Source organism: Trematomus bernacchii, unplaced genomic scaffold (assembly GCF_902827165.1).
Source record: "Trematomus bernacchii unplaced genomic scaffold, fTreBer1.1, whole genome shotgun sequence".
Classification (NCBI taxonomy): Eukaryota; Metazoa; Chordata; class Actinopteri; order Perciformes; family Nototheniidae; genus Trematomus; species Trematomus bernacchii.
This window is the reverse complement of record NW_022987513.1, coordinates 5,120,209-5,188,365: the sequence shown is the minus strand read 5'-3', so window position 1 is coordinate 5,188,365 and position 68,157 is coordinate 5,120,209. Positions and strand designations below refer to the sequence as shown.

Below are 68,157 nucleotides of genomic sequence, written 5' to 3'. Positions count from 1 at the left end.
TACCCCAGTTCCTAAACTGTAATGGAAATGCGCCATAAAGTGAGCCAGTCCTAACGAGGCCCAGCCATACCGAGCGGGGCCGAGCGAGGCCGTGTAGTGGAAACGCGCCATAACTTTGTTGTTATTAGCATCTGGTTAGCTAGCTATGCTAACGAATATAAGAAGCTTTTTCTCCAACCAGTGAGGTAAAGGCACATCTTTATATGATCATTATACTGTAGTTATAAAAAAATAAGAGAATAAAGTAAACAGGTATAAAATACTATATGACCGTAAAACAAAGTTGTTATTAATAAACAAGAATACGGTTTGAAAGGAGAGTGATTTGTAAAATATCCATAAAGAAAAAGAAATCTGCTTACAGTTCCGTTTCATATGGGTGTTGAGAGATGTATCCATAGATCTCCTAATGTTGCTCTCGAAGTGCATCAGATTGATGCATTTAACTTCGACATTTAAAAAAGAATCTTCCCGGGGGAGCATGGGACCCCCCTAGAGGAGGTTAGGTCCCCTCCCACTTAAATCATGTTCACATGGATAGGAAACTAAATACATTTGCACACATTGTGTGTCCATATCTTTCTGTTTTGGTGGTCATGCCACAACCGTGCACGTGAATGCATCGAGTCATTGTAAGATATCTGGATTAAGAGGTTGCTTTTTCTTTGCACAGCATGAAAGAAAGGCCAAATGAATGGGCTGTGATTTTAGTATTTTTAAGCAGAGGTCAATAATTTGTACGGCCCTCGGAGGATGTTGAAAAAATTGAAATGGCCCTTGAGAGGAAAAAGGTTCCCCACCCCTGCTTTAGATCATAAAAACGCCTACAAGTCCTTTACACCTATGTGTTTAGATTTCAATCAAAATGTCTAAATGAACAGCTTCCAGCTTCGTTTCTGCTTTTCTTTCAAAGTACAATGAATATCTTCGGTTTTGGGAAATGCATTTTTTCACAATTTACTGACATTTTAACACAATCCATTAGTATATTAAACAAGGAACTACTCAGTAGATAATGAAATAATTGCTCGTTGCAGCCCTAATCTTTACCCTCTTCATTAAAGTGACAGAAAACCCTTTTTCTTAAGTATTTCCAGATCCATTGGGCGCATTACCACATTTTTCACCGTTGTTCCTTTCTTCTTTTTTTTTAGCCTCCAGCAAATATCCAACTGTTCCTACCACTTTTCTTTTTTCTTACCGACAAAGTAAAAGGAATGAGGGTTGTTGGGAACCCATTCCAGAGAGGATGCATTTTCAGCCCCCTCTGGTTGAGCACGGCGGCCTGCAGGATTGCTGCTCCGCCCCTCAGTCATTTAAGTAACACTTAGGTTCCAGTGGTCATTGGAATTCCTTTTTACGAGCCCACTGATCAATCAATCCCGTAATTCAATCCCCTGGTCAATCATGTTTAAATTAATAATTTACAAACCGTGACAGAAATGGCTCACAAGCAAAGGCACTGCCCTTACAGTGCAAGGAGACCTGCAAGGAATCATTAAAAAAAATGGTGGTTCAAGATGAACTCTTCTTACGTTTCATTGTCAAATAAAAAAAGACCAGGTTGCCTTCAATAGAACAGAAATATTAAAGGCCCTGAAAATCTATGTTCCTTTGACTAAAATGTGATGGGATCCTTGACTTTTTTTCCTCACTGTTTTGAAGTAGGCAGGACTCATACACAAAATGGCAATATCCTGTACTTCTGTGCACCAATCAGGATTGTGATGCTGACTTGTTTGGTTACTGTCAATTAAATCTGAAACAAACGCAAACCAGTAGAGTCGCAATTAGGGCTGATTCGTTCGTTTTTTTTTTTAACTCTTAGAAAAAATAAAAACCTTTTTTTTACTTGATTGTTCCTTATTTACTCATGAATATTTAATGTGGCTGTAAACAAGCAAAGTAAGAACATTAGAGTTTAAACAAAAGAAAAAACTACTGTGAAAAAGATGAATAAAAGAAAAAAAGAATACAAATATAATAAATAAGACAAATTTAGACGGATGCAAAAAAATGTTGAAAGTAAGAGATGTTGCATTGGTTCTAAATTGTACTGTAGCTTAACTTGGGTGTGCAACAGTAGTTTTCACTTTGTACTCTACAAAAGAGACATTTCGACTTGGCGAACAACTTTTCGTTTAACACTCAGAGTCTTCACATAAAACCGTTACTGTTCATTATAAAAGTGACCATTTATTTGTTCACAGCTCTTTTGAAGTTTTTCTTTGTGTCGTTTCAGATTGATGCTTCCCATTTAGTGCTCGCGTGCAGTCGGCTATGGTCAATGCTATGGTAAAGCAGCGTAGAAACATTAATAACTCGCCGTTTCTAAACTTCGTAGCTTCACGCGAACGGAAGCAATCATGGCTTGTCGCAGCGCCCACACCGGGTCAGATTACAGCAACACATCAGTGTGGAGCCCCGCCAGGGTGCAATAATAACCAGCAGCCCACACACACGGCGCCCAGATGGACAGGTTTACTGTTTCTGATTTCCTTCCCTCCTCCTGCCATCCAGCTCTCCTCTCTCCACACTCCAGGCTTTGTGCCTTGTGAAATGAAGTGCGATGATCAATTGCGCTGAACATTTCTCAGAAGGTTTAAAATGGAGTTCTGTGGTCCCGGTCTGCCTCCTGAATCTTTTAACTTTCCTCCACACAGAAAGACAAATGGCTGCCCTTTATGGAACAGCCTTGAGCAGTTTGATTGTTAATACTGTAGGTGTTAAATATTACAGTAGGTAGTTGTTAAATATCTAAACACATTACACTTATAATTTATGAGCTTTTTACAAAATTACATCAGACCTTTTTTATACAAGTGTCTGCTTTCTTTACTTTTTAACTAATAACATTTGGAGCGTCTGACCCCTCTGGGAGTCTTTCATGTGCTTACCAGTCATATGGCCATGGATCTCTTCCAGAAAGCACACTCTCTGAGAATAAAGGAATGAAAAGGGTATAAAAAAATAGGCCAGGAATACATAACATTTCTTGACTTTGAGGTTATTGGCTTTGTGACTGGAGAGAAGCTTTATGGCAGAGAGCTTTTCAGAGGATAAAGGGAGACAAAGGAAGCTAATCTCACTTAGACGGTAAAATCTGCCATATAGCTAATGAAGTATTATACTGTGGTCAATGAGGTATACGGCACTGCAGAAAGCCTATGCATGAGTGTGTGTGTGCTTTGTTGTATGAGTGGGGGGGTTGTTTTTCAGGGGGCTGCAGTGATAATGCTGCAATCAGGAAGTGAAGTCTTTCAAGGGAGTGTACGAGCAAAATTGGAAGCAGAAGGCAATGAAAAAAAACATACAGTATCTTGACATTAATATTCCACTGTCGGTGTTAAATGCAATTTACTGCAGATTTTCTTGAAAAATCTGCACTCCTCCTAGCTGTTCAATTATTTGCTTTTACCGGCTTAGTTATTATACCCACATGGCTGATAATTATTTATCAAAATTCTAATTTTGTGAAAGTGGTCATCCCAACAATATTTTCATCAATATCAATTTGGAGGGATTTGGTCAAAACATTTGATATTTTATGATATTTCTTTCATTTTTCTCAGCCTTAATCTGTATACCATGTTCGTGTATTTGAACTGTTCTTGACCCCGGTTACCTCATTCATCGCATCCTGGCACACCATGATGCCTCTGAACCGCTAGATCCAATCAATACAGACTTGAAGCGACTATAATAAATATATATCGACAATGTGACAAGATTGCTTGTATGCAAAAGAATATAGATTTATAGCTCTCCTTAACTCTACAGAGCTTTTTAGCGTCTTTCAGCTCATTGTTTGTTTTTTTAGCCTGCAACAAATCTGTTACTGGTTGGGTTTTTTGCAGCTTCAGGAAGCTGTTTTAATGAAGAATAACCCACACCTGCTTAGCACCAAAGCCGAGACAGATACACTTAGAAACTGCAGTAAATGGTAAATATAGTAGTATTTTGCTAGATTTTAAATATTTACCTAAGGATGTGGTGGAGACAAAAAACAGGCCTAAGGGAGAGTGAATATTGGACTTCTTTAAGTCCCTATCCAAAAGAAAACGGGTGTTCAGGTTTAACCTTGAATGATTACAAGACTTTCAAGCCCTTTGCTTTTCTTACAGAAATGAAGGCAAACCTGCCTTTCAGACTCAAATGTTTATTTATTCAACTGAATTTAAACCTACCTCTTCACATTTTCATCCATACAAAAATATATTTGCTGTACTAAAGTTAATGCAATAAGTCCAAACAAAGACAGAGGCTTTTTCTATGCGTTTTGGTCTCTCATCCATGCTTAACCGGCATTTTTGGACACAGAAAATGTGTCCCTTAAAATCTTCATCCCAGGTTTTTTACAAAAGCACAATTTACAGTGTCGTAAAAGTGTTGCGCCAGAGTTTGCACTGTTATCTCCTTTGTGATGTGTCAAACATGAGGTGACGGGTGCTTTAACTCCGTGAATCAGAGGTTAAACCAACTTTTTTTATCTCCATCAAAAAAAAGATCCAGGTATTCTGAAATCATTGAGATGACACACTTCTCACAGGAGATCTGCTCACAGGTATATCGTTCAAGAACAGACGTCAAAATGGAAAAATAAAGGATTTAAAAACAAGAACATGGCTATGCTGAAACGATTCATCTTGTGAAAGAATTGCATTTTTATTTAGTTCTGAAAAATTGCTGTCGGTGTGATGTTCAGACACAAAGTCAAGGTTGAGTTGCTCTGTAGGCTGAGTCAAGGGCAGGCATTTTGAAGGATGACGACTACATTTCCCATAGCAGGAGAGGAAATGTCATCAGTCCTGGAAATATGGCAGAGCCGCAGTGTTGTGGTCAAAGGTCACGAGAGAGACAGTGTTCACACATGGAATTTTTTTTCTCTCCAGAAACCAAATGATGATTATATGGAGGTCAACAGGTTTAATGATAGACATAAAAACTTATTGGACTTTATAGATTGAGCTCAGACATTGACCTCTCAAAGAACTCCCCATAAATAGTGAAAACCTTACCATCCAAATACAACAATGATACACACTGATGAAACCTCCAAAATATGATTTTTATTTTTAAAATGTCATGGGTACATATTGTTAATTTAATTTGAGATTTTCCTTTTGTTGCGCATTCTATCATCACATAACTGTTATATGATATGATATGCAAGAAATACACATTTTTCTTGCGTTCTCCTACGGATTCACAGCAACATGTGTCATTTTCTGCTTAGTTCAATTCATACAGTCAAACTGCTTTGTGATATTTGGAAAAGACCAATGGTTTTGGGTTAAAAAATAGCTACAGAAGTTGGAAGATTAATTAGATCAACATTTGTGTTAAAATAACTCCACTGAGGACATATTATGCTCATTTTCATGTTAATATTTGTATTTAGTGCCTATTTTTCTATGCTTTAATGTTCAAAAAAGGTCTTTATTTTTCTCATACTGCCTGTTCTGCAGCACCTCTTTTCACCCTCTGTCTGAAACCAGAGCCCAGCGCAACAATAGGTACTAACAGTGAATGAGAGCAGCCTGCATGGGAACATAAAACTGTTTTTAAGGCTGTTTTCACAAAGATGGAGCAACCTTAAAGAAGAATTATGGAAACCCTAGCTCTTATTTTTTCAATGTGCTTTCTGCCGCTATACATTTGTCAATACCTGCTCTATCATTTTATGCTTGACTCTCTTTTCCCATTACTTCAGGTGCAGACAGTATGGCCGCTCATGGGATCTGTCAGCATGAGGACGTATTAAATGATTAGACCTTGTTTATTGTGAACTGGCTGCTTAATATTCATGCAGCACGACGTGATGCTAACAGGACCACGCAGAATCAAATTATGTCGCTTTTTTATTATAACTACTGCTACGGGTCAGGATAAAGACACACACAATGCCCATAATGAGGACCTTTAAAAAGATGGAGTCTGCTCTGTGTGCTGCAGTCAGGTCAGGTTGACATGGCCAGTTGGATCAGTTTGGGCTATTTCTGTCTTTTTTTAGTTGGTGTCGCTGCAGGCAGGAGAGGTTGAACACTGTCCGCTTGGCTGAGTGGTCCAGTGAGGGCGACCCATCACACAAAGAGGGAAGACTTCTTTGCCGGATACATTTTGGAAGGTGAAAGCTCTCACTGAACTGCACCTCCTGTGAGCTGCAGGCCTCTGAAGCTAGCAAGTGAGCAGCAGAAACTGGATGTGGTAGTTTGGTTATAACACGCTCTGTTGCTCTCTCTCTCACTGGGCTGTTAATTTGTCATTAAACAGGCCATCCAGACATGAGTCATCTGTGAGATTAGTCTTTGTTTTACTGCATGCCCTCTGTCCCTCTCTATTCTTATCCTTTCTAATTTCCTCCCCATCTCACACGTTTTTTTCTTACCCCCAGCATGTTGACCTTGTCCCTTATTCCAGCTTGTTCGATTGTGAGATATTGCACAGTGTGTGTGTGTGTGTGTGTGTGTGTGTGTGTGTGTGTGTGTGTGTGTGTGTGTGTGTGTGTGTGTGTGTGTGTGTGTGTGTGTGTGTGTGTGTGTGTGTGTGTGTGTGTTCCGTGTGTGTGTGGTGTGTGTGTGTGTGTGGGTGTGTGTGTGTGTGTGTGTGTGTGTGTGTGTGTGGTGTGTGTGTGTGTGTGTGTGTGGTGTGTGTGTGTGGTGTTGTTGTGTGTGTGTGTGTGTGTTGGTGCGTGCGTGCGTGCGTGCGTGCGTGCGTGCGTGCGTGCGTGCGTGCGTGCGTGCGTGCGTGCGTGCGTGCGTGCGTGCGTGCGTGCGTGCGTGCGTGCGTGCGTGCGTGCGTGCGTGCGTGCGTGCGTGCGTGCGTGCGTGCGTGCGTGCGTGCGTGCGTGCGTGCGTGCGTGCGTGCGTGCGTGCGTGCGTGCGTGTGTGTGTGTGGAGACAACGAGGAAAGGTTGAGGAGAGCAGTGGAGAGGGAGAGAGCAGTGAGGTGTCCAGCACTTAAATTGCCTGTTTATTTCCTGTCATTGCATCAATTACACCCACACAGCTTACAAACGGCCGAGCCGAGTGTGTTTGTGTGTAAATGTGAGACAGGGGTGGACCAGAGAAACAATTAAGAATGGTAGATATGGATATTTTTGTGCTGTACTCTGCATTTTTCTGGTTTCATGTGAGTCCCCAAAATATGGGGGGCTGTTACCAGGGAAAGAAACAGGAGGAAATGAGTTTGTGACCCGTCTAGCAGGGGATTCATGGATGCGAGTGTGTGTTATTGGGCTGGCCTGAGATCAGGAGTGTGCTCCTCGTCCCTCTGGGGAAGGGGGGCGTGTCTGTGACAGGCTGCAGTGATTAGTGGAGCTCGGCGGGCAGAATTTATCAGACTCAGCCGAGGCCATGAACCATTTCGGTCTGCAACGCTGCAATTTGTCTCCCACTACGCGTCATATAACAGCCTCAAATGCGGCTCGCTTGTGAGCGTTTGCAACATTCAGTGTGCCGTGACTTGAGCATTTCTGATTGGCCTCCTAAAGGTATATTTGAATTCATGCACGGTGTTACGACAAGGAGTTTACTACAGGAAGATGTATAGTACAGTATTCCTCTTAATAAAAAATGTTTAATAGCGTACTTCAGTTCTTCTGTGGGTTGCAGGAGATCTTTTTGTCCTTTGTAGACATTATGAAGAAGTGCTGAAACAAATTGTCGGTGAATCAATAAGCCAATTTGTGGGGCTGCAATTTAGGATGATTTTCATTATTGATCAACCTGCCAATTGTATTCTCGATTTTTCTTCTAGTCTGTAACTGTCAGAAAAATGTTTGTAACAATTTCTCACAGGTGTCATCTCCAATAATGTCTTGCTTTGTCCAATAATCCAAAACCCAAAGATATCTAGTTTAGTATTATTAAAGATTCTAAAAGGTATAAAGTCTTCACATTGGAGAAGCTGGACCTGTTTTTGACAAAGAAAAATAAATTCAATTATATAAATAGTTGCTCTGTCTATCGGCTAATAGATGACTTGACTATAGCATCAGAATATTCAGCTAAAACTATGATAGCCAAATAATAATCGAAAGTTATTTTTGCAAGAAGCCAGAGTTTCATCAAGTTTCTCAAAAGCTCTCTATTAGCTCTGTTTTTGGTCTCCACCATCTCCTGAGGGAAATATCTGGCTCTATCTGGCTCTAGCTGCTAAACGCTCCGCTGTGTTCGCTAGTCTCTATGTGTCATCTGCTTTTTGATGCTGAGCAGGAAGTGTGCAGTGGGTTTATCTGAACTTTTTCTCCCAAAACAACTGCCTGCTGGAGCTAAAACAAGATACGAATGGTGAGAGTGAACTAAAACAGTAACGTTGTGGGCCGGACTGCCAAACCATGAGCTGCAGATCCAGGCGATTATTTTCTCTGGGTTCATCACAACAAGCGACCCATTTCATTTTCACATTGATTCTCATTCTTCAAATTAAAATATAAGCTATACCCGTCACCTTGGTCTCCTTTTTACAGTTCTTTAACCTTTAAAAGATGAAACAGTTCTTTTAATAATCAGTACAACAGCTAAAAGACGAACTGCCAAAGAAAATAATGATTACTTCCTATACTGTTATGAAACCATTAGATTCCCTGTGTTAGAAATGCCAAAGTTAATCCATGTATTAGAGGAAACTTCTTTCAATCAGGCGCTGAGCAGCCAATCATACCGGCCCGACTCATTACTGTCAAAAGCAGAGAGCAGGAAAAACATGGGTGACAGATTTAGGGGCTTGCTTCTCTCCCTCTGGGATGCATACACAGTTTTTATGGTAAGGGACACAATTCATCACAGGGCAATTAATCAGTGGATACATTTCAATTAACGTTCCAACGTGCAGACCTTTAGAACGGCAACCTCGGCTCGACCTCCGCCTCTGTTTTATTCTCCTAACATGCAACATCTTTTTATTTTTCCTTTCTTTCCTTTAATGCTGGTAGGTCTATTTACTCATCTGTGTTTCACTTAACACCGTCCCACTCTGTTTCCACAGCCCTTATTTTCCTCTCTATATTCCCCTCCTGTGTATAATCCACTGCTCAATCCCTGCCAATATTTGTTTTGTGGCCCCTATTTTAAGCTTCTTATCATCTTAATATCTTTCCCTACCGGTTAATTTCTCTCTCTCTCTCTCTCTCTCTCTCTCTCTCTCTCTCTCTCTCTTCTCTCTCTCATCTCTCTCTCTCATCTCTCTCTCTCTCTCTCTCTCTCTCTCTCTCTCTCTCTCTCTCTCTCTCTCTCTCTCTCTCTCTCTCTCTCTCTCTCTCTCTCTCTCTCTCTCTCTCAAGCGCTGTTGAAGAGGGAGAGTATTGGAAAGGCTCAGAATGAAGTGGACATGCGCACAACATAATAAGGGAAAAAAGAGAGATTAATAATGATTGAAATTAAAGAAGACAAGAGGGAGAATGAGATGAGTAAATTGAGCATTACAGGGTCTCTTAATTAACCGTGTAAAAGCTTTCTTATTAGGACTGATGCAGTCCTCAGTTAACGAGAGAGAGAATGCTCTTTCAGTCGTCATTGAGACGGGCCTCAGAGGGAATTGTGAAACTACTGAATGTGAAAGAACGAGTACAACTTCAGGACAATGATGGAGAAAAAGGTCTGCGCTAACTGTTCATGTGAAATCATCTCACTTAGCGAGCTTTGTCTCAATTATCTGTCATCTTTGTCATCCCAGCGTACTCCGCCCTCCGCCACCTCCTTGTCGGTGAATAGACATTATGCTCAGCTGCATTGAAAGTCCGATCACATCGCAGGGTATCTGTGTGCGCAGTAGTGTGTGTGTGTGTGTGTGTGTGTGTGTGTGTGTGTGTGTGTGTGTGTGTGTGTGTGTGTGTGTGTGTGTGTGTGTGTGTGTGTGTGTGTGTGTGTGTGTGTGTGTGTGTGTGTGTGTGTGTGTGTTTCAAATTATTTCCCTGTCAGGTTTTGCACCTCTGCTGTCTATCACAATTAAATCACATCGGGGTAAAAACAAGTTAAAACACACACATTTTAATATTTTATTTGTACAGTACCCACATGGAATCAATGACTAAAGGGTTCATAGCAACAGAGAAATATAACCTTCGCCTGATCCCGATTGTGTTCACTCCATGATTGGTCATAAGCTGTTTTTTTATTGCAACACACACACACACACACACACACACACACACACACACACACACACACACACACACACACACACACACACACACACACACACACACACACACACACACACGAACACTGTGCAATATCTCCCAATCGAACACTGTAGACTTTGAATAATAGATAATGTTTGGGAGATATCCTTGTGTGCTTACTTCCTGGAAGTAAGCTGAGAAGAGTACATGTCCTGTTTGTTAAAAAGCAACTCGCAGGTCGATTTTCTTATTGAATCTATCCCCCACATTTCAGAGAAATGATTGTATGCAAAGAGAAGTACGATTTTAAGTGCTTTTACAAGATAAAAGGGAGATTGAAGAACCACTTAATCAGCCGTCTTTAGAAACTCTTTGCAAACAAACACTTGGCAGCTGATAGGATGAAGGAAGAAGAGCACAACATATTGTCCGTTACAAAAAGCTTTAAGATACATTCTGTTCTTTCAATAAAGGAATTCTCCTTCTGCTCTTTTATAACTCATGGTATTGCAGCATATAGAGTGGTGCAGTGACTTTTATAATGTTCTAATCATAAATCTAATCGATAGATTTATGATTTGAAAATTATAAAAGTAGGGTAGACATGTGGAGATTATCCGACAAAACGTGATCCGTCTCTTAAATGTGTGTCAACCACAGACCTTATTTCGAGCTATTTTCCAAAATCCTACAGTATGGAGAAATTGCATTTTGTCGAGGGAACCGGAAGGTAATCATGCGCAGCTTACTTCCGGGTTTTAGGACGCGTCACTGCACCACTCCATACGCTAACCTCTTTAGGAGCAGTCGCCTCCCCATGTCTTCACACACTTTCTGATTGTCTACTTTGTCCACTGGTGCTCTGGACAATTCATCACTCAAAGCCTGACATGATATATTTCAGGTCATACAAAGAATATAAACCATGCAACAAGAAAATGTTAGGTATTGGTAAATGTGTATTAAACTCTGGACAAAGCAGTTGTTTCCCCAGTTCCAGTCATCCAGCTGTCAGAATGTACACTTCATACTAAACTCGACACATAAGAGCCTAGCTTAGCACAAAGGACACCAGTGGAAACAGCTAGCCTGGGTCTGTTTGAATTGAAAAATCCACAACTCTCGAACTGTCCTCTCTGCATGTCAATGGACACAGTTTGTTTACTAGTGAACTTTAGAGGTTTACAGGTTGCCCCCTACTTCATGTTAAACTAAGCTAACCCTGCTGCTGGCTATACCTTCATATGTAGCACACAGACATGAGATTAACAATCTTCTCTTCTAACTCTTGTAAAGAGAGTGACATGACATACTTAACAAAATGTTAATGCTATTCTATCCCCCCCCCCCCCCCCCCCACTATGGATTTATAAACATTCACCAAACAAAAGGGTGGATAAACTGGCAGGAACTCCTGCCTAGCAAATTTACAAAGAAGCCCTTTATTAGCACTTTGGAGATGCTGTTTGATTCCTCATTTGAGAAAGACTAATTCAATGTTTGAGTTGGGTAATTAAGAGTAAATATGTTGACAGGAAGTCAGCATGGCAATATAGGAGTAATTATAAGATCTGGTGACAGTGCCAAGGGACTTAGTGTAGTCAAAGAAGACGGTTTTGCCCCATTGGACCTCTGTTGAAAGGGAAATGCAGACCCTTTTCATGTACCTCCTCTCTCTTCTTATGCTGTCACCTCCTACAAAATGCCACTGTGTTTACTTGAGGTACTCCTCTTACAGGCCGTAGTTACACAAGTTAATATTATATTATTACCTTTGCAAATGAGCCTTGTTGGTCTGTTTGTCAGCAGGATTAAATAAAAACGACTGGCCAGACTTTCATGAAAATAGTTTGAAGGATGTATCATTTGGCCATGGAAGAACCCATTAAACTCGGAGTGGATCTGAATCACTCGGCCGATTCACTTCAAGTTATATCAAAATTATCAGAAAAATGTATTCCTGTGTGTGAGTAATGAAATGGTAAAAAGAATGCATCTATATTTTTCTAGTCTTTGCAACAAGTCAAAGCTCTTTAAAATGAGTCATCATTCCCAAACACTTATACATATTTAGAGTGTACCATACAACCTGCTTATAAAGGGAGAGCACTCTCACATGCATTCTTCATCATTTGATATCTTGAACATCAACAGAACCAAATGCCTTTTATCAACACTTTAGAAATGTGCTTTTAAATTCCTCATTTGAGAAAAAAATATCTGAAGCCTCAAAGTTGGATGTGGGTAATGCAGTGTAAATATGTTGACGTGAAGTCTGTTTCAATAGCAAGCTCGAGCACATTTTTAAGTGGAGTTTGACAACTGTTTTGTTGCAGTTATTTTCAGGTTGCTCAGCCAGATCGGAGCCGCAGCAGTCCAGATGGAAGACAAAGACTGTTGGTACAAGCTGCGCCTGAGTCAGCAGATTTTACACACAGCAAATCTGCTACAGCAGCTTTTGCAATTGGTTGTCTAAGATCAAACTCGTCTGGGAAGGTGGGACTGTGCGGGTGTCATTGTGATTGACGGCTCTTGTTAAGGGCGGGATTTCGGAGGAGGGGAACAGCAGCTCAGGCTCGTCAAGGTCAATCGGGAGGTGTTTGGCAGGAATCCAATTGGAGATTTCAGCTAGAAAATTGGAGATACGCAACCCAACCTGTGTGTCAGAGCTGGGAATCTAAAGGTCAGTTAAGTGTCATGGCAAAGATAGGAGGAATTATGGGATGTGGTGACAGTGCCAAGGGACTTAGTGTAGTCAAAGAGACCGTTTGGCCCCATTGGACCTCCTTGGAGAGGAAGATGCGGACCCTTTTCATGCTCCTCCTCAATCTCTGCTTATAGTGTCATCTCCTACAAAATGCCACTGTGTTTACTTGAGGTAGTCCTCTTACAGGTCATAGTGAGTTACAACGTTATTACCGCCGCCAAGGAAGCTCGTTGGTCTGTTTGTCAACAGAGTGACATAAAAAACTACTGGCCAGATTTTCATGAAACATGTTTGAAGGATATATCATTGGCCATGGAAGAACCTACTCATTCAGTGGATCTGAATCACTTGGCGGAAACACCCCTTAAGTTTCACTGTTGTTACAATCTCTAGATAGAATATTTGTGCTACATTCATGTCATGTCAAAAATAATGACTTCCTACCTGAGCAATAATATGGTAAATGGACTGCAACCACTCAAGCACTTTACAATAACACAAGTCATAATTCGCACAAATGTATACATAGTTAGAGTCTACCATACAACCTTCTTATCAAGGGAGACCACTTTCACATGCATCAGCCATCATGTGGCCTCTTGCACAAGGACACTTTGACGTGTTGATTGCAGGGTCTGGTGAGGGAACCCTCCCATTGGCCACGACTGCTCTTTCTCACTGTCCACACCTACGCAAAAAGCAAAACATCTTCTTTGATCATGAACAAACCCAAGTCAAACCCAAGTCAAACCCGTCCGAGGAGCATGTGAATGCAGATTTGGGAGTGCAGTTCTAGCTATGATTATAAATCGGTTGATGTCCTCAGAATGTGTTTGTTTGTAGCTGAAACAGGTGTTACAAGTTGCCCTTTCCTCTGACATCTACGTTGAACATAAGCATCATCTAACCACACCCTTGTAATGCCCTTGTTTGTCGCTTTAATTTGGCTCAGTTTGCTGCTCTGCCACCTGACATGGAAGATGTTTAATCACAGCACATTGTTTTACTGATAGTATAGTGGAATTAAATCATAGGCGAGATCCTCAACAGGAAAATATTATGCAGCTGTTGTTTCAGTTCCAATTTAGGTACAATATCACATATACAACTCCATGTCCTCGTTAGAGGTTCCCAGGGGGTAGTGGGAGTTTTGAAAGAAGAAAGATAAGTAGGAGGTAAAATCAACAGGTGTTCAGAAAACAATGGTAAATAGTTATTGTAGTTTATCTCACTGATTTGTCCCAATCACCAACACAATCAACAGTTTTGCAGTTTTGTGACACACAGCCCACAAAGTCAATTACAGTTTTTCTCGATTGCTAACACACATTTTTTTTTAAATTGCTCAGTTTCTCAGAACACTAAACACAATTCACAAAACCACACACCCAAAGTGCAAAACACCTCATTTCTCCTGCTAAGTGAAGAACTGCACTCAAAACTACATAAACACTTACCAAATGCAAACTTTAGCACCAAATATAACACACTTCATTCATAGTACTAGATGGTTTGACCACCCAACTACACACAGCTGAGCATAATCTGAAGCACTTTCATCTTTTATGGGCTATGCTCTGTACATAGAGGTTTCTGCAGAGAAAGATTGCTTGAGTATACACAAATACAGTAAATGAAGAAATACAAATGAGTTGTTGAAAAAAATCATATTTTATTCAAAAATAACATTGTGCAACATGCATCTCAGCACATAGTTACTATGCTTCGGATCTCTCTCAGTGTGATGGCATTGTTTGCCAAAACCAAGTTTGTAACTGCTGCTTCCTGTGCCTCATTGAAAATCCTTAGCTTTCCACCTGCACCTCTTTGTTTCTCAGTCCTTCAGATAAACAACAAAGATACTGTATAGTAGTTGGTAGGGCTGTGCAATTAATCGTATTTTAATCGCAATTACGATTTTGGCCTGCCACAATTACGAAAACAACATAATCGAAAAAAACCATTATTTTGCTTTGCTAGGTTGTGACAGTGCACTATTTATCATATTTATATATGTTTAGCAGCTTGTTGAAGTGCGCTCCAAAATATTTGTTGATCTTGTTTATTGGTATTTATTATTTTGATATTATTTATTTAAATGTAGATATAAATGTATCATTTATTTTATTTATTTTTGTATTGGTTTTTCAGTTGAATTATACGTTCAGGGAAATCAACAGTTAAAAAGATATTGTTCAAATTATTATTTGTATTTAAAAGTTCAATAAATGGATGTTTTCAAAGTCAATGAATAATCGTATTTAATAATCGTGATATCAATTATTGACCAAAATAATCGTGATTATGATTTTTGCCATAATCGCACAGCCCTAGTGGTTGGTCAGTGTCTGTGTTGCATAAAAGTAAGTTTACCACAGTCAATTGTGCAGGATTTGTGTAAAGTTATAGTATGCAACATGCCAACAATTCAATTACAGTAATGAAGTAAATACGTTTCACACAACAGATATAAGCACTGATATATCATGAATTTTGCAGAGCTAAAAACTGGTAACCTGTTTTCAAGTCTAAGTGTCCGGATTACAGAGGCAACAGTACATCGGCTTAGATTAGGCTGAACCCTCCGTCCAGCCTCTCTCATCGTCAAACCATGGTTGATAACATTTCATTAGAGAGTATTCTTCTTTGTCCACGTCCTCTCCCTCCAGCTCTACCTCTACCTCTCATTCTTCCTCCTCTCACTCTCACCCCACCTCTTCCTCCTCCTCTCACTCTCAGCTCAGCTCTTCCTCTTCCTCTTCCTCTTGCTCTTGCTTCCATGTTGGCTTCCATTGTTGCTGTAAGAAAGTACTCACCTGTGGTCTTTTTATAGTGCTAACATCCTGATTGATGAGCCAACAATTATGCAATCAGGTGCTTGGTCAAGTGGAACGTGTTTCTTGATCATTGGTCCATGTGTGAGGCATTTTGAATATCAGTTTTTTAAACCAGCTAACACGTGACTTCATGTCAGATTCCTGTGTCTTACGTGGAGAAACGTGTGCAGTGGTTTGCAAAAAGGGCCATGCTGATTTGCAAATTGTGTGAAAAGCTGAAAACGTGTTTAGAGTTTTGGAGATTTGAGCCAATGTTTTGCTCTTTGAGTGTCAGTTAAAATAATTGTGCTTTATGTATAATTAGAGTGTGTTAGCAATCAAGAAAAACTGTAAGGAACATAACAACTCTTTGCAATTAGCTTAAAAAATTGCACTCATTCTCTGAATCATAACTCAGATCAAATCAAACTGCCCTAACTCTAGATTCAGCTTGACTTACCATTTCAGAGAAATATAAAAAACGCCAATGTTCATATCTAATAATTTTCCTTAAATCAATGCAGAAGTCACAACAAACAAGACTAATTTCGTTTGAGAGAGAAACACAACATTTTTCAGTTTTCTTCAGTATAAAAGTAATCCAGTGACAGCTGTCTGGGTACAAATAGAAATGGCTAATAGCTCATTTAACATACTTTTACTAGCAGTTGTCTTGATTTATTTTCTGAGGCAAGAGGTCCCACATTGTCAGACTTTAAAAATCTGATATACTGTACATGGATACGTTGTGCAGGTACCTTGGAAAACATTTTAAACGGCTCATTGGAGACAGCATGTTGAGGAATAAATGTTAAAGGAGCAATTCGGCTCTGTAGTTTGAGATGTCTGATCAGATGAGTTTAGGTTTCATGACAAGAGGAGTAAATTGAACTGACTCAAAGGAAGATGGCGTGCTGTCTCATGTCACAAAGCAGTTGATGTTAGCTGTGAGAAAGAAACACGATCGGCATCGATGTGGAGGAGAGGCAGAGAGATAAGGACTGGGGAGAGTGGGGGGGTGATGGTGGGGTTATATATCACACAGGCTCCGCCCTCTACTGGACTCTATGGGTACTACTCTCTATCATGCTATGCAGGCATTCACCTACAGAGTTGCATAAACGTACTGTCATCCTTTTTCTCTTCAGCGAGCGGCAACAACTGAAGCTAAACGTAAAAGAAGATAAAGAAATAGGAAAATAATATGGACTCACCACTCCTTGAACCTCGGCCTTGCCCTACATGCCCTGGCTTAATTGCGGGTGCTGATCCCCACCGCTTGTGCTTCAAGTGTTTGGGGCCCGACCACGCTGTGGAGGGCATCAAATATTCTCCGTCCTGCAGTGCCTGTCGTGCGCTCCCGCGGCTCAGACGCCAGCATCGCCTGGAACATTTCCAGGCGCATTATGTCTTGCCGGACGAGGCGCAGGACCAGGAGGAGCTCGAGGTGGTGGAAATGGAGGACCAGGAGGTGGCAGAGGAGGTGCCATTTGTGTTCGCCATTCCGGCGGGCCGGGCGGCCCCGTTTGTCGAGGAGGAGGAAGATGAGGACTTCTCGTTGTCGGGCGCTTCTGGGTCCGGCGTCCACGAGGGTCCACCGCGCAGATCTACCCGTCAGGATTTCCCGCTGGTGATGGCCATGGTGGTGGAGCGTGTGGGTCTACCGCTACCACCCAAACCGGTGAGCCGCCTCCGTCAGGGGTTTTATGGCCCGGTTCAGTCAACCCAGCCGGCCTTTGTTTCGCCCCCGTTGCCGGATATCTGGCAGTGTGTGGAGGCGACGTGGCGGCACCCTCTGAAAACGAGGGCTCAAGAAGACAGGAGAATTCAGGCCCATTCTGGATCTTCGCAGCCTGAATCGGCCCACTGCCTGCAAAAAGTTCCATATGTTAACTATAAAACAGTTACTGGGGCTAGTGCAGCCGGGCGATTGGTTCACAACCATCCTAGAGCTGCAGGCAGTAATGTTGGTCCTACAGCACTTCAAACCCTTAATACAGGGCAAACATGTGCTAGTGAGGAGCGACAACCGCACCACAGTGGCGTACATCAACAGGCAGGGCGGAGTCCGCTCCGTAGCCTTGTTGACCGCAGCAGAGAACCTGTGGTTGTGGGCTTCACAGAATATGTTGTCTCTAAGGGCCCTGCACATCCCGGGGCGGGAGAACGGGGGGGCCGACCTCATGTCAAGAGGCCTGCCAGACGAGTGGAGGCTTCACCCGGAGATGGTGAAGCAGGTCTGGACTCGGGAGAGCAGAGGTGGACCTGTTCGCCAACCGGCGCACCAGCCACTGTGCCCTGTGGTTTTCCCTGGCAGGCGGGACAATCCGCCCTTGGGGGTGGACGCATTTGCACATGAGCCATGGCCAAGAAAGCTGCTTTACGCCTTCCCACCGCTGCATCTCATTCCCCCCCTCCTGGAGAGGGTGAGACGAGAACGATTGTCAGTCATCCTAGTGGCCCCAGGTCGCCGCTTGGCGGCGTGGTATGCGGAGGTGACACAGATGAGGGTGGGCCAGCCCTGGACGATTCCTCAGGTCTGGGGGGCGCTGTCTCAGGAAGCAGGTGCAATAGGGGCGTTACCCACTCTGGGCCAACCTCTCCAGGCTTGGCTCCTGAGAGGGACAGGCTGAGACAGGTGGGGCTGTCTGATAACGTTATTCAGACTATCCAGGCAGCAAGAGCAGGATCCACCACAGCCTGTTATAGGACGAAGTGGGCGGGATTCCAGCGATGGTGTGAAGAAAGGAGTCTAGAGCCTCTATTGTGTACGTTGGGCTCTATTCTGTCCTATTTACAGATACTGGTGGACAGGGGGCTGGCTCATTCCACAATTAAGGTGTATGCAGCAGCCATTTCGTCCTGCCATGAGGGATTTGGCGGCAGGTCAGCCTTCAGTCAACCGCTTATGTTGCGGTTTTTGCAGGGGGTCAGGAGGCAGCGCCCAGTAGTGCACGCCTCCTCCCCGCAATGGTGGCCGTTGGTGCTCGAGGCTCTGGTCAGAACCATTTGAGCCTCTGGAGCTCTCCTCCCTGAAAGCACTGTCATGGAAGACAGCGTTGCTACTTGCCTTGACTTCGGCCAAGAGAGTGTCCGAGCTGACCGCTCTGTCGGTGCACCCGAGTTGCTTTTTGATCCGGGGTGACCGTAGCGGGGCGATCAAACCCCTCCTTTGCCCGGTGCGTGAGCTGCATGTTATGTAGAGCGCACGGCTGCCATTAGGCGCACTGAACAGCTGTTTGTGTGCTTTGGGGATGGTGTGGCTGGAAAAGCTCCCTCCAAGAGGTGCCTGACAGGATGGCTCTGCGAGTGCATTACACATGCCTATGTGCCCACATGCCCTCCCCACTGGGGTCCGTGCACACTCTACGCGGGCTATGGCTGTGTCAACAGCCTTATTCAACGGCGTGAGTGTAGAAGATATATGCACAGCGGCGTCTTGGTCTACGCCAGGCCCCTTCATAAAGTTTTATCTCTTGGACATGTCTGGCTCCTTCTCGTCGTCTGTGCTTGCCGGGGCAAGACATTACTGGTGAGAGGGGGTGGGGCGCTGTGGGTCAGTAGGTGGCTGACCCCCCCCTGGGATAGAGTGCACTTATGTTTTTCCCATGCTCCTTAGGGACCTGGGGAACATGATGTGCATTAAGCTCCATACAGAGTCTTCCGCACTATTTTTTCCATGCACACTCTACACAAGGTAAGCGTGTGTGACAGGGTTTCCGCTAGGATTTTCTCTCGCAGAATTTATTTTACCCGACAAATTTGAAACTTACCGGTCATGTTTCAATAATAATAATAAGAATTGTGTAGCAGAGTTTCCGTTAGCAGGTAATGACCGGATATGCTGATGTTTAAAACTCAGTTAATGGGAGTCATTTTTATATTGCTTCAGTTTATAATCGTAACAGATCGAAAAATTCAGATTCATTTTTCAATAAATGATTCCACAAACAACATAATTATTACATTCAAACAAACTACTTGTAGTAGATGAAGTACATTATTCAAAAGTTTACATTAACTTTGAATAATAACACGTGAGAAACGGATCCTCTCTTTTCCCCTCTCCCTCTCTCTCCTGACAGCCCGTCAGTTTCTCATGCAGCGCGCTAAACAGTGGGAGGGGCTTCAGGTGATTATGCAGAGCTGATCTGATCTCTCTCACGTCCGGTTATACTTCACTCGCGTTTATGTCCATATCGATCAGATCCAGCTCTCCTGATCGGCCTTTATAGAGAGCACCGATCAAACTATTAAGAGTAAATATCGGCCGATAATGATCGGCGGCCAATCGATCGGAGCATCCCTAATTATTACCGGACATTTTGACCGGCAGGTTTTGAATTTACCGGTTTCTATTAAATGTTACCAGCTAAAAACCGGTAATTACCGGCTAACGGAAACCCTGGTGTGTGAGTGTGCCTTATCCAAGCTGCGGCCCCGACTTCTCCACGGTCACAATCGGATTGGAGGAAGTGGGGGTGCGGTGGCTGTTAACCAAAGGCCGGTCAGGGGCAGTGTGATGGGTCGATGTTGTTGGACGACAGGGCGTTTATACATCGGGGCTCCACCCACTGTACCCATAGAGTCCAGTAGAGGGCGGAGCCTGTGTGATATATAACGGGGGGTTACGTATTGTAACCCTAGTTATATAAGCACAGGCGGAGCCCTCTACCTGGGAGCCCTGTCTTTCCTATGCCGCTCGCTGAAGAGGGTGTAGGATGACAGTCGGGAGGCGTAGCCGCCGTATATACTGTGGGCCTGCGCGCGCATTCAGGTAGGCTCACCCCGATTGGCCGGCTACGTTTATGCAACTCAGTAGGTGAATGCCCGCATAGCATGATAGAGAGTAGTACCCATAGAGTCCAGTAGAGGGCTCCGCCTGTGCTTATATAACTAGGGTTACAATACTAGGGTTACAATACGTAACCCCCCGTTTCCAAAAGGCTAGAAGCAAAAACTGGGAAATCTTAATAATTTACTTTATAACCTTACGACTTTCATGCTAATGAAGGTATTGATTTAGCATAAACGAGGATGCCATTAAATTCTAAGAAAAAAAAATGTATTGGCAGATCTGTAGCTTTATATTTGGCGTTGAAACCACTTTTTCAAACCGTTTTTTGGGTTTCTTTCTAATAAATGTACTCTCTGTGATCGCAAATACACATCTGTTTTTTTTCTTTCTTAAATAAATGTAATGAAAGTTTGGCAAATAAAAATCACATCATTTAATCCTCTAACCAAGAGTAGATTAAGAAAAGTAATAAAGATAAAAAAGTGCAACACTACATACAGTGACATACAGTAAGGACACGCATGGCAGTCACGCAAAAAAAAAAAGAAAGTGTAATGCCATTAAATATTCATCAGAACCAGTTGACATGTGAGTGGCACTGACGGTCAGCTGCGTCCCCTTATGATTTTTCTGTCACTCTCTTTCTGCACAGAGAACCAATCTGAAGCCAGCGGAGACAACTGATCGGCACCAAGGCTGAACATAAAAACACAGAAGAAGGAGCTGTGTCTGAAAACGCACCCCTACGCACCAGAGTTTATGGACTGCATGTCAACAAAATCCGGAGAAAATACAGCCCGCTGACTTTGAAGGAGCCGTGTTGGGAAGTTTGTGCAAATGGTGTCACAGCACCTCCTCCCCTGGAAGCCTCACAAAAAGTAAGCATGTATTCAGGTACCCCTCCTGTGAAATATCAAGAGTTTATACCTTTTTCTGTGATCAATCCATAGCAGTATTTTGAAATTGAAATGCTCACCTGTGTTGTATGTATTGTCTCCTTGTGCTATTTAAACCCTATAGCCCAACATGAAGTAACAGAACATTTAAGAGTGCTAGGCATCTGTTTCTTTTAAAAATAAATACCTGGAGTCAGCTGGAAATCCTAGAAAGTCAATCCTCAACAAATAAGAAGATTTTTCCAGAACCTACAATGAATTTTCTACTGCAAAAAAAATGTTCTCCTATTCCAAACAACATGGTTGCTGGTAATGACATTTCTTTGGACCAGAACTCAGTTATACCGATGTTTCTTTCCTATATTTTATATTCTCATAACTAAGTATGCCTTACTATTTTACTCTTATTTAACAAAAGGTACATTTGGACCAAAATGTAACATCTTATAAACAGTTATTTACCGATTTTTCTGTCCTATATTTTATATTTTCATGCCTTATAATGCCTTTAATATAATTTTTTTACAAAAATATTGCAAAAGAAACTCGCAACTGGGAAAACGATTGAACAATTATTGTTAGAAAATATATTTTCACTGCAAAAGGAATGTCATTCAGTCGATAAGTGAAGTCTCTTTAGAATCTGGGTTTTTTTAAATCAGAAATTATTATGTTTCAGAGTAATGAAAGCTTAGTGCTGTGTCTGGAATGAATGCGCTCCCGCTATTTAAACACCATCTATTGTTAAGCTAACTCAATGAACCTTTGTTTTAGGATCAAGATTTCTAAAGCATTAGCCTACAACAGACTTCTATGAAACCCCCAAAATGCAATATAATTTCCGCTCTGAAATAAGACAACTGTCTCTGTACCGGCAGTTTCCTTTCTTCTCTGAAATAAAGGAAGTTCCTCTGGTTCAACTCCAAAAGTTACGAGACCTTAAATCTAAAGCCAATAGAAACAAAGCCAGAGGAGCACCTTGGCTGTTGCACCTTCTTAATGGTGCCAGTAATTAAACAAGAGATAAATGAAGCCGTTAAACAAACTATCACTTATCAACGGTTAAACAGTGGCCAATAAAGCTCGATTATCCCCCTCATTTTCTCGTTTTGGGCAGGGGGCCAAAAAAAGCAATCAGTAACGAAACGAAATATACTAACTCCATGATACCTCAATTTGTTTTTTAGTTCCAAAGCCAACACATATTGGTTTACAAGGACAGGATTTATTTGTTTTTGACATTGGTGGAAGAAGTACTCTTATTTTAAATTAAAGAAGCACTTCTAAATAGTAAAACTACTCTGTTACAAGTAAAAATCCTGCGCTTGTGATCTACCTTAAGTAAAAGTACAAAGGCATTGACATGAAAGTTCACTTAAAAGTGTAAGTACTCAGTATTATGTAATGTTATGTTTATTTATTAGTTAATTAACAGGGAGATTGCACATTATTCAGTTAGACCTGTTAACACTGGACAGATGTAAAATAACAAGTAAATACGATCAGTAAAAATATGCAACATAAATGCTTATTACTGAAAATGCTAATAATAAAATAAAACAAATGACATATTACATACAAAAAGATCACCACAGGTATAGGCAGGTTATATTACGTGTTAATCTTTATATTTTAGTAACTTAAGCTGTCAGATAAATGTAATACAGTAAAAAGTACAGTATACGTTACAATACAAGTACCTTACAATTGTACTTAAGTAGCATACTTGAGTTAATGTACTTTGTGACATCCCAGTTCTGATTTTCGTATACAAACCATGTAAAAATAACCAATAATTCTGAAGCAATAATATTTTAATCTTTAAAAAAGATTTATCAACAATAATATTTATTTTTTATTTTTTTGGAGCCCAGTCCGACCAGCTTTCTGGGGTAAAAGTGATACTGTGTGAAGTCATAAGAGTGTAAAGAGTTTTCAATGAATGTGTGAGGTGTCTTAAGATCTGAACACTCCCACAGCTGATGTTTCATGCAGTAGAAACCCACACACACACACACACACACACACACACACACACACACACACACACACACACACACACACACACACACACACACACACACACACACACACACACACACACACACACACACACACACACACACACACACACACACACACACACACACACACACACACATCGAGGAGCCCATGTGGGAGATCTTTTCTGAGCCCTGGAGGCGGCCTGTATCTATCAATCCACTGTTATTTTTCATATGGTAAGAGACAAACTTAAACAGCTTCAAACACAAACAAAAGGAGTGCGAGTGCTTTTAATACACATCTCCAGCTCAGAGAAACGCCTGTGCACATTTTCTTCAATTCCTTAATTTATTGGTTCTGTAATTCATTTTGCAAAGTTGAATTGCTACAGAAACGAAGATTTGATAAGAGAAGTGGGGTTTTGACAAGATGGGATTTGCCAACATTTGTTATTTAATCAGTGAAAGGCAAGCATTAGTTTGCCTTTTTAGATTTCTGTTGTGGCGATATAAAGACTGTATGAAATGGGATTAAGCAAATGTTGCATCAACAGGAGTTAGGTAGAGGGAAAGGGAAAGAGATAGAGAAGCTGCAACAGATTCAATGCTCTGGAATAGAATATGCAGAGAAACATGGAAGATGGAAACATTAAAGGGGCCATATTATGCTTCATGGGTTTCCCTGGTGTTATATTGGTTTCTGTGCATGTAAAATCCCTGAGTTTCTACAACACTATGTAACACTCGCACTTATAGCCAGCGTATGTGATGTGCTAAGGGGCGAGACATCTCTAAGCGATTGACCAATCACAACAGAGCCGGCCAGCTAACTAATCAGAGCAGACTGGGCTCTGGTTTCAGACAGAGGGTGAAAAGAGGTGATGCAGCACAGGCAGTATGAGAGAAATAAAAACCTTTTTGAACATTAAAGCAAGGAGACATGGAGTCACAAAATACAACTTTGAAACCTGAAAATGAGCATAAAAGGGCCTCTTTAAGGCAACAGTGAAAAAACATGATTGTAAGGGACGGTGTGAGGATGAAGGATGAGTGGCTCTCAGTCAGCATCCTCATTGTTCCAACATGTCACAAATACAAAAAAGAGTGAGAAGAAAAATCTTGAGATAGTACTTTTTTCAATCAATGCAGGATGAGATTGGTTCCTCAGACATCCGCACTGCACGCATGAAAACGTGCACCAACATGTTTTGATTTTGGGGAGTACAATGTGGGATTGGCAGTAAGTGTAAATTGTGTTGTGGAGGGTGTAGATGAGAATATGAATGAGCCGGCAGGGAGGTGAGTAATACAGTTGATTGGGAGCAGCAGGCTGAGATCATGGCAGCAACATGTGATGGAAACAGATCTGCTTGTACTTTCTATTTTGGTAGATGGGGTTGTAGGATGTGAATTTGATGTAAAATCTCCATGTTGCCTAACTGTTTCAGGTTAGAAGAATTTGTACTGTTTTCTGTAGAGAAAAGAGAAATGTACATACAAATTATAATTGAAACAAGGCAGTGGAAATGGCCTTGCTACACATTGCAGAGAAATCTAACACAAAACGAAATATACTGATAAATCTGCAATAATATAATATTAACTGATGTATCGTCCTATTTCTTTAACACACAGCTTTACTGTGAAAATCTGTATTGGAAAATTGTTCAATCTTCCTTTGCTGGAATATAACAAAAAACCTTTCCTTAAATGAAAACAAAATAATGATGTGGCTCTTTAAATAGAAAAACAGTCCATTAAATGTCCAATTGACTTTTAATGGGAACATTACTTTTAGTTAGACACAGAAACACAGACCTGCTGATAAAAAGCACAATGCGAGTTCCTCACAATTCCTTTTCATTATTTTTGAATAATACAGCCACATCTGATTACATTTAGAATGAATGATTTAATTGCATTTAAACAAAGAGGAAAGATGCAGTTGTTAATATTTCAAAGTTTCCTCAGTTGCTGCTGTCGATGTGTGAAGGTGTTTCCACTACATGACAGGGGGAGTTAGCAGCAGTGAAGTGATCAGTTTACACTCAGATACACATACATCCCTCACACCATTTTAGCAGTGGTGAGGTTACAGCTGTTCTAATCTCCAGTATGGCTGGCAGACATAACCTGACAGCACTGCTATCTTTTTCTTGCTCGTGATGTTTTTTCTGATGTGGGTGAATTTGAAACCCTGGAAGCACAGCCTTGTCATGTGACTCAGCCGCTGGTGCCTCCCAGAGCCCTGCATTTATATAACAAGTCGTCAGGATTTCATTTCAATTCAACCAATTAAGCTAACAAACCTCCCTCTCTCAAAATAAGAGTCCGAGCCCTAGCTTAAGTGTGACACCCACATCCGACTCCTTGACTCAAAGGCAGAAGATCAATTTGCCTTTAAAGTCCCATTTCAAATGATCAAGTATGTTTCTCAAAATGGAGAAGACTCTTCTTAGGAATACACAGTTTCCTCTATTTAGTGCTGCACCAACATTACTGGAAGAAGCAGCAACATTAAAAGCAGTGGAGATGATTTAAGAAGTCAGCGCGGCATTGATCAAAGACTGCATTATGATCACTGACACAGACTGACACATCTGAGGTTTATTTTACAGCTAGGCACACTGAACCATCCAGCAATGTGGCACAACAGCAAATCTCCCATTAAATATCAAGACCTTTATTTTAAATAGCTCCAAAGAAATCCTGTTGTTTTCTTTCCTTAATTGGCATACGGAAGGGGAAGTCATTTGATATGAGAAAGGAATGTTTAAGGTTGTAGCTTTATTGTCGTTATATAATACGGGATTGCACAATGAATGCATGCGGCTCCCTTAAAAAGGCCCTATGGGAGAAGAATCCAATCCTTTCACAACAAACACATTATGCTCTTTTTAGTTTTTTGTGTAACTAAGCGGATACAGCTAACATTGTTTCCCCTTACATTACATGTGATTTGTTACTCACCAAACCTGCCTGTAATCTGGCTGTCTGGAGGAAGAAACCCCAAACTAAAATAATTCCGGATGCAGCAGCGGCAGAGGAGAGGACAGGGAATAAGACTGGTACCACGACAGAACACATAACAGTGCTGTACAAATAAAACATGTTATAGTGCTGAAGCGCTATATATATCAAGTCACTTCAAGGCCCTGTGAGCCGCATACCGAACAGCAAACAAAAGGAAAGCTGAAAAAAAACAGTACATCCGCTTATATGAATTATGTGAAGAACTCCTTTGCTGCTTTACTATCTCTATCACTCTGCTGCAGGATCATTTCAAAGCAATATTGATTAAAAATAAGCACTATGAACACGTTTTAGGGCCAATATTGATTAGTATTGTTCTGTTTTTCATGTTAATACAGTATGGCAATTGATTGAAAATATGCTCTCTCAAAGTGCTTTGCCTTCTCATAATCGTAAATATCCAAATATTTGGTTTAACGGTTGCGAGCCATAGCCAATTTTAAATGTGTAATGTGTTATTTTATTATAAATGGAATTAAACTGTTGTTTTTTGTACATGTTATTGAAGAATTTAAGCTCTTGGTGGAGTTTTTCATTCAAATCTTAATCTATTTTCACACAAGAGAAAATACAGCGCTCTTCACTTGCGTTATATAGATTTTATGACAAAAATAGGAAAACTTATTTCATCCGGAAACACAAATCTCTATGTACTGTATGTCACATATGTCACATACCCTGGGTCTGTGCGTCAGCAGTTTAGATGAGAAACTGCTTAGCGCAAATCCAATCTCTCCCACATGGCAGGAAATTGGTGCTGAAACCAAGAAAAATTGACTTAGTATGGTTGGGATGAATTTATTTCATATTTAGCCTTTAACATGTCATTCAATCGGCCTCTATAGCATACTCACAAAGCATATTTTCAAAGAATAGAAGATAAAAAGAGATTTCAAAAGGATTGTAATGTTTTTGCACATCAAATAATTCAGAATTCAAATGTGTTGTGAGCCACTAACGCAGGAACTCATTTTGTTTCATGTGTTATGCGAGGCACTGATTATTGTGTATTCAAAACACTTGAAGGTCATTTGTGATGATGACCGTAGTTTATAGTAGTTTGTTTATTTGACACAAAAGTGATAATGAAGCTCGTGTTTTTGCATTTTTGAAGGAAGCGAAAACGTTTTGGGCATGGCGCTGTGCATATTTTTGCCTTATTTGTTTATTTCAGGGCATTTATATCTCCATGTTTTAATAGCTTGAAATTATAGTACATTATTGCAAAGACGTGGTATCTAAATTAGATTATTTCAAGAACTATTACAGAAATAAAACCCTCTACGATATACCAAAATGAATCGGCCATGCTAATCTGGCCTTTTTTTTTTCTCTCTCAGATCTATTTTTTCTGTCATCACCATAACCATCATGTATTGCGTCATCCCTTCCACATGTCCAATCTTTAGATCTAAAATGCGATCCATGGGCATGCCATGTAAGATAAGCTGTGGGCCACTATTATCTTTTCCCAGCCATCAGTCAAATGGATTCCCTGATACATCAGCAGCCCATTTGGTCAATCCAAAATCAGCTTTTTCCAGATTTCCCAGTCCTCTGTGGGTGACTTAATGGTGAGATGGGATTAAAAGGTCTTGCTCAAAGCTGCTTTCTGTCCCTCTCTCTCCCTCCCTGTTTTTTTCTTTTATGTAAATTGATCCAGTCTTGGGTTCCAGTATTAGATCGGGGGGTTGTCGTACTGTGCCTGAGGCGGCTGGCTGTCTAGCTAACACATTGCCCCACATCCCCGCTTCACTCCCCTCTAAAGATAACTGAAATGCAGACTGCGACCTTATAGATTGTTCCCATATGGGTTAATGTTTTGCAATTTGAGCATGCATGGACAGACAAACACACAGCACATCCAAAGCAGAAACATCCACAAACACAAAGAGCACTGAGAAGCTTTTTATACTTTTCATTTTCTAATAGAGGAAGAAAAATGAGCAACCATAGGGCAAAGACATCCTGAAATGACCGTCTGCCATTCTTCGTAGCACCTGATTAATCCAGAGAATCGCGGCTCAATATGCTCTATTAATCCCTCAGGCTCTGGTCTGCACCACTTCAATCTCACACCACATCTATGTTGTTTTTAAAGGGCTGACCCAAATTCTCCACTGTTCAAGAGACTCTGCTGAAGCTCCTGGGAATCAAAAGTCATCCATTCTTTAGCACTACTCAGCCAAACACATATACACAAGGTTGTGAAAATGCACCACAGAATATGATGCATAGACATATACGCCATAAAATGTGAAACTGCAAAAAAAGTTTATAAACAACAGTATCTTTTTATATTTAATTAATTATGGTACTCCTCAAGCTCCAATGAAAGTGCACTGACCCAACTTCACTGTCTTGGAAAGGATTGGAGTAGAGAGGCGATTGAGTTTCATGATCAGTGAGCACTGAGTCGGGAAATGGTGGAGACGACCATAAATCGAAGAAGAAATTTGTAATAGTAAGGCATGAGCTTCGAAAATAATGCAGTGACAATAGATGTTGTTAATAACAACCCTTAAATGCACTTATTTAATACCAAAGCTCTGTTTATGCAGTCCAAAGCCTCAAATCCAATGAAAAGTGTACTGTATTACAATATCCTACAGAAGAACAGAGGAAAGAAGCATGAACATTTAACCCAAATTATAAATCACAAATATGTTATCCAACTACAAAGAATACAACTGAACCAAAATATAGTTTTTCATAAACCTTATATTATTTTTTTCTTGAAATGGTTAAAACCAACGATTTCCAAAATATAAATCTAAGCATGAGACTGCATTTACTGCGATATCCAACTACTTTAGCATACTGGCACATCAATAGGCTTTATTTACCTTGAAATATACTATAATGGTGAATAACATGGTCTTTCTGATATCCATTCTCCCTGGAAAATAAAATACAATCCTCTTATTTGTACAAAAAATGTACTTAAGTTTTAGCTGACAAAAAAAGATCAGAATTTGACCTGACCAATGGAAGAATCTAGTAAGTGAAATGAATGGAATGGAAATAATAACCCTAAGAACAAAAAACCAAGTTCATATCTTTATGAATCTTTTCCTCTTTTTTATTTCTTCTCTTTTTCTCAATTGTTGATTCTTATGTAGTTATTTAGTGTATTAAAGTGTGCCCTGTAACTAAACAATTTCTTAAAAGGCAAATTAAATAAAATAAAACAGACAAAGACAATAATTCTTTTAGAACTGTAGAACAACTGTTAGAGGGTTCGGTACTTGAACAGCGATTCTTTACTCTTGAAAATGATTGCAAGGTCAACGATAATTTCTCTCATCATGTTCAATATTGTGATAACGATTAAGCACAGATAAATGTTTGCAAATATATATTCAGCAAAGTCAACCTCCAGCAGAATTGTCATTCATTTGGTTAATTATCGTGACCTACACTCCTGGGAATCCTGTAATTTACATGAGAGCCGACTGGCTGTGGCAGATCACCTCGGATTCGTGAGGAAATCAATAACACAGCCTGACCATGTTTGCTGCTGTGTGGGCCTTAATGGTTTGACTAATGGCTCTGGTTATTGAAGACTGGAATGGGCTCATGTTGTCACTCTGTTGCAATTTACCAGTTTTAAAATCTCTGTATTCAATAATGTTCTTACTGTTATGTCGTCTTAGTTGAATTGATAACAGCAGCAAACTGTGATGCCAATCAAGTTCTGAGTCGAGCTCATGAATACTCCCAAAATGAGTTGTGGTCATTACAAATAGTTAATTAGTTGTCTCATCATGTGCATTTCACTACAGATTAAATATTTCCTTTACTGTTTTATGGTACTTCATTTGATGCAACTACATTAGGAAGACATGATTTGTGTTGTTTTATAGTGCCGGGTGCCATCTTGACTCCCTTGATGTGACTTCAGCTATTGAAGATGACGGCTCTGAGCTAAAACATGTTGTTCTGTCTTTATAATGAAACGTATCTTCAGCTCTGTCTGGCTAATGCAGCCATCTGCTGGAAACTCCTAATGGAGTTATAGAGCCTCTCCAGATCTATTTAAATAATTCAGCAGGGGAGAATATTCTCATCATATTTATGCACAAGGCTTAATTCTAAATGTGGGATTTGATTTGTCAATACAGATTTGCTTTTCCAAACTTTTTGTTACAGGACATGCTCAAGTTTAGTCTAACTGTCTGTTATCTTGGATTACTGTGGCTAATTCCTCATTATGATGGACTACGCAGTTCTCTCATTTTTGTTTATTTTCTGCTTTGAATAAATGTTTTGAGAAGCTGAGAGGATTCTGCAAAGACCTCGCCATGTGTGAACAACTCTTTAATGATATGACCAGTAATTGTAGAGCAAGAACAACCTTGTTATGAGTGCACGATGTGTGTTCTGTTAAGATAAGAGAGTTGTAGCATTTTCTTAGGCTCCGATATTGTTAAGACAGACAAGAATAAAAGTGCTGTCTGAAACTAATCAGAAAAGGTTTAGCTGAAATCCCCTCACATGCCTAGTCACCTGTACCTATTAACTTATTCAGTTGTGCCTCAATGCTGACTCTAATTTCTCTTTCTCTCACAGGATGGAGGTCACAGGAATCCAGCTCACTGCAAGAATTTGAGGATTGACAACACACCTGGAAAAGTGAGACAGTGCTTATGTTCACCATAATGGCACCTGTAGGTGTGGCTAAGCTTCGGGCTCGGCTCTTCCTGCTGTTTCTTTGCTTGACACTACGTGCTGGCATGCTTCAGTTTGCCTCAGCCACGATACAAGGGTACATTGGAGACAGGGACATGATATGCCCATCCGTATGCAGGTGCGATGAGGACTTTATCTACTGTAATGACCGTGGTCTGAGCTCCATCCCATCACTTCCTCCTTCGGCGTCCGTCCTCTACCTTCAGAACAACCAGATAAACAACCCGGGTTTGCCCACGTCCTTGGAGCGCCAGCTTGCCATCCGTGTGGTCTACTTGTATGATAATGAACTGGACGAATTCCCTGTGCACCTGCCACCATCCATCCGTGAACTGCATTTGCAGGACAACAACATACGCACTATTCCTCGTAGTGCACTGGCTAGGATGCCCTTGCTAGAGAAGCTCCACCTGGATGACAATTCAATTTCCACTGTTAGCATCGAGGACCAGGCCTTCGCTGACAACCCACGGTTGCGCCTACTTTTCCTTTCACGCAACCACCTGTCCAGTATCCCTTCAGGACTGCCTGCCTCCCTGGAAGAACTCCGTCTAGATGACAACCGAATCTCCACAATCCCTACCCACGCCTTCAGAGGGCTTTCCTCACTTAGGTGTCTCGTCCTGGACGGAAACCTTTTGGCAAACCAGCGCATTGCCGATGACACGTTCTCCCGCCTTGCCAACTTGACCGAGTTGTCCCTAGTCCGTAACTCCCTCCAGACCCCACCGGTCAACCTGCCCAGCGCCCATCTGCAGCGCCTGTCTCTACAGGAAAATGCCCTGACTCATATGCCACGTGGTTCCTTGGATGGTATGCACAGGCTGCTTAGATTGGACCTGTCAGGAAACAATCTGACAACCCTACCGAGGGGACTGTTCAAAGACCTAGATAGCCTGGGCCAGTTGCTGGTGCGAGGCAATCCCTGGCACTGTGGCTGCAACCTGCGTTGGCTGTATGACTGGCTGCATGCCCGCGGTAACACCATCACTGTCAGAGGCCTCAACTGCCATGGACCTGACAGGGTGCGAGACATGGCTTTGAAAGACCTGGCCAGCGAGATGGAGGAGTGTGAGTTGGTGAGGACCAGAGACAGAGTGGGCGGAGGTGGAGTCGATACCTCTACCACTCACACCCCTCCACAGGGCTCTCTCTTCACCCTTCGATCAAAGCGACCTGGCCTGGGGCTTCCTGACTCTGGCTTAGACTACACTCTCAGCAGCAGCGGAGTGGGGAAGAGCCTGGCCCTCAATGTGAAGCCTCTCTCGCACAACAGTGTCCGTGTTACCTGGAGCGTGGCCCAACCCAGCTCGTCCTTTAGGCTGAGCTGGCTCCGACTGGGAACTGGGAACGCAATGGGATCAATTACAGAGACTCTGGTCCGGGGGGACCGTCGTGAGTACCTGCTTACCTCCCTCCAACCACGCTCCAGTTACATTATTTGCATGGTGCCCCTGGCTGCAAGTTCTGAAAGCAAGGGAGCAATTTCTGGAGATGCTGACTCCGATGAAGCTCTTGTGTGTGCAAAAGCTGAAACGTCTGACCCCACCCCTTTGGAGGAGGATGAGAATGAAGACTCAAAGAAGATGACAGTTCTGCCCTTGGCAGGGATTGTTGGTGGGGCTACCGCCATTGTGTCCTTGGCTCTTATTTTTGGCATCTTCTGCTGGTATGGACATAGGACTGGGCATTTGTGCACCCGTGACCACTACACTCGCAAAAACTCGCGAAAAAAGAAGAGCTGTGATGACTACATTGAGTCAGGCACCAAGAAGGACAATACCATTTTGGAGATCCGCAGTCCAGGGTTCCAGATGACGCCACTGGCAGCCGGCCAGCCAATGCAGCCTAAACCCCTACGAGAGGATTACATCATTCATACCATATACCCCTCTAATGGCACTGGCCTGTACAAAGGAGACAACCATGTTTCTGATGCAGGTCATGGCACCAACCGCGGCTATAGAGAAGGAGGAATCCCAGATATAGACTACTGTTACACATGATGTACTATATATCCAGTTCACAGTGTTATTGGTAAACTGTATGGATGCACAATTTCCGTTAGCATGGACACTTATGAAGCACCCCTCTGTGCCTTCTTCTACTGGTATCCCATTCCAAAATACCTGCTGTTAATGTGATTAACTGGAACTGAAACCTTGTGGGAACAGATCACTGCAGGAAGCAGCAGCCAGAGTCCCAGGTGTGAATGCACAGCTGACTGTTTCCTTACCATCTTAGTAAAGGCCTGTGTATGCTTTCTTTTCTGCTCTTTCCATGTGACATGTAAGCAAAGAATGTATACACTGTGGAAAGGTCAAACTTAGCATATGTGCAGGTAGGGTTCCTCTCACACACAGGCGCCACAGCAGGCAATTCAAAATGGATTAGGAAATGATGACCTAACATCATGGTAGTATTTTCCTGCTCACTGGTCATACACAGTATGTAGTCGTATAAAGTCATTTTTCAAAATGCCTCAACTATATTGATGTGCCCTACCAGCTATCCAAGGAAAGGGCTTTGTAAAGCTGTGAATTGTTCTATTTCAAACAACCCAATAACCACTTGTCTTAAAGTAGGCTTGTTATTACCTTATTCAGTAGTTGGCAGAGTGAAGATCTTATCATGGCTGGTCAGCCTTGGTTATACCTCTCCAGATCATTCACCTAAGATCAGTATTTTAGTGTTGCGTCAGATGAGGTGCAGCACAAGCGTGTAGATAATTCACTGAGGTACTGACTGGGCTGTGTTTGGAAAATGCTTTGCTATTTTTATCCGTGGTTTGTTAAGTAATCAAAACCTGCACAGCTCTCTTTATTTATTTATTTTGTCCCGTATGTGACTAAAATTGCTTTTAATTTTTGCACTCATGTAACTGATGAAACCCAGCTTTGAAGACAGTGGATTTAAATCAACAAAATAAGAGATGTGAAGAAAATAACATGAAGGTCAATTGCAGGTTAATGTTGAATGAAATGCAGCATAGTTAATTCTTGATTCAGAATGTTTATAAAATGTAATTTGAAAATTAGACCCCAAAAGACAAGCATGTAAGTCATCTGAGACGGTAGAGACCAGCCTCCCTGTATCCCTCTTTTCCCATGTTGTGCCTGTGTGCTTAACCTGTGACTTCAGTTGATAACTTTTGGTTACAAAATGTTTCCTCCACACACCTAAAGCGACAACAGCATGCACAGAGAATCCAGTCTGGACAAATGTGGATCCTCCTGTGCGAGACAGACTCTTGTGAGTGAACCCTGAAATGATGGCGAGAATTGTGAGTGAAACTGAGGAGACTCAAACCGCAACACTGTTGACCTGCACTGTGGAGCGGTGGCCAAGCTGAGAGTGGGTGGATGGACTATCGGGGGACTCTTGAAGGCGGGGTGGCTCCTCCGTGGATGAGTTCATTGATGTTTGTTTTAGCAATGGTAAAAGGCCTCCACTCATCCCACCTATTTTATTACTGAGCAGCACTACAAATGTAAATGTATTAGCACTTAGCAGGGATAAATGTTATGACAGGCGCGGTGAGACGGAGGCTAAAGAAACTTTTAAAGATGGAGAATTGATGGCTCTGGCGCAGTGGAGTTCACCCATGCATAAATCTGTTTGTCATACTCAGCTTCTCCCCCTTGGGTTTAATATTGTCCATCAGTTGTTTACCAGTGTGTTGCTTCCAAAGGGGAAACCAATTGTGCTTCCTCGACTGTTGTGTCCGCCGGAGTTTTACCATGGTGTCAGGCAACCTGTCAGTGGAATGTATATTTTTCCTTGCATCCGAAATCACTGGCTTCAACATCTTACTGGCCCGGCTAATTGTTTTTTTCTTGGGGAATGTTGATATAGTGTAATTGCTATTTTACAGTGGGTCTACATGTACTTCCTCATCATTTGTATAAAATAAAACAATGGCCACAGCCACATCAATATTTTTTTCTGGTGAAATTATAGAAAGTAATGGTGCCATAACTTTGCGTAAAAAAAAAAATGAAATGTGAACCTGAGATATGTGTGGAATTTGCTTTATAAATTCATCTTCAGAGGGGATCAATAAAAAGTTTTATAATCTTGTTATTACTGCAACCTTTCATTTCATCTCATGCCTGAGGAAGCTGAATATTTTATCACTCAAAGAGGTATTGATGGGCGATAAAAATTCATTCAGCTTTCACCCAAAAATTAACCTTACTTTTTGGTTTTTTGTTTTACTTTGATGAGTATTTGGAGTAGCTCTGGGATAAAACATTGCCAGCTACAGCCTGAGGCCAGACACTTGGAACCAGCGGAGTTTAAAACTGAAGCTAAGAAGAGTCAACCGGCTGCTGCTCTCAGTGACTTGACGTTTACATGCAGCCTGGAACTCCACAAGGATGAACGAGCTCAACTCTGAATAAACAACTTCATCAAGGCAGATGAAATCGAGTAATTAGCCTCTCCTGGGTTGGAACTTCAGACTTGTTTAAGGACTGTGCCTGTGTTTCAGCAGGATACCCTCCTGTTACCTCTTAATTTCATCAACCTATGACACAGCCGCTAGCTAATTTAGTGAAAGAAAAAGTTGTTTTATTTGCTAAACAAAGTTAGGACCAACCAGTTAATTAAAGATGGAGTAATGTGGTTTGGTATGAAGTGGGCTTTGTTGCATTTTTAACCAGGAGAGAACATTCGCAAAGTGAATCCAGTGGCCAGCAAAAACATTCATCAGGCTTTAAATTACTCTATTACCAGTATACAAACACATTTCTCACATTTGTTTTTGCAAATTTCAATTTCTCATTGTAAATTGGAATGAGACGTGTCCAAAAAGATAGATTCACTCTAATTTGGAGTGAAATTGGGTCTGTCACATAATATTTTTGGCTGTTGTGCTTGGAAGAAAAAAAGTAAAACATTTGTCTATTGCGTGATTGCAAGCTGTAGACACAGAAACAGCACCTCACATTCTTTCCTTGTGAACAATAAACATTGATTGAGAATGACAACATTCTGAATCCATTGGCAGCTCAACAATCACTCAAGCTGCATTCACATGGCAAGCGGTAAAACGAGAGAGCGGTGTCTCCCGACTAGGCGGAAGAGCAACACCTCTGCCTCACGCAACGCACTAAGTTGTTGTTAGCAACCAATCCGCTGTGTGAAGCATAGCCAGCTAGCAGGGGACATAACTGCAAGGCCCCAGGCTCAACCCTTACAAAAATCGCATATCATGAATGCAGCTTTAGCTTGGCTTTCTCCTGAATAGTTAAAGTGGGCCTATCATGCTATATTTGAATAATATAGTGTAGGACCATACCTATATAAGGCATATTTATACTTTTTTTTTTTTTAAATACCAAACAGATCATGCATTTTAGACATGCCTCACTTTGCTCAATTTGCACTTTTTTAGCTCTGTTTTTGCAAGGTCTGATTCTGTGAGAACAGCACCACCTACAGGCCTGGCATATGTACTACAGCGTCTCCAGCGCTTTCAAACGGCAATGGCCGTGGCTGTCTCCTCCTGATTGGTGGAGTTGGCCCAATAGCCGTAGCGTGTTCAAATCTGGATCAGTTTTTATCAGATCCGTTGCAGCCCTTTTTTTAGAGATTTGGGTATGGAGGAAAATAGAGAGGGTTGTGTTTTCTGACACTCGGTGAGTTCCCTGGAACACCGGGGACACATATTCATGTATAAAAGACGTACAAAAGTGCATTTTGCATGATAGGTCCCCTTTAAATTACCAGGTGTTAGGACTGAAAGAGAACCACCAATTCTGAACTTAAAGGTCCCCTATTATACTGTTTTACATCAATATATTATAGGTCTCAGATATATACAAACATGGGGGGGGGGGGGGGGGGGGGGGGGGGTTACCTTGGTTGGTTATTGGCTAATGGTTACACAAGCCACAAAATCGTTATGATATCATAAAGTGGCCAAAATCTGATCAGCTCATTTTCAGACAGGTTTTTATATAAATGGATCAGGACAAAAAGAGAGAGAATCTTTTTTCCTGAAACTTTCAGAATCTCTTTCCACAGAGGGGACACATGTTTATGTATACAAGACATGAAAAAGTGGATTTTGCATACTAGGTGACCTTTAAGTAACACATTTTGAAACATCCATTGTTTTATTTTGTTTAATCTTCCTTCTTAAATGCAACTTGAATTTCTCCATTTCTAAAGAGCTGCAATGTGCTGCAGTTTGTTTTACTATCTACGCCCATGGGATGGTGGTAGGTCTGTGGGAGATTTAATGAGTATCAGCACGGATCAACAATGTAACATGCTGTTGTGAAGCATTGCGAACAGTTTGTAAAGGCAGCTCAATTCCCCGTGCAGAGCAACAGAAGCCTACTTTCTCTACGTTTATTTAACAGTATATTGATTTCACTACTGCTGACGTTCTTTTTCTACTTACAGTTTTTTTGGGGTAATCTCTCCAAAAAATGTAAACCAGCCATATGCCTCCAAATGATGATCAAGGGATCATCATTCAGCACGCCTGTGAAAGAACGTATTTGGATGGTAAGAACATTCGGTGCATCTGGAGTCTACCTCTATTATTGTTTTTCTTTTATCCTGTTATTTATAACTGTAAATTGTGAATTTGTAATACATTTGTGGAGTACTATTACTTTAAAGTTAGCGAAACTTGAAGAAGATACTCCTACTTTATAGTGAGGTAAACTTGTGAGTCAAAGAATTTGAGATTGACTTATGTAGAGCCACATCCCCTTGGAGATGAAGATGCTTCCATCAGAAAGCAGTTGTCTTACAGCCAATGATAAGTGTGGGGAGGTGTACTCTAGGATTGCAACAACAAAGTCCATTCTTTGCCCATTGCAGCCTTTGTCTAATGGAAAGCCCTTTCTGACCTCATGGTTATCTTGGATAGCGCCAGTACATATGTCTTTGCAGATCTTTTGACAGTGCACTCACCCTCTCGAAGCCCTTTTGTGCTCATAGAAATGAAAAAGTATCCTTTTGTCAGAGTCAGCCAGATCACAACTCAAATAACTGTGACCTGAAGGTTGGGCACTAACCTCTTTCTTGTCTCTCTCATGGACGATTTAAGACCGTCCCCTGTAAATCTCATTGTGCAGGGAGAAAAAACGCAAGGGGAATGAAATATGAGAAATACGATACAGGAAATGAGGCCAAAAGAGGTTATATTGCAGAGATAGAGATGGTGGAGATGGGAGTCGTTAAGGAGTCTCACAGCAGATGGGCTTGCCTGGTTTCCAACGCAGATGGTTTAGTAAGGTTTTTCCAATATTTCAACAGTTAAGGCTTGCTTAGCTGGCAGTCCGATCATCTTGGATAAGAGCAATATAATGTGTATTTAAATAGGAACACCTTGTCTTCTAAGGAGAATACATTGGCTACACTTACAATACCATTTCTAAAAGCTGAGAGACAAACTGTACGGTAGCTTTCTGCAATAAGCTACACAGTTTTCCAGAACTCAGCAGCCTACCAAGTTTGTCTTTTTTGAGAATATTATATTCGTAGATTTAAAAGAAGTAGCTGCAACTCATTCAATCAAGACTCTTATTGCTACATCTTCACACAATCAAATCAGAACTCACAGTCCTGCAGTGTAAATAGAATAAGCAGTCCAATCTCCAAGAAATATCCTCTGTGCCAAATTGTCTGCAAGTGAATGACACACAGATATGTGAGATAGAAATGATGAGGAGTAACCTGAATATGATGAACCAGAAGGATGTCATGATAATGAAACTGGAAAGAAGTTGAACTGTCATTTCACTCTCGACACAAACGGACGATTTGACATGCAAACAAAAAAACATCTGCCGATTGGGAGACAGACATAATCCCTGTCCCCAAGAGACCGGCTGAGCGCTTTAGCTGGAGCTCAGTGATGAGGCTGTGGCATCAATATGACCCTGTCGCTAAATATTGGAACTGTAGTATATGTTCTTAAACCTGTTTGGACTGCGCTCATTATAACCTCTGCCGATGTGGAAGGTAATGGTTTCTGCTCGGTTTGTCTGTTTGTCAGTCAGCAGGAAAAAATGACTGAAAAACTTGAAAGAAACCTGCTACATTTTGGAGGGGATTCAAATGATGGGGTGTTCAAACTAATTATGTGTCACTTATGTTAAAATTGCGATACATTTGTTTCACATTCATTTGGTGTTGAACAACCGGGAAGACATTTTAAAATAAGAAAGTTCACGTGAACCGCTCATGTCGTAACATAATCTCTGACACAGCTTTAAACATGTTGTTCAAACGCTCTACAGCATGTCCTCTATGTAGCATACATCTGGATTCTCATAAACTCACAAAAATAAAGACTTCCTATATATTGGACCATCTTAGGAGCACAATAATTGGCCTTGGCAGAAGTCTGCCCTTCAGAGTGCCATTCTCTGATGTGTTGATACACAGTTAAACTGCCAGTTATTTTTTTCTATATAATAGCCTGTGACCAACATTTATCAGCCACGATTTCCTGCCTTCAGACTTTTTATTTTTACACAATGATCCTACCCTACAGTAAAAACTAAATCAGCCCGCTCCTGTTCTTCTTGTCTGCACCAAGGTCTCAAAGTCAATGTGTGGCAAAGAGTCTTTAAACTGCAGACAACATGTATTGTGTTCTTGATTTGCGTCTATAAAGCCATAAAGCATTCTCTTCTTGAATTAGCTAATGGAAACAGAATGTGTAGGTGTGAGGTTTTTCTCGCAGAGTGTATTGAATCAGAATAATAACAAGGAGGAATGTGTTTGCACACATCTACTCTAGGTAACCCGACATCCTTATGAAGTGAGCTATTTATTTTGAAGTGGCAGTAATCATGGTGATGTGGCTCAAATTACTAAGGTAGTGCTCCAGCCTGGAATAAAATTACATTGTGTAAAACAATTTAGCCTAGCTGTTTTACAATTAGATTAGGGGGATATTACTTAGGTTGTTCTGGATGGGCTCAGATAGTAAATAGACTCTGCAGGAGACCCTTAAGAAAAACTAATGCCATTAAGAAAAAGCTTATTTGCTTGCTTTGAGCATTTGGACTGCTTAAAGTTCTTTATATTTCAAACAACAAAAAGCATCTGCTGTTATTCACAGCTTAAGTATTCTGTCCAGATTTCTGTCATATTACCTGTGTACGTTTTTGTAAACTGTACCCGACTCCATATAAGCGGTAGAAGATGGATGGAGGGATTTCTGTAAATTAATGAGGGAAAATACATATTTTGAGAGAGGATTTCTTGTTTCCCAGGTGATGAAATATGAGCTGTTGGACGAAAAAAAAAACTTTACCTTGGTTTCCTAATATAATTTAAGGTTTATTTGTCTATAAACAAAAGCTAATGATTTTCACTCTTTGTTCAAAGATGTTTGTGGCCATACACTTTCTGATGTTTTATGAAGCACCTTCCCCAGATCCAATTTTATTTGTCCAATGCTTTATCACCAACACTTCCATCAGCCTCAGCTGAAGCCTTCTTACCATGCCAACAAGCTATTCTAAGATGGAGAGCATGGCAAACAATATACGGAGCCAAGGGAGAGATATTTTGAGAAAACACTCGAGATTCAAGTCGTAAATTAACAACTAAAAAGCCTTGGATATTCTCCAATATATTGTTCTCGGAATATAGCCCCCTCCTCCCGCATCATGTTTTCCTCTTTTTACCTAAAATGGCCTTGACACGCCTTTGTAATTAAATGCTGAATATAGCAACCTTGTTTTGTAAGAACGTTGTTGCTTATTTTCTCAGGATGCAGTGACAAAATGTTTCCTGTCACTTTTCTCTTCTTTGCATTGATGAATTCCTGAAAAGAAAATGGTGGTGTGTGTAGAGGATCCATTGATTTCCATTGCTGTTGTTTCTCAGTTGCCTGGATATCACACAGCAGCCCAGCTACCGACAACATTCTAACTCCTATAACATCCTTACCAATTAAATAAATATCTTTATCTTTTACCCCCATTCATGACTTTCAGAACACGTTTCTGTAAACTAGAATGCAAATATCGAATTGATATCTAAAAGATGAAAAACGAAATCATAATCACTCTTTAGCAACTGGCACACTGTTTACATTGTTAGGTAGGTCTTTCAACAGTTTTGTAACAAGGCCCTGAGTCATACATTTTTGTGACACATTCATAGTGACTACTCATCTTTATATCAAGAGTCATTTTCTCTTTATGATAAATCATTTTAGTCTTTTTCGACAAATCCATTCTGATCAAACACCTCCAAGGTACGTGATGCTGACACATCACTTTAATGGTTCATCTCTGTCCGCTCTGACTGAACAGTTCCATTACACTGTTCAAATCATTGTCAAGTGGGATAAAAACAACAGTATCCTCTGGGTTTTTGCTCACATCTGTTTCTCGCTACATCCCATAAAGCAGCGGGTGGACATACAGGGTTTTAACATGACTTTGGCTTGACATGTCTATGGTGTTCAAGCTTTGACATTGAATGGTCAAATGCAATTTAAGCTCGGTTAAACAGGGTCGTCCAGAGCCATTGGGTGAGGACGGTCACAGATGGCTCACTAACTCTCTGACAGCTGCTGGACATTGCATCGGACAAAGAGTTCACAGATCATAGCAGGCAAAGCCCAGCATTCTCCCTTTGTTCCATATATATGAAACGCAACAAAGCTACCAATGTTATAACTGGATACATTATTTCTACCAATACACTATATATAAAAGGTGGATGTAGACAGCTTGATGTCACCCATTGGTTCGTAGACTATCTTTGAAGCTTCTAGTTTAGCATTTTGGCTGTTGCCTTGTTGGCTACATGGCAACCAGAAGTGACATGGGGGTGAAAATAATAATGCTGAAGAAGACAATTTAGGTGGCCACAATGTCACAATGTACCTTCATGAACCTAAAACCCAATAAAAGGTCAAAATCCTGGACGAAAACTCTGTGGTAGTGGCCTGTCCATCATAAGGTGACAACGCGATTAAGCATACCTGTTTTTATCTTCTATTTTAATTTAAGATTAACCATAGTCTACTTAATAAACACCATGCTAAATTGAAGCACAATTGAAACAAGCGATCAAGATCATAAACTCGTTGGGAAATTGTTTAATGAGGTAATAAATGAACTGAACCTTCATTTTGTCATAGAGTCCTATACAATCAAATGTCTTTTTGCAACCAGTTTCCCATGCTTGCCAGTAGAAAGAATGCAGTGGCATTGTCTGGTCAACATTTTAATTTGTCTATGACCAATTATTTAAAAACTAACATTTGTATCAGTTTTAGATATGTTTTGTGCTGTTGAAGATGGTAAACATCACTCCTCCCTAAAATCAGCATGTTAACATTTTGATTGTGACCATGTTAGCATGTTGATGTTAGCATTATTCTTAAAGCATCAATATGTCCACAACCATAGCCTCTAGGGGGGCTTTAGTCTTGTTATAATTACAGACAAGTTTATAGTGATGGTTACACCCTGCACCACATCAAATGTCATAAATGTCTAATTCTGGTAATAATCAATCAAGTGGGCGGACCACAATCTCCTACACCCTGCTCAAGGTTTCTTTATCCATCATGAGATCTTAGTGGAAGCGCCATCTCGTACTCACTGCGGATCTCACACTGGGGAGTGTCAATTTAATTTACTGTCTCATAAATCCCAGAAGACTTAAACAGTGATTGCGGGCCATCCAGAGGACCAATAACAGCTGAGTGTTTGTATAGGGAGGGTGCCTATATTCTCTGCACACCTTCACTCCCTTTCAGCCAGAGCACTTGATCCGTGCATGCATGCTGTTTCTCTGCTTTAAACACTATAGGCACTGCCCCATCTGATTCATGCAGGTATTTATTTTTTATGCAGAGCTTGCATCCTCTTTGTGTCTGTCATTTCAAGAAGTTTGGATAATTGAACGTTGGGTCAATCTGGTCGTTATGCACCTTGTATTTGCATAAAGCCATGCTGGTGCTTCTCCCTAATTGGAATGTATGGGATTTCTTTATGTCTTAAACGGCACGAGGAACCAATTATAAGGCTCATAGGGAACGACTTCTAGGTGGAATATAGCACATTTTAGCTGATTGCTGTAGTGCAATGAAAATGTAGATTGCTGGAAAAAAGCATTGCTCAGAGTAATTGAATGCACCAGGCATCTGTCAAATAAATTCTTCTTTAGAAAATGCTGGTGCATTTTGTCTCTTAGCCATGAGAACAGATTAAATTGAGTCTGTCAGACAGAAAATAAATACTGTTTGTTTTTATTCTTTCTTATTAATTTCTTTAAAATGCAGCCCTTTGCAAAATGCACACAAATGCACTTTCTATTATATTCACAACCTCAGGATGCATAGTACAGCAGTGATGTTGTACGTTTTAACTCCGACTTTCCTCGCCGAGCTCAGTGACGATGACTGTCTAAGTGCTCCAGACCTTTCAGTCTTTTATAAGATTACAGGGCCCGAAATTAAATAGAGGCATGTGCAAAGGTTGGAAGGCCAGGGAGGAGTCAGGACCGAGGTAATGTCACTGTGTTTCTGATCTTTATTAAGAGCGACAGACAGAACCTCCCTCCCTCCCTCCAAACAAGCACGTATACACACACACACACACACACACACACACACACACACACACACACACACCACACACCACACACACACACACACACACACACACACACACACACACACCACACACACACACACACACACACACACACACACACACACACACACACACACACACACACACACACACACACTGTATGCATCTCCTTGTATTGATTAGTTGAGTAAAAAAGGGTTTAGGTCAGCAGGCATATGTCTGAATTTCTTTCTCTCTGTCTCTCACACTCCATTTATCTCTGTCTGATTCAATGCTCTTCGTCCCCCATCAGGGGGCCATGCTTCATCCATATATCTGCGCCTCCCCTCCCCTGACCCACTCTCACACTCTGCGGTTTCTTTTGTCCGTCTCTTTGCCCTTCACTTGACATACATAAATCAATCACTCTATCCAATTTCGTTCAGAGCAAATCCTGATGGATTTGATCCTGAGCCACCATCCTGATAAAGTAACAGTATCCACAGTGTGATTACATTACCAATTAAATGATGTGGTTATGACCATGAATTTGATTTTTGCTTCATTTTCATTTTTCACAGACGCAAAGGAAAAATACCTCACAAACAAACGAAGTACACAGCACACAACAACTACAAAGAGGAACATTTAATTCTCAAGCTCACTGTGAAATGGGGTAAACAAAGTAGTTTTCATCCTGGAGACTTGGACCCCTGAGGGGTTTTAGATTGCTTCAGATGATTATGGAATAAAACCCATTTCTACTCTGCATTTGTGTTTTTTTCTCTAAGATAAATACTTATTGTTTTTACTTTTTCGTAAAGTTTCACAAGGTACAACAGCACTTTACTGTACGTGAACCAAACAATAAACAATCTTTTTCCATTGCTAAAATAGATTCAACTAATTCAAATTTGGTCAGCCAATAATATTTCCATTATCTGTTTTTAAATATAGATGTACCTAAACTCAAATTAAAGCATTGAACTGAAACCTCAGTGTTGAACGAATCATATTCCAATATTGATATGTTAAGCCTTATTTAAAAGAAAAATGTACTGTAGGTCCTGAAAGAAATGAAACACTTCCAGATTGTGTGTGTAGAGCAGATGTGAAGAGAATAGCAGGGCTACTGTAAATGTGCAAGACTGCATTTAAGGCTACTTATAAACCAATATGTCATGATGTTGAAAAGTTTCTTCTGTGAGAAACCTGAATCATTGTTACTAACTAAACTGGCTGAATTTAATTAAAGGGGCCCTATTATGCTATTATGATTATTATTATGCCCCCCTGCCTGAAACACAGTTGGACTCATTTGTTGAGTCATTTGTTTCCTCCTCTGACATCACGACGTAACAGTAACACTCGTCGTTTTATTGGCTTGTGCTTCAACACATTGTACGTGATTGGTTAAGGGGCGGGACATTTCCGACACATCTCCAAGCGGTTTACCAGTCACAACAGAGCCGGCCAGCTAACCAATCAGAGCAGACTTGGCTCTGGTATCAGACAGAGGGTGAAAAGAGGTGCTGCAGTCTGTATGGGGCAAAAAAAGCACCTTTTTTCCCGCACATTATCTAAACTATCACAGTAGAGGCACATAATACAATTATGAAAATGAGCATAAAATCCCCTTTTCAACAAGCATGTGTTTCTGAACAGTGTTGACATTTCTTCCTTTTTTCTTTATGCAACATGTTTCGAAGGTATTGCACATCCAAATGTCATAATTCAAGTAAGAATTAGCCACCGCACCGCTCTGATTTAGGGCCAATCCCTTTACAGTAACATCAGGGAACTGATTCATTAAACAAGCCATGGCCAAATCTTCACGCTTTCCCTCACAGATAGAGCTGATAGCTGATCAATAGTTGCCAGACTAAATCAATCACCGTCCCCCTGCCCAACCAGACAACCCCTTCAGACCCCACTGCCTCAGCTCCAGGGCAGATTTGTCCTCCAATGCCTCTATCATTTGTCTTTAGATTTCCCTTCCATCTGATAGCTCTGGTGCTTTTCAAATGCCCTCTCCACATGTCCTTACCCCCTGTCAGTGATTTATATGTGTCTGGTCATCACTGAGGACACTACAAGTTTATGCTCATTTGCACAAAGTCATTAAGTCTCATATTCGTATTTAGTTTTTTCAAAGAAGTTAAACAATTTGCCACTGGCGGTGTGATAATCCCACATAAATCCAGAGTTGTTTAAGTAGGCCTATGCTTTACTTAAAGGGGACCTATCATGCAAAATGCACTTTTGTACGTCTTTTACACATGCATATGTGTCCCTGGTGTGTCAGGGAACTCACCAAGTGTCAGAAAACACAACCCTCTCTATTTTCCTCCATACCCAAATCTCTAAAAACGGGGCTGCAAGGGAGCTGATACAGACTGATACAGATTTGAAATTGTTCTGACGTCAGAAACAGGGAGCTCCGCCTATATGGGCAACTCTCCACCTATCAGGGGAATGAGAGGTTGCCGTGGCATGGTAACAGCATGGGAACATGATGCTCGTGCCTCGCCCCCCTTCACAGACATGTTTTATATAGGTATGGCCCTACAATATATTATTAAAATATAGCATGATAGGTCCACTTTAAAGGTACGTAAGAATGGAGAAACCAGCTCGAGTGCGCTAGAATTTGAAAGTACGCAGCCGAAAAAAAATCTGCCCCTTCCTTCAGACTTCCTTACAGAGCCCCTCCTCCAACACACACGAACGCGCACATGACCAATGAGGGAACGAGATAAGTTTGTGCACAGATGGAAGGCTGATAGGCAGGTAGGCCATCCAATTATTTGCCCCGGGCCGCGGGGCAGATGATTGGTCGTGCTTTTTACAGCGCCACGGCTTCCACAGATGAATTTTTTTTATGTATTTATTGTCAAAGCATTTAATTTATTCATTGCTATCGGGATGTTAAGAGCATTCCATGGAATATAGCAAAAAGTGTTTCTGAAATGAATTACCTACCGCACCTTTAATTGTTAAATGTCACTTTATTAAAAGAATTAGGCGAGTTAATTAGTTTGCAAATGTATTTTTTCCCACTGCATGCAAATTTGAAGAAGGATTTTACATTCAATGCTTCATTAAGCACTTTTTATTTTATGCGGCATAATTTGATTCAGTGCCTTAGACCTTGTAAGATGAAGAGAACATCTTCCTCCTTTTTTCCCCCTCTTAGACCATAGCTGTTTATTTTTCATTTTCCACTCGCCACTTCCCTCTACAGGCAATTCACATGTGCAGTGAACTGTGAAGGAAAAAAAATGGAACCCTCTCAAATACATGCATGGCTATTTACACACACAAGCATACTGTAGATGCATAGCCATACTGTAAAGATAAAAAGTCATTATTATGCATGGACAGGCAGCTTACTGCACACATCGATGTCATTACCATGCATTAAAAAAATGCTTGTCATGGCTGGATTGAGCAAACGCGGTCCAGTCCCAACTCTTTTAAAGCAGCGTCTCTGAATTAATGTAACACTGTTCATGTCTATCAAGGATGGCCTATAGGTTTTTGTGACAAGTCATTTCCTGCATTTATCTCTTACATTCTTTATTGGAGACATTTGGCAGACATTGTCTGCCAGACCGACTTAAAATGTTCTCATTAGGACTATACCATCAGATCTAATGAAGACACATTTTGCTCCATTCAAATGGTCCCAGTAATCTGCTTATAAGTGCAAGAAAAACGACATGTCTTTATAACATCTGTTCTTCTCTGCCTTTTTACTATTTTTAATTAAGCCATTGCAGTAAATCACAGGCTTGTAGACATAGGCCTATGATCATCTATTTATCTACACATACACATAAATGATTTATATCTGACTTTGTGATGAAAGGTTAATATCTTTATTTCCACAGGCAAAGCTGATGGGTGAATGATTGAACAGCATTCTGTGTACTTTTGGTAATAACCAATATGTTATTGGCTGTCAGTTTGTACACCATCTGCTGACTAAACACACTAACTGCAATCTGACACAAACGTGCCAAGTACAAAAGGGCAAGAGCACAACAAAACAACATTTTTGTTGTTGTCTACAGGCAAATGTAAATGTGTTTTTCACAAGTTTGTTGCCTCTTTTCCACACTAAAGAACATAAACATGTTCGCTTGAATAAATGCATGTGTGACATTTGATATGATTATAATTTTTCATCCATTGAAGTTTGGAATCAAGAGTTAGGATTTAAAGGCATCAAGACTACAGCATGTAAATACATATTTACATGCGGTAGTCTTGATGCCATTTAGCAAATACATGGCTGCACAAGTGTACAAACATTTAATGGCACGTTTAAAATAAATAAATCTGCTTTATCATGAACTTTGATTGATTGTTAAATCTTTATCACTGTGCTGAAGAGATTTAGAAAAGCTTACTATTCCTAAAGTGAAGTAACACCAGTGACAACAATATGGGACATATATATGCACAAAATATATATTTTCATTAAGCTGTCAATTTTGTGTAGTCATTAAGCCAATAAATTATGAGATAATTAAAAAATAAATACATTTTAGGACATCTTGCCATTCCCAAAGTGGACATCATATAAATCTTGTGTGAATGAATAAACAAAGTCAAATAGAAGGTTGTAGGAAACTGGAGCACAAAATAAATGAGGTCCCATTCATATAATTCACAGTTAGGATGCTATGAAGGACCTGTGCACATAGAATTAAGCAGAGCCTCTTCCAGTACAGATGTGAAGTGATACGCTTTTTCACACTGATTGAGGATATGCAGTTAACAAGAGAAGAAGAAAGAAACAAAATGGCGGTGTTTAGAGGATAATACTTGCCTACAATGTAGATGTAGTTGAACCGTGGGTCATCGATCTAACAGAGTTTTATTGTTGCATAAAAAGCATACTCTGAAATAACCTAATTGAAAAAATAATGGCATCTGTATCTTATTTTTATTTGTATCTAAAGTAGCACTCCGGCTCAGTAGGTGGCAGAGTGGACCTGTTGGTTTATAATGAAACACACGAAGAAGACGCAGAAGCGGAAGAGACGTGGCACATAAACAGAGAGAGGAAGCTAGCTGCTGTGAAGTTTACTGATGACAGCTTCTGGACCTGCCTTCCACGTCATTTCGACTAGGAAGCTTAAATGACAGCCGTACACCATTACCTAAAACGAACAGGGCTTGATTGAAGTCTGTCTGACAGGTAACATGTCATGTATTTATTGTTTAAGTTGGAACTTCCTTTACTGTAACTGCTAGCTAGCTACATTAGCTTGCTAACGCTACCTCCATGTTACCTTACCTGATAACTTAGGTAGCAGGCAGCTAACTAATGTTAGCTCAGATCAGTGTTGGAACTGATCTTGTGTTTTTGTTAAAACAAATACCTGGTTATCTCTGTTGAATAATAAAGTAAGGTCAGAGGATTTTACCAAAATGTGTACGATAACTTATTTGAAGTGAGCAAAAACCACAGCATTAGATTAGTAGCCACTAGCCAGTGACAGTCAAGGAAGTACGAATCACGCCCATGGACAGTTTGAGCAGCAGCTAGTGCGGGGTGCCATCATTAACTGCCTAATAAGTAAATTATAACTAGGTATGTTGACTTGATTGATTGGTCTTTAACGAAGCATGATTTAGCTGTCAAAATGTGCTGCTGTTATACAACATCACAATCTGCCAGGGTACTAGCCTCATTTGGGACTGCCCCAGCTAAATCGTGTGTTATTTGTTATAAAATACATTTGTATTTTTAATTAGATCTTCCTTTAGGAATATTAAATCAAAGTCATAATACATTCATGATACATTGACCCTTCCATAGCCTTTTAGTAAAGGTACAGTTGCAAAAAACAATGAAGGATTGTGTCTGGTAATAAATCACATAATGATCATTCTTTTTCATATTGATGAAAAACAATTTGAATAAATTAATACTTATTGGGTACATCCCCCCCCCCCCCCCCCCCCCCCCCCCCCCCCATTAAGCAGGTATTATGTAAAGCTGTTCCAGTAAATAACATCAATTTAGTAACATGTCATTAATTTGTTCCAGACAAGAACAAAAACTCCACACACATAGTAAATGTTTACATTATGATTTTATAATTTATCTGATTATTTCACTATTCACATGATACATATTTATAATGGATTTGGCTGTTATACACAGTGTACAACACTCTGGCTTCAAACTCTTCTCATAACTTTGTATTAAGAATTAAGGAAGCTTGTGCACAAGGCACTCATATGAACAACTATGTCAACAGCCAGGGTTTTTTGGGAACAAGGATTACAGGTTGCAAACCTTTAGTGTCACATGCTTTTTCTCATGAATGAAGACAGATTCATCTTACTTTTGTTATACTTAACACGAAGCTAGTCAGTAATTAACAGAATGATGAGAACTAGGACTTTTAGTTGTTTACATTCATAATAATCCTGCCTTTTCTTTGTTTTTCCTCAACACGGCGCAGGTGACTATGGGTCTCTGCAAGTGTCCCAAGCGAAAGGTGACCAATCTATTCTGCTTCGAACATCGTGTAAATGTGTGCGAGCATTGCCTGGTCTCCAACCACAACAAGGTCAGTGAGTGGACAAGTATCAGACAGTTTATGTTTGTAAAAATGTGTAACACCATATTAATTTTCTTTATCTCTCCTTGCCCTTCAGTGTATCGTGCAGTCATATTTGCAATGGCTTCAGGACAGCGATTACAACCCCAACTGTACTCTGTGTAGTACTCCACTGAATGCTCAAGACACTGTGAGGCTCGTCTGCTATGGTAAGATTATCAAGTTTCTGTCTATTACAATGTCATTGGAAAGAACATGATCAACTCTGTCAAATAAATACACAGATTAAGATAGACTTGTATCTTAAAGGGGACCTATCATGCAAAATGCACTTTTGTACGTCTTTTATACATGAATATGTGTCCCCGGTGTTCCAGGGAACTCACCAAGTGTCAGAAAACACAACCCTCTCTATTTTCCTCCATACCCAAATCTCTAAAAAAGGGGCTGCAATGGATCTGATACAGACTGATCCAGATTTGAACACTTCTATGTCGTCACAGAAGTGGCGCTACGGCTATTGGGCCAACTCTCCACCTATCAGGGGAATGTGGGGTTGGGCCACGGCCGGCCATTGCCGCTCGAAAGCGCTGGAGACGCTGTAGTACATATGCCAGGCCTGTAAGTGGCGCTGTAGTCTGCCACAAAAGCAGCGAAGAAGACTTCCCGCCCATAGTTACCATGGTAACGCTGCTTTAATTCAATGCAATCCCTCCCCGTCGAGGCAAGCACTGTAATTCTCTCCGGTTAGTCTATCAGCAGATGACAAACACCCACCTCTCCGCCTCTTCCAAGGAACGAGGGGACTGTGCGGCAGAGTTTCAGTTAGGTTTTCTTTCGCCGGTCAAGATGTCCGTTAAAGTTGAAATCTTCCGGACAAAATTAGAAAAGTGCCGGTCAAAGGTCTTCTTTGTTATTTATTGAGCTTTAAAACAAATGAATAACGACTCTATATAATAAAACACGGAGGACGGAGATCTCTTTTTCTCCCCCTCTTCTGACAGCCCAGCAGCTGATCAGAGCACTCTCCCCTCTCCTGCAGGGGGGCGTGGTCAGCAGAATCAGACCCGTAGACAGCAAACAGCACATAGAGCGAAATGAGGCATGGCTAAAATGCATAATCTGTTTGGTATTTTGAAAACAGAAACGTATAAATATACCTCATATAGGTATGGCCCTACAATATATCATTTAAATATAGCATGATAGGTCCACTTTAAATTAAAAGTGTAATGTTTTGATTTTTTTTTTACTGTGAAGTTAAATCATTTTTTCTTTCCACAGATGTGTTCCACTGGTCCTGTCTCAATGACCTGGCCTCTCGGCTGCCCCTCAACACGGCTCCAGCGGGGTATCAGTGCCCCACCTGTCAGAGTCCACTGTTTCCCCCTTCCAACCTTGCCAGCCCGATTGCTGATGTGTTGAAAGAACAGCTGTCGTCTGTTAACTGGGCAAGAGCTGGTTTAGGTCTGCCGCTGGTAAGGGCCTTTTTTATTGTTATGTTGCTGTGTTTATATCTCTTGTTTAGTGATCTCACAATCATTACACAAAGTGTCCTGTAAACAAATCAAGTGACAACAAAGTAGACATTCAGTATTGTGTGTTTTCTGGTTGTATTTAAAAGCTAAAATTGTACATATGAAAAAAGTTGGGGTGTCCCCGATCAAGATTTGACACAGTTTATTTGATTTGTTATTATCATTTATTGAATGCCTTTGTCTTGTGCAGAATGCGTGGTCTAGATGCAACCCTGTGTGCTTTGATAGTTATTATGCGATTGCTCTCAGATTTAATAAATACATTTGAAACGGTAGCCTTACCAAGTGGAAAAAAACAACTGGCAACAATCACAGAATAATTACAAACTACAGACAAGGAGTGCAGAGAGAAGCAGTAACAGTGCACAGAAACATTACAGTACATAGAATGTTTACGCTTACTATGTAGAGGCCACACCTTTCTTGTGTAGACAGGACGACAACAGATACACCCTCATTCCAACACAGGCTAAGCTCGAATGCTAAAATACCAGTTGGGTTTCCAAATGTTCAGTCATGGAGGCAGGAAGCTGTAACGGAGGCGGCAAAGGGAAATGACACCCATGTTTATAGCCTGAAAGGAACAATCCTTTATTCAATAATGAATTTATTTCCGCCACTGCAACGATTTTACTGTGAGACAGTTCTTAAAGGTGGGGTAGGTAATTCACTTCAGAAACACTTTTTGTTATATTCCATGGAATGCTCTTAACATCCCGATAGCAATGAATACATTAAATGCTTTGACAATAAATACATAAAAGGAATTCATCTGTGGAAGCCGTGGCGCTGTAAAAAGCACGACCAATTTATTTTAGCCGGCCCGGCTAAAATAACTGGATGGCCTACCTGCCTGTCAGCCTTCCATCTCGTGCACAAACTTATCTCGTGCCCTCATTGGTCATGTGCGCGTTCGTGTGTGTTGGAGGAGGGGCTCTGTAAGGAAGTCTGAAGGAAGGGGCAGATTTTTTTCGGCTGCGTACTTTCAAATTCTAGCGCACTCGAGCTGGTTTCTCCATTCTTACCTACCCTACCTTTAAGGGGAAATCTTCAAAGAATCGTCTTTCGTCATCAAATGTATTCTTAATAAAATGCCGTATTTCACTGACAGATTGAAGAGCCCATTGGGGTCCTTGAGGAGACGGCAGCTCACGATGTCACTGATTATACTGACTGGTCGACATTTGAGGGTGAGCCTCAATGTTAACTTTGTTTATTAGGGACTGTCTTTTACCCATTTATTATACAGTATTTTTTAAGCGTTTTAATCATACTCTCTTCCTTCCCACAGCACAAGAACAAAGTAACATTTACCCCAGCAGCTCTTACAACCCCAGCCTCAACCCACCACCACCAGAGTCTGTCTCACCTCCAGCACAGGAAGACGTTGTAGTCCCTCGTAAAAATGGGGATCCAAATATCCAGGAGCAGTCTGTGGTCAACTTCTCTACCGCTACAACCCGTGACACAATTACACTACACACAGGTAAAGCATTGGAAAGCCCTCTTAATCTATTGTCTCCCACTTTTAAAGAACATCTAACATTGTCTTACTTTAATGTATAGTATATTTTGTGTGCGGTGTATCACCTACAGTAGATGATTTTTGGCGATAACGGTCCTTTTAAGCCCCAAAATACATTTAAAGGTCCCATGTCATGTCCATTTCTACTGATCATAATTCCATTGTTGAGGTCTACTAAAATAGATTTATATTGTGCAATTTTTCAAAATCACATTGGTTTCTCATACAGCATCTCTGTATAGTATGTGTATTCACTCTCTGTCCTAAACGGCTTGTTGGAGCTCCTGCCCCCCCCTCCCTATGAGCCCAGTGGCCGTCTGCGAGACAGCGAGACACAGCCAAACCCAGCCCAAAACCAGCCCGAACACACACACACCGACTCACAGCCTCGCCGTGTCCCGCCGTCTCAGGGAGGAGAAATTGGCGGAGCTGCAGCTGAGAAAAGATTGAGAGTGTGTGTGTGTGTGAGGAAGTCCGTGGATTGGTCCATTTGGACCAATCCTCGGACTTAACCTAACGGCTCCGCGGACGTAATGTAACAGCTCCACGGATTGGTCCATTTGGGTATGGGCACGTCACTGTACCCAGGAAGAAAAAGAGAAATGTCCAACGAGGCGTTCTGGGGCAGCATAGACAGGTCTTTTCTGTGTTAGAGTTTTACTCGCTACAGGGTGTACTTTGAGGGTTTGTGACTCTGCAGACCGTTTACATGCATAAAAACCTTCATAACACACAAGGGGACGGGTAATAACCGGAAAAGCATGGGACCTTTAATAATAATTTTGAGGTCAATTTTTTTTGCACATACCAAGCTTAATACTATAATAATCTGTTGTTTATCTCCAGCATCGTCACCAAGAAAGATCTACGACACGCGGGACGTTGGTCACAGCTCCGTCACACAGATTGACTTTGACGATGACAAGTACCGGCGACGACCAACGTTAAGTTGGTTTGCTCAAATTCTCAAGTGAGTATTATGATCTACTGTGGAACTGCAGCTCTCTTTTCTTGTTTTCTCACCAAAAATAAGTCACTACAAATATAATTGTGATCCCTGATTTTCTGACATGGTTGATCTTTTCAGAAATCGCACAGGCGGAAAGCGGACATCTCTGTCCTGGAAACAGCGGGTCTTCATGCTCCTTGTGGTCGGAGTTCTCGGTTTCTTTACGTTGATCATCATCATGGCTAAACTGGGACGTGCCTCCGCGGGCAACGACCCAAATTTAGATCCTCTGCTTAACCCCAACATCCGTGTGGGCAAAAACTGATAAACAAGCGTTGATTTCTTCTTTTCCTTCTGTGTAACAGAATATACAGTATACCTGTGTAGAACAAAATGAAATGGGACTCTCAGTGACACTGGCAGCCCAACAGAGGGAGCCCTTTACCCAACTTGAATGAGAATGAAAAAGAGATGCTGCACCTTTTTTGAGAATGGAGGCAAACTCTGGCTCTATTCATTTCCATCAGGCAGTGGGACCCGGCAGGAAGAGCCCGCCACAAACAAATCTCTGAAGGTGACCAAGGCCCGGTGCAAAGACGAGGGATCCGGTTATTGTTGTTTTGAAAGCTTATGAAGAAGTGGGGTAGCATTTATATTTACAATTCCAGCTAACATATGTCAATGATCTTTGTTATTTGGGTTTTTTAAGTTCTGTAGACACTAAATAAACACTTTTGATGTTAAAAGAACATCTTTAGCTCGCAGAAAAGTCATGTATATGATACATTTAATAATGTCTCTACGGTTACAGATTCCACTTGCTGATTTGATTTCAGTGACCTTGTTTCTCCTTTAGAGAAGATGTGGCCCTCACAACTGGAATGAAATGCTCCAAACTATTAATAACTTATTATGGGTGTCTGCATCACTTCTGAAATTGAGTGCATTGCTTTTAGGTTTGCCATAAATACTGTATGTATATTTCCTGATGTTTTTGACTGTCTATTAAATGGGAAAAACTGCAGAATTTAAGCATTATGTTTTTTTGAAGTTCATGAATCGTGTTAATTGTTTACTGATGTGCAAAGGCAAATACAGTGAAGGATTTAATGGCAGTTGCATTGTGCTTCACTTAGAATAAATATCAGAAAACTAGGAGTATATTTATAAATAATATATATATATATATATATATATATATATATATATATATATATATATATATATATATATATATATATATATATTAATTACATTTGAGTTCAGTTGCTCAAAGTGTTATTCTATTGCCTAGTTCTAATGAAGCCACTATAAGCATGACACTGTTATCACAGACTTTTGATCAAAGTAAACAATATCCCATGGAGTAGATGTTTGGGTCTGTATACTGTAAACTGCTGCACTCCTTTTTAATCAATATTTGCACTAAATTGACAAGATTTATGAATTGTTAAAAAAAAACAGAAGAAATCACTTGTTTATTACTCGCTAATATAGTGTTTCACTACAACAGGACCCTGCTTTTATGTCTTTCTTCAAATATAAAGATCTACTTTTTAAGAAGTGCAGATTGTACTTTATCCCAACTGGTAAAAGGCGTCACTCAATCAATCTGAAAAATGTGCATGCACAACCTAGTGGGAATAGTTACATAATGACACATTTTTATCAAGTTCCTGTTTGATTTGTGATCCTATCTGCAGTTCAAACCCCATCTTTATTTGATATTTTTTAGAAAACATGGTCAACTTTTCAACATTGTCCAAAGATGCAGTGGTGGAATGCAAATAGGAAAATCAGAAAGTGAAAAGTGTATTTGTTCTTCAGCCTTTTTTTAAATGTATTTAGTGCATTATGTAAATGCCTTAAACCAGATGTGAGCAATTCTTGCCCTAGACATTTTGGTGCCCTAGGCGAGATTATGATTTGGTGCCCCCCCCCCCCGTCCAAGCAATACACAATAGAATATATAAAGAATAAATGAAAAATCTCTACAAAAGACAAATACACTACAAAAACTGAAACGTATTGACATGTTGGTTATATACATAAAGAAGGTTTCAAATGTATTCATTATTGTATGAACATGTTTTAATTGGGGGGTGGACGTCACATCCTCTAGGGGGGTCCGGGGGCATGCCCTCCCGGAAAGATTTGTTTTAACATTTTAAAGTAAAATGCTTCAATCTGGTGCACTTTGAGCAGAATTACTAGAGACTAGATCTGGGGGTACAACTCTAAAACACCCATATGAAAAAGAGCGGTTTACATTTTAATAATCAAATAAGTATGTGAACATAACCAATAACCCATAGCCAATAACAAATAAATGTAACGTATTTTATTTTTGTTGTTCCTTCATATCTTATTTTACCTAGTTAACATTTATTTAGTAATGCATATTTTTTAATATCTCCAGTTTTAAACGATATTTTTGGTTTACTGTCCTATAGTATACATTGGAATGATTTCAAACCTGTTTTTATTTATCCTAATAATTATAGGTGTGCCTTGGAAATTATGTGTTTACATAAATTGTGACCAAACCGTTTGAGACCCACTGAGATAACTTAGACTAAAGTGAACTATCTAAACACTCAGAGTCCTTTACCTCACTGAGCTGTAGTTATCAGCCTCAATCCAACAACAATCTCTTGCTCGCTCGGAGGCTCTCTCTCACTTTGGCTGTGAGCTGCGGGCGCCTGATAAGTCAACAGCCCCCACTTTCATCACTTACAGCGCACATACAGGGCAAATGCAAAATGTTGCCGGCCCAGGGTGCAAAGGGTGTTTACTTTATTCAATTATTAATGTAAATGTATTACATCAAGGGCAGAAAATTAGGAGGAATACAAATTAAAAATTAATTAATTTAAAAAAATATATATATATTTTTTTCTCCCAGCGCAGCGCCCCTCCAGATCTGGCGCCCTAGGCGACCGCCTAGTTCTCCAGTGCCTAGGGCCGGCCCTGGATACCATAAAAAAGCAGACCGACCTGCCCCTTAGAAAAATACCTAATGAGTTAACTCACAGTGGCTCTCAGCCATGACAGATACTTCTCTACAAACATGTTGAACAGCATTCCCCGTGGTGGTGAGTCCAGCCCAGGAGCAATGTCCTGTGGGAGAGGAGGGGCAACCAGCTCTGCTGCTTCAGCTTAGCTCTGAATCATGTATTATATTTATCTCAATGACATTGGTTGCATTTTGTCAATTTGGACCTACAATCACTTTATACTGTAATTTCTTCCATAAAATAATTGCGACATTTTAGTAAATATTCACAGAATCAGTAATATTATATTGTCATTCTATTACAACGATTATCTTTTTTCATACTACTTAAAATACATCAGTAATCTCTCTAGAAAAATGTATTTGTTTCTTTGTGTTTTTTTTATTAATATTCAGTTTAAACTTTACCCCATTGCCCATTCATATTTTTTTTTCTTATGTTGAAAATGTTAAAAGGTAATTCACCTAAAAGTAGTTTAAAAAATGCATGTGAAAGATCAGCATATCATTCCATATGATACTGGTAGTGTGCTTCAATACTTAGAGTGCTGCATTGACTGTGTTGGTCTATGACATCCTTTAGTTCGTAACGTTGTCACATGCTGTCCTTGGGAATCCTCGTAATAACCCCCCTTTCAAGTGTAGACATCTGTGTTCTAAATATTCACCAATACATCCTGTCTTTACGTGTGAGTGTTAGTTTCCTCTTCTGAATTTCCATTGCGTTAGCCAAACAGTCACACAGTGTGTCAGCCATTGATTGTTGGGTGCTCTGAGCCATATGACATTGATGCAGGGAAAGCTGCCGGCGGCAATGAACAGACGTGTTGCGAAAATACAAAAATAGATTAGAGATCTGTCACTTCTGTGCATAACAAAGCAATGTTTTTTACTGTCTGATATATTCTTGATATAAGAAAATGGTTTGAATCCCAAGTAGCTTAATATATTGTCACAATGCCTAGTGATATGTAATTGCCTTGGTCACACTATTGGAATTCGATGTATTTCTCAATACCTCTGAGTTATTAGGTTGCCCATTGCACTGACATAATAGGAACATCCTGATCAATACTCTGACACTGTAGATACAATTAATACTGTAGGCAGCACAGCTTTTCTGCTCTGTTCACATGATGACACTGAGAGTTTGAAAAATAATCTTCCTGATATGATGTTATTTGTTTATTCTCCATATAAGTGTATGGTCTTTGGCGTGACGTTCACACAGGAATATTTTCACTAAAGCAAAGCAAGCCAAGCACTAACATTTTCTGACTTTAAAGAAAAGAAAAAGTTGACATCTGACACCCACCCACTTACATGCCTCAAGTAATACAGAAGAGTTTCTGCTTCTTTAGATGAGCAACACTGAATGTAGAGTTATACAACACTAGTCAGTGTCTTTTCTTTTGTTTGGTACATCGACTCAGACCTTAAAGGGGTAGGTAATTCACTTCAGAAACACTTTTGGTTATATTCCATGGAATGCTCTTAACATCCCGATAGCAATGAATAAATGAAATGCTTTGACAATAAATATATACAAATATTTCATCTGTGGAAGCCGTGGCGCTGTAAAAAGCTAGGTTGCAGTCGAATAGTCCATTTAGCTTAGGAACCTTCCTAACGGAGTGAAATGACCCGGAAGTACCTCAGTGGCAGCCATGATAAGTGCCGTTCGAATTCTCTAGATGATAGGAAAGGAGGTTTCAAACTTCCTTTATAACCTCCTTTAGCTTAGGAACCACTGGACCTCCCTAACCGAAAGGAGAGGAGAAAATGCTGCCCCACAATGCCTTGCAGCCGCAGCATTTGCCCTCACACAACATTCGGCCGTTCACGGAAACAACCGATTATGACCGAGAAATGATATCATGAAAGTTACGGTGCTTATTAAGCTTTTTAAAACGGTAACTTGTTTTGAACGTTCATCAGTATTATAATCAAAAAGAGAAATATGAATGTTAGTTTACTGAAATGATCAAATAAAGTCAACATTTCACAGTCTTTACTGAGCTGTGTGGGGTTTGTTCAACTTTTAAAAGATGTTTGAATGGTGATATACACAGTGATAGATGTTAAGGACTAACGTTTATAATAAATACATTTGTATTGATTTTAAGATCTTTTCATACAATCATATATAGGCTATTGGGATCATTTGTATTAATGTGGACCGGAGGGAGAGGGTGACGAGCATAAGTTTCACTTTCCTTTTTTATTTCAATTCCAACTTTGGTCATGAAGAATATGTTTCTCTGTTGTCCACGTTCATAAAGCATAAAACAACAGCATCAGAGCATGGTGCAGAGATGAGTTTACAGTAGTCCGTCGTTCTTATTATACATCCATGTTGTAGTCCGCTCTATAGAAAACTGTAGTTTCCATAGTTTCCCCACAGCAGCAGACGCACATTTATGACGTCCGCTGGCGCATCATAAACACGTCGGATTCTCTAAAGTACCGCAGTCTCTTCTCCTAAATCCTTTTGAATTCTCCTATCCACTATCCCTTAACCCCATGACGTTTCACTCAGAGGTCAAGGAATAGACGATAGGGATAGACGTTAGGAGCTGATTTTTTGACTATTCGACTGCAACCCTAGACCAATTATCTGAGCCGGCCCGGGTCAGATAATTGGATGGCCTACCTACCTGTCAGCCTTCCATCTCGTGCACAAACTTATCTCGTGCCCTCATTGGTCATGTGCGCGTTTGTGTGTGTTGGAGGAGGGGCTCTGTAAGGAAGTCTGAAGGAAGGGGCAGATTCTTTTCGGCTGCGTACTTTCATTACATTACATTATTTCATTACATGTCACTTGTTAGACGCTTTTAACCAATGCGTCTTACATACTCAATACTGTGGGCAATCCCCACAGGAGCAATTTGGGGTGAAGTGTCTTGCCCAGGGACACAACGACATGCTGACTGCAGTGGGGTTTGAACCTGTGACCCCCTGATCCGAACACCAACGCTCAACCCACTGCACCACACGCCTCCTTTCAAATTCTAGCGCACTCGAGCTGGTTTCTCCATTCTTACCTACCCTACCTTTAAGACATTCATAAATCATATTATGTGCTCAGGGCATCTCCAAATAAAAACATCATGCAGATTTGCTGAAATCTCTGGAAAGCAAAACTGTGAGCATAATGTTGGTGAAGAAATGTTCGTTAGCCTGAAAGGTTTATTAACAAAATCCTAAATTATCACTTTGATAACTTTAAACTTGCCACCGTTGTCCAAAAAGCCATATAAGGAAAGTTTGTTGAGTTTATCAACATCAATGCAGATACAGTACAGGAAGCTGTGCAGGGGAGACTGGTTGCTTGGCACACTTTTCCCTCTGCAATATTTTTCTGGCATGATGTGTGTTAGCTGGTTGGTTATTTGTCTAACCAGCAGAAATGTAACGTTTATGTAACATCTATTTGAATGTGCGCAAAAAAGAAGAAGAAGCAAATAGGTCATTATGTACACGTTTATGAGTTGAAAAACAATACAAATTCAATATTTACAAAAATTCTAAAGCAAAAAATTGAAACAAGTTGAACATTTGATTCAAAAAATTACCTGCAAATATAAACCATTCATATTTTCAAGCATTTTTTCAGTTGCAAAGTCTAATTACATTGGCCTTTGACCATTTAAAATGATAATAATGATAATAATGATCAACTACGATATACATATTGTCTTTAATTGTTCAAAACTGTTTGAAATCTCTGAAAATGTCACATCAAAAATAAACATAAACAGTATCATTAGTGGGCAAATGTGCAAACAAATCCCAATATCAGTATTCAAACAAACACTCGATTCAACTCTGTGATGAAATTATCTTAGCTATCATCTATTGCCATCAGCATTTCATTTATTCCTTTGTGTATTAACTAGAAGTAAGACATTTCCAATATCTCCAACTAACACACCATTATTATGTGTTCATTCCACAGACCACTTCCATACTTCTGATTCCATTTTTGTGTCTTGACCTTCAAAGGACCATAACAGAGTTCTGTGTGAGCCAACCCTGGTCTCAATATAGTCTGTAGGTTTATCTGTTTTTTGGTTTTGAAGCATGTACATGTAGAGTACATGATGTTACTCATTCATGCAGGTAACTTTAACATACTTGCATAAGCCATCATGTGAAGAACATTATAGAGTGGAGTTACGTGCAAGAAGGGTCCCCTCTGTCATTGGATGGCACAGGAGTATATATTGATGTGTGGGTTTCATATGTTCCTCCCAGTTCAATTAGACTGTGCATCGTTGAGAGAGAGAGAGTTATTTTGTTCATCACCACTGTCTCATTCCTGTGGCTTCTTTGACGACGTAAGTACAGATGTTGGCTTCATGATAGATGTAGATAGTAAATCTGAATTCAATTCACTATAGCTGCTGAACTAGAATGAACTTGCATTCGAAAACCTAGTACTTTTGGAGTTAAATATAATGTATAATGAAATAATGTAATTTCTAATCATTTTAAAAGGCTGCATTTCGCACATAAAGACTGCATGGGATTACTTTTTTTATTTCCCTTTTATTGTATGTCGCATTGCATTAATTATGTTTAAAATAAATGTATTTTTATTTATAAAAGTTAGCTTTTTTGTGTACAAAATACAAAAACATACTTTAATTAATTATTTCTGTGGATAGATAGACAATAAGGTCACATGCAACTAAACTATGTGACATTTCCCCAGGGATCTATATCGTGCCAGTTTCTAAAGGACCAGGCCCAGCACACGCAGCACCAGTTGATGGAAACATATTTCAGACCTTTACATCTTCATTAAGGGCACCGGTGGAGTTAAAGAGCACACATCTGAAATGGGCGACCCTCAACAAAAGGACCACAGGCACGGAAAGACCACTACCTCCAAATCTAAACAAATGAAGCACCATCACCAAAATCAAGGCCATCGTCATCATCAAAAGTTACTTCAGTCAGATTACAATGAAAGCCCTGAGTAAGTCCGTTTTTTTTAACTGTAAATTGCCTTTCCTTATGTATAAATGATGTGATTAATATTAGACTGAACTATGATGTGTAAACATTTACCTTTTATTTTATTTGTTTTGGGTCAATAGTGCATTATGAGGGCATTCATAGTGAAATATAATCTACTCATAATGCTTTACTCATAATCAAATAATATACTTTATCAACAAACATTGTAATTTAAATGTCTAATTAATTCACTTTAGTAGTTATAATAATAATACACTTTATGTATATAGCACCATTCAAAACATATTACCAAAGTGCTTTCACTTAAAAATACACAAAGAGCAGTACTTTAGTAAATCTACTTAGTTACTTTACACCACTGATGATAAGTGATTATTATGTCTGAAAAGGCATTTGACTTTACTGACCATCAGCAATTAAATGTTATGAGGAAGGATGCACAATTATGGATGCATACGTGTTTACTTCCTTATTACAGTTGATTGGTGTGTAACTAGTCGAAAGCATCCGTGAGACCCTTATGTAGTTCATTCAATAAGTCACATCAATGATTTTTAAAGACTATTGACATATCCTCGTTTTGGTATCCCTGCAAGTCTTTATAACATGTATTTACACGTGTTTTCTTTTTAAAATAGCACCCAATCAACAGCAGAGGACAGCATTTTCACTGATCATCCGCCCGACCATCAGCGTCATGAAGACAAGACTCAACATCATCACCATCACAAACACAACCATCGTCGTGCTTCTCTTTCAGAAACCTCACTGAGTTCCTCCTCTGGTTCCTCCTCATCCTCATCCTCTTCTTCATCTTCTTTATCTTCATCATCATCATCATCATCATCATCAACATCTACACCCTCCTCCTCTTCTCCCTCTTCCTCCTCCCCTTCCTTTTCTTCCTCCTCTTCAAAATCTTCCTCTTCCACTAGCCTGTCCTCTGACACCAGCAGTAAGTGTTCAGACAAACATCAAATTAAGAAGCCCCAGCATTCACAGTCCTGCACTGACATTTCCAGGAAGTATTTGGAAGGTGATGACACAGCCCCTTTGATAGATAAAAGAGGGCATCAAAACAGGCTCTCTGCCAAACAAAGAAAGGATCAAGACAAGTCATCTCACAGTGGCACCCAAGGCACTCTTAAGAAGAAACAGAGGACTACAAAAGGCTTAGGAAAAGATGGGAGTTTCCGCAAAGCAAAATCAATGGAGGCTCTCACTAGACCCAAAAAGAGAGATTTGCACAGAAATGAAGATGGAAATGAACATGATGGGAGAAAAGGTGAAGCCACGAAGAATGTAATGAAGGAAAAAAAGGATTTCTCTGCCTTTCTGAATGAGATCACTCGACAGGTGCTCAGCCCTATGAGACTCAGCACTCTTGGGGTTAAAGATGCCAAAAAAACCTACAGTCCAGGACATGTCTCTGTTAGATCAAGTAGGGCATCCAAACCTGAGAAACATAAACAGCCGAGGAGTCGGCTTGCCAGTAGAACCTCAGTTACCTCCAGCAAGTTCTCCCATACCAGCAAGCACTCCTCTCGTCATTCTCACTCTCAAGAACATCAACGACACCACTCTACAGACTCACCTCTTAACCTGAGTCGCTCCCAATCACCGTCTAGTGAGCACTACCATCACCGTCACCAAGGACACCATCACAGTTCTAGTCATCATCATCATCACCATGGTAAATGCAACACCCATAGACATCACCATCATCACAAAACCCACCACAACACAAGTCATCACCATGGTGATCATGATCGCTCATCCCGTCACCATCACTATGGTGACCATCATCACAGGGACCATTACAGCCCAAACCCTAGAGAGCATCACAGTGCGATTCTTCAACCTCACCGGGGCAAACATCGTAGCCCTTCTAGTCGTCATCACCATGGCCACCACCGTGACCATGCTCATCACCACCAACACAGTTCAAGTCACCATCACCATACCAACCACCCCAACATTAAACACCCTACAAAATCCGGTCACCATGGAGATCACCACAGTAAATCTCATTGGCACCACCATAGAGACGACCACAGCAAAGTTAATCAGCGTCACCATGGAGACCACCACAGTGAATTGCATCAGGATCACCAAGGAGACCACAACAGTGATTCAAATCCCGATCACCATGGAGACCACCACAGTGAAGCAAACCAGCTTTCCCATAGAAACCATCACATTGAATCGCATCAGCATCACCATGGAGACCACAAGAGTTCGGGCCATCTGCATCACCATGGAGACCACCACAGTGAATCCCATCACCATGAAGACCACCACAGTGAATCACATCTGCGTCACCATGGAGACAACAACAGTGAACTTCATCACCATGGAGACCTCCCCAATGAATCCCATCACCATGGAGACCAGCACAGTGAATCGCATCCACGTCACCATGGAGAACATAACAGCAAAACTATTCCGCATCACCATGGAGACCATCACAGCACAACTCTTCCGCGTCACCATGGAGACCATCACACCAAAACTCTTCCGCATGACCATGGAGACCATCACAGCACAACTCCTCCGCGTCAGCATGGAGACCATCACAGTAAAACTCTTCCGCATCACCAAGAAGACCATCTCAGCAAAACTCTTCCGCAACACCATGGAGACCATCACACCAAAACTCTTCCGCATGACCATGGAGACCATCACAGCACAACTCTTCCGCGTCAGGATGGAGACCATCACAGTAAAACTCTTCCGCATCACCAAGGAGACCATCTCAGCAAAACTCTTCCGCAACACCATGGAGACCATCACAACAAAATTCTTCCACATCACCATGGAGACCATCACAGTGAATCTCATCAGCATCACCAGGAAGACCACCACAGTGAATCAAATCACCATGGAGACCACCAAAGTGAATTGCATCACCATGGAGATCACCACAGTGAATCACATCACCACGTAGACCACCACCACAGTGAATCACATCACCACGGAGACCGCCACAGTGAATCACATCGGCATCACCATGGAGACCAACATAGTTCTGGCCCTCTGCATCACCATGGAGACCAGAACAGTGAATCCCATCACCATGGAGACCACCACAGTTCAGGCCATCTACATCATGGAGACCATCCAAATCCATCACATCCACATCACCATGGAGACCACCACAATGAATCGCATCACCATGGAGACCACCACAGTACTGGCCATCCCCATCACCATGGAGACCACCACAGTGAATTGCATCCACATCACCATGGAGACCACCACAATGAATCACATCTGCATCACCATGGAGACCACCACAGTGAATTGCATCCACATCACCATGGAGACCACCACAGTGAATTGCATCCACATCACCATGGAGACCACCACAATGAATCACATCCGCATCACCATGGAGACCACGACAGTACTGGCCATCCCCATCACCATGGAAACCACCACAGTGAATTGCATCCCCATCATAATGGAGACCACCACAATAAATCCCATCCGCATCACCATGGAGACCACCACAGTGCAGGACATCTACATCACCATGGAGATCACCACAGTGAATCGCATCAGCATCACCATGTTGATTACCATAGCACAAGGCATAACCAAGGACATCACCCTGAATCACATCTCAACCATCCCCACTCCAAAAAAAAAGATCTTGACCATGATGATCTTAATGATCCTGATGATCACAACGCTCATTTAGAGCGGCATTCTGCTGGCAGCCCAGCTCTCTCCAGCATTGCAGATTTACCCAGGAGTACTAGCAGCCCCTCCAGTCAGGATGAGGAACAGACAAGCTGCACTGGCTCATCGTTACATAAAGTATGACATTCACTTGGGTTAAGCATATACTCATTAATTAAATTCCCTATAACAGTATTTCCATAAAGTAATTATTGGTAAATCAATAGTTCCTTGTGTTATACATGCTTGATTAAATTCTTATATAATAATGTTCCACTCATTTGCTTGTTTATTGATTTGGGCACCAGTGTGCGTGTAACCGTGAACTCTAGATTAAAGTTAAATTACAGAACAATAGATTGGTTATCATGTACAAACCAATGGTAATCATAATTGACATTTTCACATTTCTTTAAATGTATTCTTTTGTCATGATCAATAGTATTTCTGATTGTAATGTTTAAAGTTTTATTTTTTCCTTTCACGCAGGAAAAGAAACATGGACTGGGTAAAATCATGTAAGTGTGCTATAGTTATTTTGGGATTGTGAATGGTAATATTCCAAATAACAACCATGACCATGATAGTGTCCATAGACTTATTGGTTGCTCACTCAAATTGTTTTGGAAGTGACTATCGTACAAAAAACATTGACCTGTGTAATGTACATCCAATGTGTAAAATGAGAGTGTGGAGTGATGACAGAATAGATTAAAAAGTACATATAATGCTAATTTCCATGCTTTAATATTAAAAAAGCTCTTTATTTTTCTCATACTGCCTGTTCTGCAGCACCTCTTTTCACCCTCTGTCTGAAACCAGAGCCCAGTCTGCTCTGATTGGTTAGCTGGCCAGCTCTGTTGTGATTGGTCAAGCACTTAGAGATGTCCCGCCCCTTAGCCTATCACGCACAATATCTTGGAGCCCTAACCAATATGAGTGATGTCACTATGTTACAGAAGTAAACAAAGGAGTCCAATGGAGGCGTTTCAGGAAGGGGGGGAGTGTGTGGGAGAGAAACTGGAGGGAACTTTGCGATTTTAGCCTTTCCAGACCATTTACATGCACGCAAACCTATAGTACACAGGAAAGGGAAAACCCCAAAAGGCGTAATAGAGCCCCTTTAAGAATTATTAAATTAATCCATCAAATGCTCATTCACATTTTCCTCAGTTGGGATTCTCTTTTGTGAAACTGTCCTGATAGGATCCTACAGGAGCAGAACGAAGGTCTGCATAAGACTTTGCTGAAGACCGCAGTGAGGATGGAGTGTTTAGGAGAGGAATTCATGAGCAGCCAGAAGCTTTTGGAGGCAGAACTTCAGAGGACACGTATGGAGCTTAGCACCATTACAGAGAAGTTTGGGAGGTAATGAATGCGCAGAAAACACATTTTGTTCTTCTGATTTTAACCTCCTTCGCTCCCAACACATATCATAATTCATATATACTATGCATCAGTCATCTTGGTATTTTTTCTTAAGGAAAGGAGGTCGTTTGTAGCAAATACAAAAAAGTTACTTTGATTATTTCTCATTATGTTATTTCTATGGTGCCAAACACTTGACACTGCTTAATTAGCACACTATCAGTGTGTAGACGGTTTGGGGTTCCACAAATTATATTTAATAGTCTTAATAAATTAACCAAAAACATGAAGTTGGGCTCATGCAGCTCCCTTCAATAACATGTAGTTGCAATGTATTTGTCCAAACAATGGAAATATATGCAATTTCAGAGATCTAAAAGAGTTAACATTCTAATAAAAGTGAATAAGACTTACAAAGCCAACCATCAATCGATTTTTCCATTTCTTTCAGATCTAAGATGATGCACAGCTATTACTTAAACCTTACATGTACTGCAATCTATTGTTGAGTAACTTTTTTCTGTCTTTCTGTACATCATTTCAGACTACATGAAAACTGCTCCTCAACACAACAGACTAATAGTGTTCTAGAGAATAAGCTTCAGTCAGCGGTAAGATTGGAAGACTTTCTATGCTTCTTGTGCGTGAGCTTAAGTATTTAGAATCATCAAAATGGTTGTAACGTACATTACCCCCTTACTAATGACCTGTGACAACCGTGCTTCCTGTGCTCTCTCTGTCAGGCTCAGGGTATGGAAGGAGAACGTGAGAGGTTGAACCGGCGTATTTCTGCACTGACGGAGCACCTCGCTGATGCAAAATTTGCCAACAGTGTGGAAAAATGCAATGTAAGATCTTTACCTC

The 68,157-nt window shown here is 40.7% G+C and overlaps 2 protein-coding genes across 2 annotated transcripts; both read left to right on the top strand.

The window, feature by feature from the left end:
* Window positions 1–21,228: 21,228 nt before the first annotated feature.
* On the top strand, window positions 21,229–33,572 carry flrt1a (fibronectin leucine rich transmembrane protein 1a). The gene is made up of 2 exons (XM_034113745.1): window positions 21,229–21,322; window positions 30,949–33,572. The coding sequence occupies exon 2, from the start codon at window positions 31,026–31,028 to the stop codon at window positions 33,072–33,074; it is 2,049 nt and encodes a 682-aa protein (XP_033969636.1). The 5' UTR covers window positions 21,229–21,322; window positions 30,949–31,025; the 3' UTR covers window positions 33,075–33,572.
* A 14,998-nt stretch (window positions 33,573–48,570) lies between these two features.
* Window positions 48,571–55,271, top strand: zfpl1 (zinc finger protein-like 1). Its single transcript, XM_034114279.1, has 8 exons — window positions 48,571–48,852; window positions 50,129–50,236; window positions 50,325–50,436; window positions 51,512–51,705; window positions 52,877–52,955; window positions 53,057–53,251; window positions 54,137–54,260; window positions 54,378–55,271. The coding sequence occupies exons 2-8, from the start codon at window positions 50,135–50,137 to the stop codon at window positions 54,562–54,564; spliced, it is 993 nt and encodes a 330-aa protein (XP_033970170.1). The 5' UTR covers window positions 48,571–48,852; window positions 50,129–50,134; the 3' UTR covers window positions 54,565–55,271.
* The last annotated feature ends 12,886 nt before the right edge of the window (window positions 55,272–68,157 follow it).

Bases quoted from the DNA above. Each gene is read 5' to 3' on its own strand.
- zfpl1 (XM_034114279.1), top strand. From the start codon at position 50,135: ATGGGTCTCTGCAAGTGTCCCAAGCGAAAGGTGACCAATCTATTCTGC. The intron at 52,956-53,056 runs GTGAGCCTCAAT...TCCTTCCCACAG, and splicing joins TGACTGGTCGACATTTGAGG to CACAAGAACAAAGTAACATT. The intron at 54,261-54,377 runs GTGAGTATTATG...TGATCTTTTCAG, and splicing joins TGGTTTGCTCAAATTCTCAA to AAATCGCACAGGCGGAAAGC.
- flrt1a (XM_034113745.1), top strand. From the start codon at position 31,026: ATGTTCACCATAATGGCACCTGTAGGTGTGGCTAAGCTTCGGGCTCGG.